Below are 72,089 nucleotides of genomic sequence, written 5' to 3'. Positions count from 1 at the left end.
TGCCCCCAAGTTACCTTGCCTGGTCTCTCCATCAGTAAAAGTCTTTAAAGAGGTGGTTGTTATCACTTGTTAAGTTTGTTTTTGAAGACAATATTATTAAGATTGCAGGTTTTACTAGATGAGTAGTTCTCAAAGTATCTTCTGGGATGCCCCTGCGAGTTCTGGAACAAGTTCAAAACTTTTCAGTACTAGGCTATTTACATTTCTAGTGATGGTAAATACTAAAAGATACAACCTACATAAAAAATTTTCGGGGGGAGGGAGGTCTTCAATGGTTTAAAAAAAATTTTTAAGGTTCCTAAAATCAAAAAGTTTGAGAACCTTTCTCTCTGAAGCCTCCTTTTAACTGAGATCTTGTGATTTTGGGAGAAGTGATTAGGAAATTTTAAACCTGGGGAAGAAAGAATCTCACCTGAATATGCTGAAGCAATGAAGAAACTGAGGTTTAAGGTCATCATTACTAAGAATCATAAATTTAGAGCTGGAAAGAATCTTAGAGGTCATCAGGCTAAGCCTTCATTCTAGAGATGAGCTTACAGGACTGGCGGGGTTAAGTGTTCCCAAAGCTACATCTATTAAAAGTGGTAGAGAGCCAAGTTTGAACTCACATTTTTCAAGGACAATATGGGTAACACATGATGTATGTTAGAAAAGGCAAATGAAGATGACAACTGTTTTCATTACTTCCCCTATGATACTTCAATCACCTTGACTCCTGGGTTAATATTGTCAACTGTCTGGCTTCTAGTGCTTTGGGTGTGGCATGTGGTGTGCCCTGTTAAGCAGACTGTATGAAATGCTGTTTGTCACTTAGGGAGATCAAAGTGACAGCCAGTGCTATAAATAACTGGCAGGTTTCCCTCATTGCTGGTTATTGCCCCGCTGAGATCAGCCTCCAGCTTGAGCAGGGACCATAGGGTCACAGATTGAGAGTTGGAAGAGATTCTTGGGCAGATGGGTTACTCTAGTATAGACTGTTATAGTAGTAATCAGTGCCCTCCCATGCACTGCAGCTTCCCTCGTTTGATTGGCAGCAACTTGAGCAGTTTCTACATCAGCCCAACCTAGGAGAATGGGGTCCTTCTGGGGGACTCATATATCTGTTTTGTACTGGGAAGTCAGTTGGGGTCATGTGGAGCCAATCATAGGAAGCCCATGAGGAGCTTGATACCTCAACTTGGTGTAAGGTTTTAATTCGGGAATAGTTTAACACAGTAATTATGAGATAGTTCACCATGATAGATTTTGAAATTTCCTATATGATAAGGATATGCTTATATAATAATCCTCATTGGCACTCTCCCAAAAGTGGTCTTAGAAAGCACTGATCCCTTGTTCCTGGGCAGTCTAGAATCCATCTAGAATACCTGAATGATGGGAATATCCACCACCATCTATGGCACTCTTTTCCCCTGTATTCCCCTTTATCTTTCACTCCCAACCTTCCCCACCCCTTACTTGACTTCTCATTTAATTTGGATGAGAAGGGAGTCAATCAACTCCATCCCTTCCAATATAATAGAGGACCACCAGGATGTATCATCTGCCACTACCTTCTTAGGTCCTCCAGGATTGCTGTCTGCCTTGTCTCTGACCCCCTGCAGGCCTCTACTCTCATCTGAACTATTTAAGGACTCTTCCTATCATCTGCATGCTTAGCATTCCTGGGCCCTTCCATTTACCCTACAGCTCAATTTTCTTTTAAATGTTGTCTTTCCCACCTAGAGTGTGTGTTCCTGAGAGCAAGAACTGAATCAGTTTTTCTATTTGTATGCCCTACTGCTTAACGCAGTAAGTACAGTTCCAGAGAAATGGTAAGTACTTAATAAATACCTTTCCATTCATTCGTACACAGCTTCTGTTGAGTCCAAAGGTCCAATTCCAGAATGGATGGATGTTCCATTGCCCATCTTCTTTCCTTTCCCTCTTAGATACTAACCACAAGAAAACCTATTTTTAGAAGAATGAAATGCTGGTTTGTTTTTCACTCACAGGTCTATTGGGGTGCTTTTTTCTTGAGAAGAGATTTCCTCTTGCTCTCTCTGTTACTAGTGAATGTACATTCTCTTGGAGAGCCTTAAAATGACATACATAAATTAAATTCCAACTAGGTTCATTTCTGGAAAAATTAGTGATTCTATTTTTTTTTAAAGGAAAGAAAATGTAATGATTACCTGGGTTGCCACATTAATTTTTCCCATTGGCATAGACCCTTCCAGTTCATAAAGGCTTACTGTTCATATTTATTACAGTAGTAAGAAGATTACTTGATAATCCTGAAGTAAGAAGAACAGCCTTAACTATGATCTGGAGTGAGTTGGAACATGCACATGTACCCAGGGAAGGTTTCATAACATAAAATTCAACGCCTGATGGAGGTGGCATCCTCTGGTTCTAGAAAAGGAGCATTTATTCTACCTAAGATACCAAAATAGATAACAGTTGGAAAATGGCCATGCCTTCGGCAGCTTTGAAGAGAGAAATTCCTACATTAAAAGACTATGGTAGTTTGTTTAGAAGGCAAGATTTCTATACTCTTAATGCATACACACACACACACACACACACACACACACATTTAATGCACATTTAAAGGGATAAATCAATGTCAGTTCTGTTTGTGACCACTCTTATGAACAAGCCAGACTAGTCTTTTCTTCCTGTTATTCCTGCCTGCTTGCCTGAGTTGCTGCTGCTAATGGGAGATAAGAAGTGCGCACTTCCCAAGTGGCTGTGGATGCACCCAAGGGCTCTATGAACTCGGTATTTTGTAAACATTTCAAAATACATCTCTGTATGGGAGCAGCATACTTGAGGGCATTTAAAAAACCTGTCCTCATTCAACCAAGCGTTGTTTAGTTGGTAAAACAGGACTCTCCACAACTGAAGCTTTCTCCTTACAGGCAACCTTTTCTACATCACACAAAAGGTGTGTGAGTGCTGAGTTGACCGCTGAAGTGTAATTGCTTCCTCATCCAAAAAAAAAAAAAAAAAAAAAAAAAGAACCTGCACATAGAAGTATTGCATCTACTGCAAACAGAATCTTTATATTTCCTTTGGAGACATGTGCCTCACATTTCATAGCTTAAAAAAAACATACATCTAAATAAAGGCCACTTTTCAATACAAGTGTAAAGAAGACTAATATAATCCTTCAACTATCTCCTTTCTGCTCCACACCTTTTCCCTGTTGGATCCCATTGAGTTTTGTTGAATTTTAACCATTATCTTGGCCTTCATACTTGACATACCTTATCCCATGGTTCTTGAGAGGCTTCGTTCTATTTCTCTCCCTTCAAGAAGCAAGGACAGATAATTATAATCTTAGCATCTCTCATCAAGGACATTTCTTTGCTTTGTCGTATCAAGGGAAAAAAATCCAGATAAAATCGTTTTGCTTAAAAGAGCCATATTTACAACATGGTGGATATTAGATGTAGACTAGTAATTTATATCACATACCACAATCAGCTCCAACCTAAATACAAAGGGTTATTTGATTTTTTTAATAGAAGAATCTAGAAGGAGGGACATTTTTCAACTGGTTAGGGGGAGAATTAGCTAGACAGGGGATAGAAATGTCCATAAAAAAGAAATTGGACAATTTGATGGTATAAAAATTTTAAACTTTTAAAAAACAAAATCTATTCAGTTAGGATAACAAGAAACTACTGGATAGGCAAAGAGCCATACTTGTGTCGAACAGGACAAAATTTTAATAAAAAAAAAAACTTTCAAAGTAATTTTTCCCTATGCAAGCTATTGCCAAACAAGAATTTACACTAGGTAGGAGAGACTATTCAATCTCTTTCTTTTTACTATGGGCACTGGTTGGCTAGCCTGTCAATCAGTGTCAATCCAGTCATGGATAGCTGCTATGTCATAGATAACTAGTCTGATTGTAACTGAAAATTCAGCCAAATAGTAACAGTAGATTTAGTACCCTAGGAAACAATGTTATCTTCACTTGTGTTTATTCAATATAACAAGGTCCTGAATATATTTAAGGGTTGCAAAATGTCTGCCAGACTTTGATCAACATCTGATACTACTGAATCCCTACTGAAGACTTCCAGCTAGTGTTTCTATCATTTTGTAATTAACTGTAGGGAAGGAGTTTTCCATATGCTTCAGTTATGATAATAGCACTAGAGATATTGTAGTAATGACATAGGCACAGCTGGATCAATGACAGGAAGAGAAGAGCAAATTATAAGGAGAGCGAATCAGTCATAGACTATAGATAATATCATAGAATGTTGAAGGTAGAAAGAATCTTACTATGGTCACTTACTATGCTCCAACCTCCCATCTAGTACAGGAATCTCCTCTGTGTATTTGATATCCCTGATCGATGAGCAGGATGTTGGAAGTATAAGATGAATGTAGGAAGGGTATTTGGATATTAAAGTCCTTCCATTCAAGATGATACAAAGAATCTGGACCCAGGAGAAGGCTAGAATGATCACTTACATTGTGATTTTAAAAAGAAGTTGCTGGAGTTTGAGTCTAGGTAGCATAGTGAATAGAGTACTGGACGTAGAGGACATAAAGTCAATAAGACCTAAGTTGAAATCCATCCCCAGACACTCATTAACTATGTGACCCTGGACAAGTCGCTTAATTACTCTCTGCCTCAGTTTCCTCAACTGCAACATGAAGATAATAAAAGCACCTATCTCACATTTTAAAAATGAGAACCAAGTCCCAATTTATATAGCTTTTTAAGGTTTTCAAAATACTTTGACATATAATCTCTCATTTTTGTCTTCCAATAGCTGTATGAGAGGAACTCTCATTCTCATTTTGCAAATGAGAAACCTGAATCAAAAACTTAGTAAGTATAAATGAATACAGAAGTTTAGCATTGTGAGAATTGTGTCAGGAGTACTGAATCAAAGAATGATTTCAGGTTGGCAAAGAAATTCAAGGACAACAAGAGTGATATTTTATTTATTGTTTATTATTACATAGTGTATATATTATATTTATTTATATTATTGGGAAATAGAAAAAAATCAAAGAAGGGGTAGGACCATTTCTTAATACAGATAAGACAGTACCTTCTTTTCCCCCTTCTGATTTCTCTGCCAATGAGAAGGATCTTTGGATTAGAAAAGGACAGAACAAAGCCAATTAATAAGGAGTTGATACTCCTAAATAATGAAATAGAAAATACTTAGCTCTTCTTCATAAGTTCAAGTCTCTTATCCCAGATGAAATACTTTCTCTGCTGCAAAAGTTGCAGATGTGGGGCTGCTGCCAATGATATGGGGAAGGTTATATAGAATGAGAGAGGAATCATGTTATTGGATAAGGGCAAATGCTCTGATTTTTGACAAAGGAAAGAGAATAGAATATGCAGATTCTAGGCCAATGAGATCTAATTCAATACCTGCCAACATTCTAGGATGTAAAGTGTCCCAAACGCTTGTATAATTAAAGAAATAGTTAGTGATCATCTAAGGAAGGAAGCAGTGATCTCAAAGAATTATCATGACTTCAACAACATGTCATACCAGACTAATCTTCTATCCTTTTTTGAAGGATATTGGACCAAGGGAAGTTGATAGTTTACTTAGATTTGATATGATTTTTATGAGGAAAAGTATAACTGCCACCTTTTAATTTTTATATCAAGGTCATTTTCACTCAGATTCTTCCTCTACTTAATGAACCTTCTCTTGTAATAAAGAAAAAAAAAAGTCAAAACAACAAGCCCAGTAACCATGCATGTAACATTTCTCATCCGAAGCCCTCCTCCTTCTATACCCCCAATGAAACAAAGGTGGAAATCTAGGTTTTAGGAAAGTATTTGACAAAATATTTTGTGCTACTCTTGAGGAAACTGTGGAGAGATTGGGATATATGAGAATACAATGAGATGTTTTCAAAACTACGTTGAAGGGCCTGATTCAGAATAAGAACTAATAATTTGTTGTCAGCTTGGAAGGATATTTTTAATGGCATGCCCTGGAGATCCATCCTTGGTCCTTTCTTATTATCAGAGACTTGAATAAAGGCATAGAGAACATGCTTCCTAGATTCACAGATAACAAAAATCTGGGAAGGATAGATAGCAAACACAGTGAATAATAAGATCTAAAAAGATCTTAACAAGCTACACAACATTAGACTTTTGCAATTTTTGTTAAGAAAAAAGCCAGAATTTATATAGTTTATATATGTTAACTTATCTGGTCCTCACAATACCTCTGAGAAGTATTTTTTTCATTTTCAATGGGGAAACTGAGGTAGACAGCGATTAAGTGCCTTACTCAGGGTCATACAACTAATGTTTGAGGCCAACTTTAAACTCAGGTCTTTCTGAGTCTATGTTCTTCATACTATCCACTAATGGTATTACCTGCTTCTCCTGATAAGAGATCATTTATTAACAATAAATTAAAAATCTGATGTTTGGGTTTAGATGTCAATTTCACAAGTATAATATAGGGGAAGCATCATTAGATGATTTGAAAAAAAAAATCTGATGATTTAGTGGACTACAAATTAGACATGTAAAGCTTCCCCAAAAGCTTGTTGGTAGTGGTGTTCACTTGTGTCCAGCTTTTTGTAATCCTATTTGTATTTTTTTTGGGATAAAAATACTGGAATGGTTTGCCATTTCCTTTTTTAGCTCATTTTCCAGATGAGGAGATTGAGACAAATAGGGTTAAGTACCGTGCCCAGGGTCACACATGTAGTAAGTATCTGATGCCAAATTTGAAGTCAGGAAGGTGAGTCTTCTTGACTCCAGGACTGGGCAATCTCTCTTTGAACCACCTGGCTGCCCTTCAAGAACATGGAAAGAGACACAATGAATGGCTTCAAGGGACAGGAAAGCCCTTGTTCCATTGTACTCTTCATCCCTGGTCAGATCACCCTGGGAGTGTTATGTTTAATTCTGGATACCACATTTTAATGAGAGTATTGACAAGCAGGAGAAGATGAGAAGAGGGCAGCTGGGATGGTGAAGAATTTCTGTTTCATGCTATCTGAGACTCAATTGAAAGGATACAAGCATTTAAACTTGAACTTGTGAAGTGTGATCACTGCCTTCAAAGACTAGAAGGGCTATTGTGGAGAAGCAGTATCTGTTTCAATGTCCTGTGCTCAAATGGCAGAACTGGGAGAAATGGGTGAAAGTTATAGACCATACTAAAGCACAAATTTGCACACTATTAAAGCTTTCCCAAAAAGAAAAAGGCAGCTTCAGAGAGGAGGATCCTTTTTATTGACCATCTTTCATCAAAGGCTCCACTGCCTCTTGTTGGGTTGGGGGAATTATATGCTAGGTTGCTTTTAGGTGAATGGCAGAAGATGACTTCTGAGATTCTTCTCAACTTTGAAATGTATGATTTCTGATCCTCCTTTCTTCAGGAAAGAAATTACAATTGGAACAGGACCATGAACAGAATTAGGGCAGGAGGATTATATGGGGAATCAGGCTATGGCAAATCACTTATTAATTCTTAAATCCCAGAGGTCTCTGCTCAGGCAAGAATCAGCAACAACTTCTCTTGCTGTTAACAGATGATATCCACTTACTGGAGCTTTTTGTGATCAAGTCATTTGCCCAAGGGGTCACCAACCCATTGCCATAGAAACTTGCAGTTCCTCATCTACAGAAACACAGGCTTCTTTGCCACAGTACAAGAACAATGGGAAATGGGGATAGGGTTAGCTAAGGACCAAGTGCACATTTCACCTTGGGGATGGAATATACTACAAAGGGAGAATATTATAATGATGATGATAGCTAGCATTTATATACAGCTTTAAGATTAGCAAAACACTTTACAATTATTATCTCATTTGATCTTCACAACAACCCCTAAAATTAGGGTTATTATGTCCAGTTTTGCAAGATTTAGTGACTTGGCTAAGGTAACACATACACATTAAATATCTGAGTCCAGGCTTGAACTCATGTCTTTCTGAATCTAGATCTTAAACTCTAGCTAGCTATGGGGCCAGCTGGTAATAAGTAGATAAGTTCATGAAGAACTTATTCATGAGAGAGAATAGTGATCAGCAAGAATTTGAACTTCTGTCATTAAACACCAGGATTTTGTTGTTATATGTGTCAAGAAAAAGGAGACTAGCGAGAGAAAACCTTAGGGCAATTAGGATGGACTATTATTTGAATAATTCTGTCCAGTTCAATTTGATATCACTAATGATAGACACTGGAATTGTGCAATGACCAGATAGAACCTTTGGGACTCGATTGGACACTCCTATTAACTCTCTGTCATCAGTTCTACAAAGAACTTTCTGGTCCCTATTTCAAATTTATAATACTAGAAATGTTCTTTTTCTTTAAATTCAATTTATGTTATTTTCAGCTCCGAATTCTGTCTTTCTAAATGCCCTTTGCCCCACTTGGAGAAAGTAAGGAAAACCAAATCTGCTACAAACATATAGTTGAGCAAAACAAAATTTCTCATTAGCCATGATTTGTGCATGTGTGTGTGTGTGTACTTAAAACTGCAGTATGAGTCCAGCACCCTTCTCTCTGGAGATTGATAGTATGTCTCATCATGAGTACTTTGGAATTGTGGTTGGTTATTGTACTGATCAAAGTCCTGAGTTTTTCACAAATTTCCATCTTTATAGTACTGTTATATAAATTGTTCTCCTGGTTCTGTTTATTTTATTCTCATCACTTTATTCAAGTTTTTCTAAGTTTCTCGGAAACCTCTCTCCTACATTTCTTCTGCACAACAATATTCTATCACATTCATATACCATGAATTGCTCAACCATTCGCCAATTGTTGGACACCCTTTAGCTTCTAATTTTTTGCCTTTGGAAAAAAAAAACTGCAATAAATATTTTTGTACATATGGATTCTTTTCCTCTTTCTTTAATCTCTTTGGGACATAAACCTAATAATGATAGCTAGGTGGCTAGAGAGGGAGGCTGATTGTTAGGAAAACCTGAGTTCAAATCCAACCTTACACATTTACTAACTGTGTGACCCTGAACAAGCCTCAACCTCTGCTTAAGTGGCCCATCTTCCAGGGTTGTTGTGAAGATCAAATGAGTAAGTGCTCAATATGGTGCCTGGGAGAAAGGAGGAGCTTGTTTATTAAGCTTGTGCTTAGCTCCTGTTAGAACATCAAGTGGCTCTGTGTGTTCAGAGCAACTGAATTGTAAGCTCTATTTGATTTGGGATTCTTGATCTGGCTTTTCCCCTGAGGATTTCAGCCTGGTCTGGAAGCTAGAACTGAGCTTTTGCTCTGCCCAGCTACTATTTGTTTCTGAATTTGTTTCAGGCTCAATTTGTAGTCAGGGTCCATGACTGTGACCACTCACAGGTGTAGGTCCCTTTCTCAACCCACCTTGGATCTGTGATCCAGAAGGGCAATAGACAACAAAGGAGGCAGGTCCTGGTCCTGCATTTGTTCTGCAGTACTCTGGAATCTTTTCTTGTTTTTACCTTTCCTTCCTGGATACACAGTCCTAGGCACTGGCTCATTTCATGGGTGACATGTTCCTGGCCAGAGTCCATCCTCAGTATTTGCAAACCTTTGTTTCCCTAAAATAACTGGGGCTGGGAAAATCTTTCATTTTCACTTTTTTTTCTAGGATTTCTCAATTGAAATTAGGGCTGGCATTTTCTAGAGCTTTGTGGAGGTTTGGAGGAGAACTAGATTGTAAGTTTTTCTGATTCTTTGCCATTTTGTCTCCACTCATACATATTTATTTTTCATCAGTCAATACTTATTTTGTACCTATTGTGTGACAAACAGTATGCTAGAAACTGGTCGTACAAAAATAAAAATAAAACAAATCCCTTCCTTCAAGGAACTTTTGTTCTACATCTGATGTATCCCATATAGAAGCTTAAATTTCGATTTGAAAAGGGTTCCCCCGCCCCTTATTGGTTTTTTTTTAATTCTTTATACTCAAATGTGATTACAAGTACAGTTATTTTTCTTTTCTGTCTTATTAGTCAATATATGTGTGAGGTAGTACCTCAAAGTTGTTTTAATTTGCATTTTTCTAATCAATAGTGATTCAGAGCATTTTTTCATATGACTATAGGTAGCATTAATTTCTTCATCTGAAAATGCCTATTCATATCCTTTGATCATTTATCAATTAGTGAATGACTAGTATTCTTATACATTTGACTCAGTTCTCTATATATTGAGAAATGTAGTCCTTATCAGAAATATTTACTATACATTTATTTCCCATCTTTCAGATTTCCTTGTAATCCTGGTAATGTTGGTTTTGTTTGTGCAAAAACTTTTAACTTTAAGGTAACCAAAACCATCCATTTTGCTTTTCATAATTCTTTATTTCTTGTTTGATCATAAATTCTTCCCTTCTCCCTAGATCTGATAGGAAATTATTTCTTGTTCATCTAATTTGTTTATACTATTACTCTTTATGTTTAAATCATGTATATACATTTTGACCTTATCTTGGTATGTGGTATGAAATGTTTCTATGCTTAGTTCGTGACATACTGTTTTCCAGTTTTCCCAAGCAATATTTGTCAAATAGTGAGTTCTTATCCCAGAAACTAGAATGTTTGGATTTTTTGAAAAGTAGATTACTGTAGTCATTTAGTACTGTTTTATGTACCTAATCTATTCCACTGATCCACCACTTCATTTCAAAGCCAATATCAAATAGTTTTGATGATTGCTGCTTTATAATATAGTTTTAGCTCTTTTATAACTAGGCCACCTTCCTTTGCATTTTTTTTTTATTAATTCCCTTGATATTCTTAACTTTTTGTTCATCCAAATGTATTTTATTATTAATCTTTCTAGCTCCATAAAATAATTTTTGGTAGTTTGATGGTATGGCACTGAATACATTAATTAATTTTAATAGAAATTGTCATTTTTATTGTATTAAATGCTCAGTCTACCCATGAGCAATTGATAGTTTCCAAATTGTGTAGATCTCACTTTACTGGTGTGAAAAGTGTTTTGTATTTATATTTATATAGTTCCTGAGTTTGTCTTGGCAACTATTCTCCCAAATAGTTTATATTGTCTACAATTATATTAAATGAAATTTCTCTTTTTCCCCCTCTTGCTGCTGGGCTTTGTTGGTAATATGTAGGTTTATTTTATATCCTGTGATTGTTAAAGTTGTTAATTAATTCAAGTAGATTTTTAATTGATTCTCTAGAATTCTCTAAGTATACCATTGCATCATTTGCATGTCATTGACTATTCTAATTCCATTTCTTTTTCTTCTCTTATTGCTATAGCTAACATTTCTAATACAATACTGAATAATGGTGGTGACAATAGGCATTCTTGTTTCACCCCTGATCTTATTGGCAAGGCTTCTAGCTTATTCCATTACATATAATGTTTGCTAATGGTTTTAGACAGATACTACTTTTTTGTTTTTAAAGAGAAGCTCCATTTATTCTTATGCTCTGTAGTGTTGGTTTTTTTTTTTTTTTTTTAAGAATGAGTGTTGTATTTTGTTCAAAGCTTTTTCAGGATATAAGTTTAGATCTTACCTTTTCCACTTTTGCTATCTGCCTGTGTAATCTTGGGTAAATTACAGTCCTCCAGTTCTCTGTTTCCTCATCTGTGAAATGAATAGGCAAGGGTCTTTCCAGGTCTAAATCTATGCCATAAGTTCCTTTTTTCCCTCTTTTTTATTTCTTTCTTTCCTTCTTTTTTAAAAAACCTCCCCAGTGCCTAGCCCAATGCTTTGCCCATAGTAAGCAATAAACAAATTCTTACTTGGGTGAATTCCTTTGATCTGACTAACCATGTTATCTACTGTTTCCATTTCTCAGTTAAAAAGCATATCTGGAGAAATATACAATTAAAGAACTGTATTGATTTAGTCTTCTATCAATTCATACCATCTAATTTCACTTGGACACAACTGCAGCTGTCCTATTATTCAACTCTTATTGATTTCCTAGCACATTCTCTAGGATGGATAGTGATTCAAACCTCAGCTCTCTTCAAGCTGCTTCTCCTTTAAGCTTTGCTTTCCTGAAAAAAATTGAAACCTTGGAGCACTCTGATTGGCCCTATCCAACCTCAGCACATATCTGCTTCTTCATCTATTCTCTCCTTTCTTGGAGGCAATGTCTCCCAGCATTTCCAAGGCTGACCCTTTTACTTATGCCTTGACCCAGCCCCATGTCTGTTCTCTAGGAGCTTGCTCTTCCCTCTTAGGTTTTTCCTTATATTTATAATCTGCTTGGATTTCCTCTGGAAGTAAATGAAAACTATATTGGATCCTGCCCTACCCATTAGTTTATTCAGTCAGGTCTGACTGTGTTCTCACATGAGGTTTTCTTAGCAAAGATTATGCAATGGTTTGCCTTTTCCTCCTCCAGCTCAATTTAAAGATAGAGAAATGGAGGCAAACAGGATTAAGTGACATGTCCCAAATCACTCAGTGTATGAGGCCAGATTTGAGACCAGGTATTCTCCTTTTCATAGTCACACTTCTCTACCATCATTCAGTCAACTGATCTAGAGTTGGAAAGAAAGGCAAAAGAGAGTGTCATTGAATTGGTTATTCTTATTGCCTTCCCAGCTTTCCATCTTCTCAAGCCTTGGCAATCTGGAGTCCATTCCTACCTACCATAGAATGTTGTTTCCAAGGTTAACAGAGACCTAACCAAGTCCAATGGCTTTCTTTAATCCTTATTCCTCTTATCTGCAACATTTGGCACTATTGAATACTGATTCTTGAAACTTCCTCCTTGGCTTCTATACCACTACTTTCTTGGGATTGTTTTTCTGTTCTGTTTGTCACATTTCTGGCTACTTTCTCTTCTGCTCCTTCCCTTTACTTTCTCCCTAATAATAATATTAGCTAACATTTATGTAACACCTACTATGTGCCAGGAACTGTGATAAATGCTTTCTCAATAATCATGGGAGATAGGTGCTATCATAATTCTCATCAAAATGGGAGAAATGAGGAATGAGATAAGGAAACTGAGATTAAGTGACTCCTCCCAGGTCACAGAGTGAAAGAGATCGAATTCAAATTTAGGTTTTCCTAACTTTTTAAGTTTGAAGATTTAAGTGCTTTATTACCCTTAAAGCACTTTCAGGTATTATTATGTCAATGACTTCCAGACATATTTCCAATTTTGGCCTCTCTCCCAAATTCTAGTCCTACTTTTTTTGGGGGTGTGGCAAGATAGAAGCCATTTGAGTTGAACCCAATGTCACATTGCTACTAAATATCTGAAGCCAGATCTAAATTCAGGTTTTTCTGACTCCAGGGTGCTCTATCTACTGGATCACCTAGTCCTACTTTCTAATTCCCTGAATCACCTTGACTCTGACTTCCACTTATATCTTCCAAAGAAACATACCAGATTTCTGAACCCAAGAACTCCTGGGAGAAGTAGTAACCTCCTATACAAATGCCCAGCTTGACTTCCAGATTGGGTCCTGTAACCAGAAGTGAAGGGAGAAATCCAGGGGGATGAGGCTCTAGTTCACCACAACTAGCCACTCAGAACAATTGCCATTGATAGAAAAGAAGCTTTGGGATTAGTAACAGCTCTAAACTACTGTTCTTGCTTGCAGTTTAGGCCTGGCAGCCATTCTTGTTGCTGAGAAGCAATTCTGGTGGAGATGTGATCTGGCAAATGCTTCTGAAGAACTTTACCTTCTCAGCAGCCAAAGGTATGTCTTTCAAGAAAAGACAGTCCCTAACCCAATCATATGGCACAATATCAGAACAGATAAGATTTTATCAATGGAAATTACATTGAAGAAGATGTATTACTACAGATTTTGCCACAGTATTCTACGGACTACTGGGCCTTTCCATCTGTAAGCACTTTGAGCACTGGGACTGTTTTCTTTGTGGTTAGAAAAGTTAGAAAAGTTTTGTATAAGTGTTCAATGTGCATTCATTCATTCATTCTGGGACTATTGTAGTGGCTTCTTAACTTGTTCCCTTTTTCTATTCTAATCCATTCAATAAACCATCACCAGATTACTCTTCTTAAAGCACTGCTTTGAAGTCTTTTGGAGGAGAAGTTTTTTTTTTTTTTTAATTTTATTTAGTAATTTAAAAGGGTTAAAATATCTAATGGCATTATAGAATATTTACTATTATAAAATTTTAAGTCACAGTTTCTAGAATTTAAATTACTTCCTTGCTCATACATTTTCCAAAAGTCTTCAATGGCTTCTCCTTGACTAAGATAAAGATCAAATGATTTTACCTGTATCATCAATTGTCTCCCTGAATCCACTTTGTGCATTCCTGACTCTTTTCTCATTCTGTCTATTCCTTCACCAGGAATATCTTTGTATTGCCTCCCTTCTACACTTTTTTATTTGTAGAAATTTTGTCCATTCTTCAAGGCCCAATTCAAATGCCAACTCCCCAATCAAAAATGTTCTCTCCCTCCTCTGAATTTCTACAGTCTTTTATTTGAGCCATTCATATGACATTGTTCTGTATTATAGTTACTTGTATGCTCATCTTACTTTTTTTCCCTTTGAAAGTAGCAAGAGTATTGGAAGAGTATAGAAGACCTGGATTCAAATACTGGCTCGTCACTTAAGTGGTTGTGTGACTGTTCTTTAGTTTCCTTATCTATAAAATGGGGATAATAATATATTACCTATCTTACAGGGCTTCTGTGAAAAAAGTGATTTTGCAAACCTCATAGTACTATAAAAATATGACTTTATTTTTCACATCTAGATTGTGAGCTTCTTAAAAGCTTTGTAGCTTGTATTTCTGCTTCTCTCCACCTCCTACTCCCCTGGATGTAATATAGCATATATTCAATAAATGTTGGATGGATGACTGAATAAAGAGGTTTTCTGGGAAATGAGATAACTCCTTTCCTAGCTAATCGGGTGGATAGCTGAGCTCATTCATTCCATGTTTATTTCAAGAAATCTATACTGGGTTTTAAGGGGAATTACTTTGAAACAAGACTTCAGACACTTCTCTTAAGAGCTTTTTGGCATAGTTGGAGTGACAAACTAGCTAAGAAACAAGGCAGGACGATATGAAACTAATTAGCCCAACTGGGTTAAAGAGTAGGCAGTATCCGAACCAAAGCTCAAGTGGAAAAAAAAGGTGCATCTTTAGGCTCTATATCTGTCCTTGGTTTGCTGGGGGAGGAGGGTAGTAGAGGTATACAGAATGGAGTAAGCGAGAGCTTGGGGAAATGAGTTGAGGAAGAGTGGAGGGAGGAGAGAGTGACAGTGAAAGGAGGAAAGAGGTGGGGGTGATTTGGTACCTCAGTCCAGCATCTGTCTCCCGGGTTTTGTTGCTTTAGTGGAGGCACCCCAGATCCCTAAGCCGAGATTTCTCTGTGCAGCTCGGGTCATTTTTACGCGGGGCCCAGCCTGGGGACGAGAGGGGGAGGGACAGCGGCAGGTGACGGGAGCCCACGGGGCTATAAATAGGGGTAAGAGCGTCACTTGGCCGGTCCGGAGCGGGACAGGGACTGGATAGGGGCTGCGGGCGCAGGCACTGGGCAGGGCGGGGCAGGGCAGGGCAGGGCAAGGCAAGGCAAGGCAGAGAGAAGGGAGCCATCGGGAGTCGGAGCTTGAGCCAGAGCCGTCGAGGAGCCGCTATGGGGTCCCACAGGCCTCCGAGCCGTGTGTGGAGCTCCGGCCTCCGGGGAGGGGTAGGCACGGACGGCGAGGACGACGGGCCCGTGTGGACTCCCAGCCCGGCCAGTCGCAACTACCTACTCAGCGTGAGGCCCGAGATCAGGTGCGAGCCGAGGCCTTTGGGCTCAGGGTAGGGGGGGAAGGAGGAGCGGGGATTGAATTGAGGAGAGGGAGCAGGGAAGGGTGGTGGTGTCCCGAGTTCACAATCCCAGGCCATCCCGAGGAGAGACTCCACTGTCACTGGAGGGCAGGGTGGGGTTTGTGGGTACTGGGAAGAGGGGGAAGGGACAATTTGCTCCTGGAGAGCGTTTGGGTGCTGGGTGGGACAGGGGCTATGTTTAAAGGAGGGACTGGGAAAGGGAAGGGACGGGTGAGGTCGACGAGATGGAGGGTAACTCCACTGCATCCCTCTTCCCCCGGGGAAAGGGAAAGAAAAGGAAAGAGAGGAGGCAAAACGGAAATTTGTTAGGTGTTGCTGCCCCGGGGTGCAGAGCTGGGGCTTGTGGTGACCCGCCAGAAATCAGGAAGGCTCCCAGTCTGATTTTAGCCCTAGAGATTCGGGGAGGGAAAGGGAGGGAACGGAGCGAGGGGGGAAATACTGAAGTATCCTATTCCATTGAGGGATTTTGAGGACTTCGGGGATTCTAAAAGAACCAACTCTCGGAATCTGCTGTAGTCAGCCCTAGGATCCCAGAAGGAATCCGAGGGGCCCCCAGATAGATCCCAGTATAGGCCATTAATTCTCAGTAAAAATAAGTCCTTCGCGGAGAGAATGAGACAGGGTGGGGGTGGGATAGGGTACTTGCTTTAAAATAATTTCAGGGGAAGGCCTGGGAGGCTTCGAGCTTGGTGCCTTAAATTCCTTTTGTCAAGAGCCAAAGCTCTTCATTCCACAGAGATAAAACTTCTAGAGCTGGGGGGGGGAGGGGAAGGGGGGAGAGAGAGGGAAGGGGGAAAGGAGGTGGGGAAAGAAGGGGAGAAAGGGAGGGGGAGAGGAAAAGGAGGGGGAGAAAGGAAGGCAGAATAAAAGTGGGGAAGGGGGGAGAACCGCCAATGACTGCATTCACACTGAAGCTAAAGGAGTGGTAAATTTTGGAGGAGTCAGTTTTTACTGAATGGAAAAAGGAGAGGGATGAAGACACTGCACCTAATGGGAGAGGGAATGAAGCAGGTTATAACTAAGGGAATGAACATCCAAATGTTTGGGGACCATTCTTGGCTTTTTAATTAGTTTCTCAAGGGGAAGTATAACCTGTTTATTATTCTGCTTCTGTTTTGTCTGGGAGCCTTTTCAAGGAAAGATAAACAGACCTGGGACAGGAGATGCTCCCAGAGCTGCTTTGAGAGGCTGGGGCAAAATTTAGGATTCAGAATAAGAGTAGGTCCTGACTGATAGGATGATGAGGAGCCAGGACTGGGGTTCCCTTTTGGGACTGAAGGATTGATTATTCTGTTAGAAATAATCAGTCTTGTTTAATGTGGAAGGGAGGTGAGAGAGAGGATCTACTGACCAGACTTTTTGTTACTCTCTCCTCATGATCCTCCATATTTTAAGCAAAATCAATCATATTAGACTTAGGGAAAAGTCGGAGGAACACAGGAGTACATATGCAGATGGAAAAACCTACAGCTAGAAATAGATAGACAACAACACAAACACATTATGATACAGACATAGAGGCATGAGTCCTTTCTAAAAAAGATCCCTTCCTCCCCCAACTCTGGAGTAATTTTTCAAAAGGAAATCAGGTTGGACATTGAATTAGACTAGCTATTTTGACTCTGGAATCGTGCCCATTTTTGACCTCGGAAACTAAGTGAACTATACAGGAGACAATACCACCATTACAGAATTCTCTAGGGATATATTTTCCCCTGAAAACAGAATAAAGGAGCAGATAATGGGCAACAAGGACATTCAAGAAAAAGTCCACTATGTTTCCCATTTGACAGGATCAGTAGTATTGACCTTGGCGCTGGAGAAGTTCAGATGTAACCGGAACCAGTTTCTGTACAAAACCTGACGAATGGTGTCACATGTCAAGAGTACGGGCTGAGAGTTGGTGTTTGGGACTAAGTTAGATATGACTGAGCCCTGCCTGCCAAGACAAACTCCCCCCTCCCTCCTGACCACTGGCTTTCAGGAAAAACTAGAGTCAAATCTGGATGCTCATTACAGACTCTGGTGAAGCTAGCTCTTTTGCAAACCCAGAGTTTAACATTCTTGTCCTGGTGACCTGTCTGTGCTATGGCTGGATGCTCTGGTTTTTGTCAGAACCAGTGAGAAAAGGGAGAAGATGTATAAAAATAATAATGATGAATACAATGATCTAGCAGCTAGCATTTGTATGGTGCTTTATGATTTGCACAGCACTACATAATTTATACCATTTGATACTCATGAACTCTGGATGATGGGGTACCATTTTTCATATGTGGAAACTGAGGCTCAGATAGGTTAAGTGACTTACCAGGATTACACAGCTAGTAAATGTTTCCAAAAAGATTTGAACTCAGACCTTCTTAACTCCAAGTCTACATTGCACTATCTGTAACATAGAACGGGTTACCAATTCAAATTAGAGAGACTAGAGGAATTAAGAGAAAAGAGGAATATCAGTGGAATTACTACAAGGAATGTCATGAGAGTACGAGAATAACTCTTTGCATCTCCTTAGCTGGTATCACTAGGCTTTCTGCTCTCTTCCCCCAGCCCCTTCCCTGGGACATAACTTCTTCTAGTTCTGTTCTACAAAAGGTAATATCTGCTTATGAAGAGCCACAATAGACTACAAGGTAGCAGAATAGCTGTTGCTCAATCTGAGACAACCATTAGTCATTCAATAAGCAAATATTTATTGAGTGTCTAAATGTATAAGATACCATGTCTGTAACAGCTGGAATATACAGAAGAAGGAAGCAGGAGGAAGGGAATAGTAGTATCATAGAGCTTATAGTGGCTGCTCACTGGGGTTTTGTTCAATTCTACTGTGGCACTCAGAGAGAGGGGAAATTCTTTAGAGACAACTTTTCAAAGTTGTATTCTGAACGTGGAGTATGGGCACTCAGAATACTGAGGAGCCTTTTCCTTTTAAAAATATTTAGTTATTTTTAAATAAAATTTTACATCCTCTCTCTCATCTACCTCCACTAAAACAAACCCTTGTAACTAATATGTACAAACAAAAAAATTCCTATATTTGCCATGTTCAAAAATATATGTTTCATTCTGCATCTTGAGCCCAACACCTTCTCCAAAGAGACTTTTCTAGCTCAGGGCTCTGACTTAGCCATTGTTTCCTGCCTGTTTAACTTCCAGTTATCCTGAAAGGCAATGATAGGCATGCAAAATAGCAAGGCTCAGTCTGGAAAATATTAAGAATCTTCAGATGCTGTAAGCACCTAAACCTGAGGTTAGTGAAAAAGAAGACTTTCAGTAAGCCAGTTCCTAACTTTTTTGTGTGCTATAGATCCCATCTGGCAATCTGGTGAAGCTTACATACTCCTTCTCAGAATAATGTTTTAAAATTCACAAAAGAAAATACTCAGGGTTACGGAGGAAATCAAAGTTTAATGAAAATAGATGTATGATTTCTTTCCCATCCCAATTCATGAATCCACTGAAATCTAACTATAGACTCCAGATTAAGAATTTCTGGTACCATGTATCAAATGTACCATGCAATCCAAATCTTAGAGTCAAGATATAATTCACATTTTTTCTGACTGGTCCAGTTCTGTGATTGTCAGGTGAGAAATTCTAAGTCATTTCTGAGAAGGGTATGACCTGGAAAAGAGTTTGACCTATAGTTTGTATAGAGTGGGTCAGGCTAAGAGGTTGTAGTAGGAAGCTTTTTTACTTTGCCTGTGGAGGTGGGGGATGAGGGGAAAGGGAGGGAAGGCTCTTACCCAAGAGTCTATCTGAGGACAGTTGCTGACGCAGTCTGAAGTCCTAACTAAGGGGTCCGGCTGTTGTCAGGTAATGGAACATCTGAGTTGATTGTCTTTACAAGAACGCTGAGAATCCTAGGACCATTACTGGCAGGCTGGCTTGGGCCTAGTTCCCTCACTGTCAGCCGACTGCATTTTTCTCTTTATGGCCATTCTTGGAACTCTTGGGGCTTAGTGAAGAATTTTTTTTTCCCACTGGCTATTCTGGGGATGGAGAACCAGAGGAGACAGAGGCTGATTTCAAGAATACTAGTACATGAGCCACAGGGAACCAGAAGTTTCGATTAAGGCACAGATTCTGTCCCCTTCTGGCTGGTGGATTCTAGTCATACAGCTATCTCAGGATATATTCTTTTAAATTCACCAAAGAGGACTGTCACAAAATTGCAATGGCTAGAATGCTAGGCTTGGAGTCAGGAAGACTGAATTTGAATTCTTCCTCAAACACTAGCAATGATTTCTCAACTGTAAAGTGTTCATACTGATGGTGTTTACCTCACAGGGTTGCTGCCATATGTGAAAACCTTTGAAAACCTTAAAGCATTATATAAATATCCAACAGGCATCCAACAGTACATCATTAGGTTGCCTTATCTGTGGATAGAAATGCAAACCAAGCTGTGAGTCAAAGTTTTGAGGGCATCAACATCCCCAGTTCTAAACCTGTAAGTATGATGTAGTAGGTGAAAAAATGACAACCTGGATTAGGAGTTAGAGAATTTGGGATGAATTATGGCTCTACTCCCTACTTATTGGTATGATGGAGGGCAGGTCATTTACTGCTCTGGACCTCAGTTTCCTTATTTGTAAAATGAGAAAATGAAAAAAAAATCACTGGATTAGATCATCTATAAAGTCTCTTCCAGTCTATTATATCTGATAAAAATGAAGGTGGAGAAGGCAGGATGAAGAAGATATTGCTTGAATTAGGAGGTGGACTAAAGGGCGCAGATCCCAAGCAGGACAAGATGAAAGTTGCTAGGGACAATGGACTCAACTTCTCATGTCCCAAGCCACCCTGTACACACAGTGGCTTTAGAATCAAGACTGAAGTGAGCATCAGTCCCTGGCTACTTCTTCCTTCTCAGCTCAGATGCTTCCTTGTGCCAGGGGGATTCTTCCTCCTTTTCTCTTTTATTTTTGGCAATAGAAGCTACCAACCCTGTAAGTGACTCCATATTCTGTCCCTGACTTGCAGCTAATCCTGAATGGTATATCTTTCTGGTGGACTTTCATTCAGTCAAAACAGAAATATTGCTATGGAAGATACTAAATACCTAGACTTTCAGGGTTGTATAGGACCTGAGTAAGTAGAAAGAAGAAAGAAGAGAAGCATAAATATTGAGGTGGAAGCCAGCAAGAGATCTTCCTGATATCTCATATATGGAGATATCTCCAGTATAGAGATCTGTCTGGGTAGATCATCAGGACATTTTGGAAACTCATAGGAAATGAGGTTAGATTAGTTTGGTGCCAGATCACAGAAAGTCCTTAAGGCCAGGAAAAGGAGTTTAGAGGTAAAAGATGGTGTTAACAACAGCTACTGTAAATTTTCTGAGCAGAGATATGATGAGATGATTTAAAAAAAAATCAGAAGTAAGTATGATCTTTGTTGGTTGGATTGGGTGGGGGAGAGAGGGGAGAGAGGGAGGGGGGAGCAAAGATGTTCTTGCATTAAGAAAAGATGAGAGCCTGATGGTGGTAGTAGTTAATGGGAGTGAAGAGAGAAAAGATGATTAAGAAAGAACTTTAGATGCAAATCTGGGAAGGATTAGGTGATTGCAGACAATGAAGGAGAAGGATGAGTTAAGGAAGAGTTCATGGTTTTTAGTATGACTACAACTTTAGAAAGGGGCAGCTAGGTGGGTGTAGTAGATATCAATGGCTTGGAGTCAGGAAGACTCATCTTCTTGAGTTTAAATCTGGCCTCAGACACTTACTAGCTATGTGACCCTGTGCTGGTCATTCAATCTTATTTGCCTCAGTTTCCCCATCTGCAAAATGAGTTAGAGAAGGAAATTGCAGGTCAATCCAATATTTCTTTGCCAAGAAAACCCCAAATAGAGTCATAAAGAAATGAATATGATTGAACAACAATAACAACAAAACTTAGGATGAGTGGGAGAATTAACCAACATTAAATAAGAGGTGCTAATGTTGTGAGAAAGATGAACTTAATTTAATATTTGAAATGATGGCAATGATGGGATAGCCAAGTGAGACTATTTTAGAGATAGGGATCCAGAGATTGAGTAAGAAGTTCAGGATAAGAGATAAGATGTGAGAATTACCTTTCACATTAGTGTATCATTGTTGAATAAGATCTATAGAAAAAAATTAGAAGACTGATGTTTAAGCCTTGGTGGATATTTATAATTAGAGGATCGAAGAGAAAGAGAAGCAATTGATATCTATATATAAGTATATATAGATATATATCTATATATAGTTAAAAAGCTAAAAAGGACTAAGGAAAACCAAAATCAGGAAAGCGAAGTGAGGGTCTATGTGGAGAAGGTAAAGGAAGAATGATAATCCATAATATAAAATGCAGTAGAAAGTTCAAGAAGAATGAGGATTGAGGGGAAAATGGTCATTGAATTTATCAAGAAGATCATCTGTGAGCTTCCTGAGAAAAGTTTTGAGTCGGTAGTGGGTACAGAAGACAAGTTTACAATGGGCAAGTGTTGAGAAAATGAAGGTAGCCAGCGTAGACTTTTCATAGAGAAATTTGTAAGTGTACAGGAAAGAAAGAGAATGGTAGCCAGCAAGATCAAAAAGATTTTTAAGCTGGAGACCTATGCAGGATAGAAAGAAAGAAATGAAAGATTTTGGAGAGGGAGGGGATAAGGGTGAGAACAAGGCCCCTTAGGAATTGAGGAGAGACAGGATTTTGTGGAATTCACTCAGATTTCTGGATTGGTTTCCTCATTTGGAAAGTGAGGTCAGAGGAGATGATTTCTAATATCTTTTCTGGTTCTTAATTCTTATGATCCTATGACATAGGGATTAAATGGGATACATATCTTTCTCTGTGATTAGAGGACAGGGCAAAGGATGTGGACAGGGACAAAAGTGGTGAGATAATGGTAGTTGAGAATACTTTGAACACAGAGTCTTGATCTTTTCAATGAAATTGAAGATTTGAAGTCATTTGCTATTACTCTACTTAGATCTCTGTGAATTATTAATCCTTAGGAATACCCAGAGACCTAGCCTATTTGTACATCTCACTTTTTTTGAATTTTTCCTTTGTCTTCCTTGAGAAGGAAAGATTCTGACAACCAGCCAGAATCACTGGGGAGAAGGGAGCCATCTGGTACAGTGTTAAAGTTGATGGAGCAGGGCATCTTGTGGTTCCTGCTGGATTAACCGCTTTCATTTTTTCCTTTTTTCCAACTCTCCCAGCTGGTTTGGGTTGTGCCACTTCTTTAACCATTTAACATTGTTACTATAATGGGTGTTCTCAAAACCAACTTGCCCCCTGTTCTCAGGGAATGGTGTGGAAGCTTTACCTTTGGTGGGAGGTGTCTCTGGTTGGGTACTGCTTCCTTAACCAGGGACCTTGGGTAGATGGAGTGTGGCTTCCATTCTACATATCAAGGACACACATGAACTGGTCATATATTTCTTACAATCCTGGAGGGTGGAGGGATGCTGCATCCAATGGGATATGTCTTTCTCAAAGAGTGGCCCCTAAGTGGATTCCTGCCTAACCTCATTTCCTGGATTCTGCTGCTAACGAGCTCTTGATTTCAGGGATGTTGCTGTCGGGCAAAGGGGCTGCTTGCTAACTCAAGCAAGCCGACTAAGACAGCTGGACCCTTTTAATAGAAAGCCTGTCCAGTGCCAGATGGCAGGTGATTAATACTCTCGACTGTTGTTGACTTCACCTCCTCTCCATGCTTTTCTGCCTAATGGTTCTGTTTGCTGTTTCTGCTTAGCTTATCAAGCAACCGGTTCTCTCACCCCAGCTCTGGAAGGTAAACTCATATTGCATTAAATTTCTCTGATCACCCTTTTTCTTGGGCCTATGCACTGGAGTTGCCTTTGGGTGAATGCTTGGACACTAACTAGACTGCATGGGGTGAAAAGGGAGGGATGCTTGGGGAGGAAAGGAAAGGAAATAGGGTTGGGGGAGAGTGCTCACATGAGCCTGGCTCTTCTTGTACAGTCTAGATTTGACTCTTGCATGACTTACTTTTGAGGGGTGGAGGGACTAAGGATCAAACTGACCATAGATGAATCCTTAAATGTCTGGAGCAGCCTGTCTAAAGGGAAGGGAAATTTCTTTCTAAAATTACCATTGAAAGAAAATGAGGACCATCAGCCAATGGCCCAATCACTTTCTTATTGTCCTAGGATTTTCTAGCTGAAAAGGAAATATTTGTTTCCCTAGTTCTATCTTTTCCTGCTCCTTCCCTTTGCTTCATATCTACTCTTCCAAATCTGAGATCTCCCTCTCTGATCTGGTTGAGCTGCCTGGTATGGTCAGAGATGACAATCTTTCCTGTCCTCTTCCCACCCCTTGGGTATAATCCCAGACTGGAAGATTTATGAAGAACTGGCCAAAGTCCCTTTACTTAATGAGAGAAAATCTTTTGGACAGCTAATACAAGAAAGGTTTTTCTTAAATATATCTTAAAATATACCATGGTAGAGAGTATAATTTGTAAGATCTTAACCTTCCTGGGCCTCAGTTCCATCATCCATAGAATGAAAAGATCGAACTAAATATCCTCAAAAGTTTCTCCTGGCTATTAACTAATTTAGGTGGTAAAGGACTACAATGCTGGATATGGATTCAGGAAGACCTGAGTTCAAATTTTAGCTTAGATACTTCCTAGCTGTGTGATCCTGGCCAAGTCAAATAACCTATCAGTTTCCTTAATTGGGAATAGTAACAGGACCTCCCTCCCAAGGCTATACTGAGGATAAATTTAATAGTATTTGTCAAAATATTTTACAAATCTTCAAGTTACATATACATGCTAATTACTACTACTATTATTATTATGATTTGTGATTTGATAACATGGCATGAATCTGAACATCACCATAAAATGTGTGATTCAGTTTCTTTTTGATTTAACAATTTCCTCCAGTTGTTCCTACTGCCAATGGGGAGGCAGTTGTCATCCTTACTCACATATATTAAGGAAAGTAAGGTCCCTATAAGCACCCTTTCCAATATTTGCTTATGAGTGTTGAGATGGAGCATGAATATGCCTTCATCCTATTTCTGAGCAGTTTTGAAGGTGAGGGAGTGAAGTTTTAGGAACAGAGTGGAAATAGCCTGTAGGAACTGAGTGATAATATTTGGTATAAGGCAATATCTTAGATCTTTCTCTATTCCCTATTTAAAAACTGCAAATTGCAAGAAGAATTCCATGTTTTTCAAGCTGACTTACTTCTGATTTTTTTCATTTAAAATTTTTCAATTCCTCCAAAATTTATCCCTCTCCCCCACAGTTAGTCCTGGGGACCCCAGGTTTGGAAGGTTGAGCCATTGATTTTGAACAAAGGCAATCAAACCAACAGATATTCATTAGGTACCTATGGTGTGTAAACCACCCTATTAAGTGCTATGAATATACTTTAATTTTTTTTCAAACCCATACTTCTAGGGAACACTGAACATGAAAACTCCCTTTACAAATTCCAAGCTGTCATTCTTTTGCAATTTGGAACCTTAGAGGATCATTTCAGAACACCGAGAGGCGTTTAGGGACTCTTCCAAGGGTCACACATCTGGAATATGTCTGAAGTGGATCTTGAACAAAGGTCTTTCTCCTGATCTTGGGTCTGTTCTGGCCATTGTACCATACCTTCTCTTGATTATTTTTGAAATCCCGAAATCTTCATAACTTTTTTTTTCTTTCTTACTATTCAACTATCTTTGAAGAGGGAATTTGGTATCGTGACTAGAGTCAAAACCAGCCTTAAAGCCAGGAGGATCTGAGTTTCAGTCCTATCATGATACATATTGGTTGTAGGACTTTAAGTCACTCAGCCTCTAGGTGTTCCAGCCAACTCTCTAAATTGCAGAGAAAATGCTAGCCTGGATTAGAAGAGGGGAGTCATCTTACCTGGAAATTCTCTATGCAAATGAAACCACAGGTCCCATTCCCATCAATCCTCTTATCCATGGCTGAGAAATCTCTCTCTCTTAATTAACTGAATAGTTCTAGTCTCAGAAGATGAGGGTGAGGTTTAGAGAAAAGATGACATTTCAGATTTGAATTATGATTATAGTAGAATATAGGGTCTGAGTGTTACAGTTGGATGGATGAGATTTTGATGAGGTTGTGGAACTGCTCAATCCAGATCTCTTTTTACAATAGAAGTGTACTCTAGTTGTGTCTTCAGTTGTTTAGGAGAGTATCAGCCTGTTAGATCTTCCCTTATGTTATGGTGCTAGGCAATTTGGGGAAATGAATAAAAGCATTTCATGAAGGTGAGCATTTTCTGCTCATAGTGGGTCATTATAGATCATTCTCAGAATTATTACTAGGGATTTTTGCTTCGGGGGCAAGCACCAGAAACTATATCCAGGGCCCAGATTTTTGTTAGGGTGGGTGGAAGAAGGCATTGGGGTTGTGGGTGGAGAGAGAAGCTTACCCCAGTACCATCTGTTAGCTTCCCATTTGGACTATTTATTTTTGCTAACTAGGTCCTAATTGCTCGTTTCTATAGTGCTGAAAGGCTATGGGTACTTTCAGTATTTGTTCCAGACAAAGCCCAAGTTGCCTAACCCGAGATACAGACATACCCAAGTACATTCCATATCTAAATGGCTTTGTAAGAAGAAGAGAAAAAGCTTATTGAGGCCAGTGAGCTTATTGAGAATGAGATTTGGGGGAAGATTTTAGAAGGAGGGCCTGTGTAGTTTCACTGAATCTGAAGCATGGAGGGCTGTGAACACGAGTAACTCCCTTGTCTATTATTAACTCTGTGCTATCTCTCTAGAAAAGGCTGCTACGTGCTCTTCTCCTGGTATTTGCATCTCTGTGGAGAAAACAGGGCTAAGCCAGGGCACCTACCTTTCTCTGACTTCAGAAATCTTGATTTTTCCATAGAGATTCTTCCAGTTGTGTCCTTTCTTCCTTCCTTTTTAGTAATATTCACCCCAAATCTACACTGGCCTTGAGAATGAATAGAAAATATTCCTAAATTCTCAGTAAGACATGGCTATGTGGGTCTTGTTTGTGCCCTCCTTCCCTAACTATCCCCTTCATCTGCACTAAAGAAGGTGACGCTGTGAATAAATACATTTTCCCCCAGGCCCCCAGTCTTCTCTTCCTAAGAATTTCATCCCCAAGGGTCAACCACTCCCAATGATTCATCTCCCACATAACTGTTACTTTTGCTTTCCCTGGAGTCTCTGCACTTAGTGGGAAGAAATCATTGGGGGAGGAGAGCATTGGCAGAGCTGTGCAGATCACAATCACTGTTGTGTGGGTGTGCTTCACGAGTGGGAATGCACTTTTTTATTTGTTGATCTGTGAAACACGAGTGTGTCTATGGAGTTATATAAAAATGAGTGGAATCTCTGCCCTTTGGTTACTCTTGGTGTGGGGAAGTGCCTGTGAATTTGGGAAGATGCACAGCAGATCTGTTCATAGGGAACCAAATCTCTCATCTTTTACAGGGAGGAATCTTCTTACTGGAAATTCTCAGCTCCCAACATGCAATTGATTTGACAGTCCTAAGACTCCTTTGAGTTTCAAGCCCTGTTTATGTTTTGTGATGGGTGGCACGAGCCCCAGAGTATTCTGTGGGAATCAATTATCTGCAAGTACATAGACTTGTAAGCTCTGGAAGGGATTTGCATATCCTCTGGCTTAGTAAATGTTTGTTGAATTGAATTCCCACCCAGCTTGGTGACCCTGCCTGGGCTCAAATGCAATTAAAAGAAATCTCTTTTCTGGATGTTGGAGGAACTTACAAAAATTCTGTCAGCTGTCCAAATGTGGGGGCCTATACCCTTGCTGCTTGGCTGATTTGGTCTTTCCTCCAGCTGCCCCCAAAGGCAAGGGCTTTGGGAGCCAGATTAAGATCTGGCAAGCACAATCAGTATCCTAAGAAGGGCAGCTGGTGACTTTCCTGTTCGGTGATTTGTAGGTAGGGTGACCATCTTTTCCAGATGTAGAAGCTGATAAAAGATTTTTTTAAAATTAAAATCCTCATAAAAATCTAAGATTTTTGATTGTAATAGTCAGGAGCTAAATAGAAGGCCAAATATCCCTGGGATGCTGTTTAGTTAGAAAATGGTCCTGAAGTCTGCGGAGCAGGTAACCCAGGGCCACCTGGGATTGCTTTGCCTGGCTTTCTCCCAGGGACAATGCTTTGAAGTCCAGAGATTGCTCTGCTTTGGGAAGTATGACCTTTTTGCCCCCTGCATCTACATTTCTTGTAGACTGGTAGTTAAGCTTTCAAGGCCTAAAGAGGAGCATTGGAAGGAAGAAACACCCATCCCTTCTCCGTGGGCAACTCTGGGGACTGTCCGATATTTATGTCCTCTCCCCTGCATGAGCTTCCTGGACCGTGCTCTTCTTTGGAGGCTGCACCAAGAGGCTGATGTGATCACCAGTGGGTGGTGGGCAGAGGTATTTGAGGAAAGCCCCAATAATGCCAGATTACATATGGAAATAATGGGCCTTCTGATTATCTGCCAGACAGTCACAGTGTATAGAATAACCATTAGAAAGTGTCTGATGGCCAGCCAGGAGCCGAGTCAGCTTTCAGGGCATCTGATGCTTCCAAAGGGGTAGTGGCCTGCAGGGTGTTGTTTGGAAGGAATGTCACAGGAGCAGAGATTTAATCTGTAGGGGCTTGTAGGCAGGGGTGATGTGTTTTCTAGGGAGAGGAGGGAGGAGCTGCTCTGACGACTTCTTTGCCTTCCCAGGAGCACCTTCTGCTCCATCATTGCCCAGCTGACCGAGGAGACCCAGCCCCTGTTTGAGACCACCCTCAAGTCCAGGGCTGTGTCCACAGACTGTGACGCCAGGTTCACTTGCGTTGTCACAGGTAAGGATGCCTTTTGGGACTATCTTGTGCCAGTCACCAGAGACTTCAGGTTAGAAATAATGTGACTAGCAGCCATGGTGACAAGTAGATGGATGTGTCTGCTCGCTTGATCTATCCTTGCTGAAAGTCTGCTTTGACTGGTGGCTCCAACTTCCCCCATTTTTTTCTTCCCCTCCATGATGTACTTTCCTTATCTCCTTTTAGGGCTCAGAATCTCAGTAGTTCCTCCCTTCTTTGCATATCTGTTCTCAAGCAGGAAAGGATAGGAGAACCATAATAACAATGAGAGAGCACATTCATATAACAGTTTTTAGAGGTAGAATCTTTTTACATATTTTCTGCCATATCCTTCACATTTGAGTCAGGGCAAATTTTATATTCATTTTACAGATTAGGAAACTGAAGCTCAGAAAGGCAAGAGCCATTTAATAAGTGGTATAGCCATGGCTTAGACTTCAGTCTTCTGTCTTCACTGGCCATTGCTCTTTCTCCTATTCCACATTGCTTCACTCCTTCATAGAATGGTAAAACTGAAAGGAGATCTTGAAAAGATCACTGCATCCATGTTATTCATTTTTACAAAAGAGGCAATGGGAACTTAGTATGTTGTTAATTTCAAGAATGATATCATTTATACAATTTATATTTATGTAATATTGCAAGATTTACAAAGTATTACACATGCATTATCTCATTTGATCCTCATTTATCACTGTTTTATAGTTGAGAAAACTGAGTCTCAGGGAGGTTATGACATGTAGCATTGGAGACCCAATTTAAATCCAATTTATTCCTGACTCCAAGTCTATTGCTTTCCTCACTACACTATACTGCAAACTCTTTCCTAGTTGTATTTACATTTTAACAAGTCTTAAGCCAAAGGAATCAATCTCTAACTGTGGAATTTCAAACATCAGGAAGCTGGAGGGAAAAGTATTTGCAGAGCAAAGGGGTGTTTTCTGGTATTCTTGAAATCATGTTACAGGGGTGGTTGCTTACTTCCCTCATGCTGAAGACTAGTTTGTTCTGTGCATATGTCTATGTGGAAATACTTTTGCCAAAATGCCTGTATTCATGTGCCTGTGTCCTGGTATGTCTGTTCCCAATTGTCAGCTGTTTTGTAGAGGTAGTGTGTGTGTGTGTATGTGTGTGTGTGTGTGTGTGTGTGTGTGTGTGTGTGTGCAAGCATCCCTGATTTTACAGAATTCCAGCATTTGCTCAGCACTAGTGTCATTGTGGTGTTAAGGACCATATGTTATATAGGCATGTTTAGGTCAGGAGAATTCAGATGTGATTTAATTTAACAAATATTATATGGGATCATATAAAATATGAGGCACTGTGCTAGACTCCAGGGCTATAGCGAAAAAAAAAAAAAAAAGAGTCCCTTCCCTCAGGAAGCCTACATTCTCTTATTTTTAAGTTATGTTAATAAACGAAGGAGAGGAAAATTGGATGGAGAGAGAATGCTAACCACTGAGGTGGGGGAGGAGCCAGCAATGGCTTAGCAGAGGAGGAGGACTTGCACTAGAGTTGGATCTTGAGAGAAACTTTCTAAGAGGTAGAGATGAGGTGAGAGTAAATTACAGAAATGGGAAATGGTTTGTATCAACACACAGAGATGAGAGATGGAGAGTTGAAACAGAAGACTTGTTTGTAGTCCATTTTATTTGGAATGCAACTGAATTCAGATAATTTCTCAGGGACTGCTAATTCAGGGGTCCAGGGAAAGCCCCTTTCTCTATCAAACCTCCAGATGGAGTAGGATTGATCTTGATGGAGAAAAATCTGTACAGGCAAAAGAGAATTGCATGCTGGGATCTGGAACACTATTCATCCTAAATAGGACTCTTTATGAGAGCTGACCATTCTCTTTAGTCAGTGGAGTCTATTTGCCGTCTAGACAAATACTATGTGTATTAGTGAAGGCTATGCAATATAGGATTCAAAACCCTACTGTCTACTGGAATCTCACCTTCTCAGCAGAGCAGGGCTGGACATAGAGCTAGTAAGAAATCTGGGCAAACGATTTAACAGGATCTGACAGGAGAAGTTGCTCCCGTTCCCTTCTCCTTAGAGGAACCTCTTGCTTGAGAAGACAGCCTAACAAGTAGAAAGGACTGGGCACCTTTCAGATCAGATCAGAGCACCATCAAAGAAAAGTTTTAAAATTGTAGCCCTGGATTTTTCAGGCCTAGAGTTTATCTTGTTCATCTCCAAAGGGGCAGAAACAATGTAATATATGAAAGAGTTTTGCTACAAAGTAGCGACTTTCTCAGGGCTTCCATGCAAGGGGAAGAGGAAAGGAGAAGGAACGAAGAGGTGTGTGTAACTTTTATTTTTAATACCATAAAATATATCTGTCCAGGTCAAACAAGTATTTATTTAATGAAAAGTCAAATTGCATATGCTGCTTCTTGTAGACACAATTTTCAAATGTTGCCTGGCGTACAAAAATATCATTTCCTGGGTCTAGTCACTGTGATGGTACAGTGACTGCCAGAACCACAGGTGCTTAGAAGAAAGATACAATTTATTCCCAACATAATTTCTTCCATTATCCTGAGCACAGATTTATTTGTTGGATTAAGGCCACTGTTATTTAGGTAGGCTTCCTGTGGCTTTCACTCCCTTTCCTCATGATGCTTTGGTCTTCTCTCTTTCGGATTCCCCCAGAGTTGACTGAGGACTCCATCAGAAGTATTCCTATGCATACTGCTGTATCCTCTCTGCAAATCTGGGGGAGGCAATTTAGAAATAAGGAAGTGGGATCAAGAAAAGTCTAAAAGTTCACTGTGGCTGGAGTAGATTTGGGAAAACAAAAGCATTACCAAAGGCTTTAGGTCTTTAGTTGAGATGGTTCTTTTTTTTTTTTTTTTTTTTTTTAAATTTTATTTAATAATAACTTTATATTGACAGAATCCATGCCAGGGTAATTTTTTTTTACAACATTAAAACTTGCACTCGCTTCTGTTCCGATTTTTTGCCTCCCTGCCTCTACCCCCTCCCCTAGATGGCAAGCAGTCCTATATATGTTGCAGTATATCCTAGATACAATATATGTTTGCAGAACCGAACAGTTCTCTTGTTGCACAGGGAGAATTGGATTCAGAAGGTAAAAATAACCCAGGAAGAACATAAAAAATGCAAATAGTTCACATTCGTTTCCCAGTGTTCTTTCTTTGGGTGTAGCTGCTTCTGTCCATCATTTATCAATTGAAACCCAGTTAAGTCTCTTTGTCAAAGAAATCCACTTCTATCAGAATACATCCTTATACAATATCGTTGTCGAAGTGTATAATGATCTCCTGGTTCTGCTCATTTCACTTAGCATCAGTTCATGTAAGTCTCAGTTGAGATGGTTCTAAACCCAACTAGACTTCCAGATTCACCACAGAGCAGAACTAGACTTACATCTCTATGTTCTTCTATCAAGGCTTTGAATTTACAATCCAAGCATGACTAAACCATGGCTGGATCTCAATTAGCTCTTATTTGCTAGTCTCATTTTTCTTCTGTTCAATAGGATCACAATCCTAAAAGTCCAAAGTCTTGTGTGAATATATACCTAGCATGGATATCTCCTATCTATGAGGCAGGAGTCCTACAATCTGCATTACTAAGAAATTTAGAGGTCATCTAGTCCAACCTTCTATCCTGTGTCTGGATCCTCTAACATCTCTGACAGGTAGTCCCCTAGCCTGTGCTTGGATATTCTTAGTACCAGTGAGCTCAGTACCTCACAAAGCCCCTGGCTGTTCTCATTATTTGATGTCTCTAGTCCTCCGTAAATTCTTTCTTGTGTTGAGTCCAAATTTGCCTTCCTTTAAAAAAATTTTTTTTATTATTATTTATTATTTTTTTAATTAAATTTTTTTTACTTTTTTTTTTTTTTTTACTTTTTAAAATTTTTTATTTTTACAAATTTGCCTTCCTGTGAGTTTCCATTACTGGCCCCATTTCTCCCCTCCCTTGTTAAGAATACAAGTTCCTTGAAAGTAGGAGTTGCTTTGTATATGCTTTTGTATCCTCAATGCCTAGAACAGGGCCTTGTGTTGTTATAATGGATGTTTTTCCATTGATTGATCCCAGCTTAAATCTGCTTTCTACAGAAAGCCATTTCTCTTGATTATCTCCTGTAAATATTGCTTATTTGTACATAATTGTTTGCATGTTGTCATCCACATTGGATGGGTAGCCCCATGAGGGCAGGTTCTGTTTCTGCCTTTCTGTGTACACCATTCACCTAGCACAGTGCCTGACAAATGGTAGGTCCTTACCAAGTGGAGAAAAACAAACTGAGCCAAATCCTTTTTCCACGAGGCAGCCCCTCAGATATTTGGAGATATCATGTCCCTCCTAAGCTAAGGTGATAACACGGAGAGATGAAATAGATAGTCTGTGCTATCAGAGCTATTCTGCTCAGGGAGCTATGAGTGTCCATGAGGATACAGCTAAATGAATCCATATCTTGGGGGAGTGTATGTCTTCCTTGGCAGAGTTGAAAATAACTTGGTGATTAAGTCAAATTTCTTTCTGGGAGAACATTTCCTCAAGTCCTTGAGTTGTTTTGCAGGTCTGAGCTCCTGACCTTTCCCTGCCTGTTTGCATTAGCACCACAATATGGTATCCAGGCCCTGAAACTGGCAGGTTCTAAGTTCCCTAAACTTCCTGCTGCTGAGAGCTTCCTCCAGCTGTCAGGCCTCTCAGCTGATCCCTGTGGGAATCTGGGTTGGGAGGTACATCATGGGACAGGGAGGCATGGACCCAGCCCCTCAGACTGGTGAGATCATTCCACAGGATGGCTGAGGACATTTGTGGTCCCTGGCATTTATCAGATGCACACAGATGCAATGATGTAACTGGGGGCTTTTAGCTCAGTGGAAACATGGGGCTCACTTTACGACTGGGGCTGTATGGGGAGAGTGCCAGGGTTGTTCTAGATCCATTTTTATCTCCCATTTCTGCCCTAGTTAGGTCCCAAGACAGTATCCCCTAGTCAGTTTAACTTGGCATTTATCAAGGGCCTACTATGTGCCAGGCATGGGTCCCTAAAACGTGCTTTATGCTTCTTGCCTCTGTACCTCTGTTCATGCTGTTCCTTCTACTGACATACCATCTTTCTCAGCTCAGCCTGTCAAAATTCTGCGCAACTTTAAAGACTTAAATGCTATCTTCTCTCTGAAATTTACCCAAATTCTCCATGATACCCTGCCCTCCACTTCAACTCCTGGGCTGAAAAATTTCTCTTCTCTGAACCAGAGAGTACTTTGTTTATAGACCTCCTAGACCTCCCAGCATTTATTGGCATTGCTATGTAATTCAATTTCTTGTATATTTGCTGTATCTGTCTCATAAGTTTTTTTCAGGGCAGATGTAGTATTTATATAGTCTTCTTTTTTTTTTTTTTATTAAATCTTTTTATTTGCAAAACATATAGAGAGATAATTTTTCAGCATTGACCCTTGCAAAACCTTGTGTTCCAAATTTTCCCCTCCTTCCCCCTATCTCCTTCCCTAGATGGCAGATAATCCAAATACATGTTAACTATGTTAAAACATATTCTTCTTTGAATCTCTTCCAGCACCTAGAACTGTTGTATATTTAATTCAATAAACATTTATAAAATCTCTACTACGTGTCAGATACTATCCTAAAGCATATATTAAGTGCTCATAGAAGAAATTAGTATGTTTAACATTTATGATCTCCAACAAGACATGCCTTAGGTAGGAAGTCTGTTAAAGACACTGGAGGGTGAGGGTAGTGACTGAGTAAGAAGACAGAGCCAAAGCCCAAATGATGGTACAATTGCTGTTTGGAAACGTAGAGCTAGCTGGACTTGATGTATTACTCCTGTTAGTCTATGTATGGAGAGAATGAATGTGGCCGATCTCTTGAGCTGCAGTGGGCTATTGCTATTGGGTGTCTGCACCAAGTTCAACATTCATCCCATGAGTCCCTGGGAGCGGGAGGTAGGACCAGATTGCCATAGAAGGGGCAGCTGTCAATGTCAGAACAACCTGCTACAATATTGATCAGTGATGGGGTTGGGATGGTGAGCATCCTTTATATTTCTAGCCTGGAAGAAACAAATAGAAAACAAATTTTTTATGTAATCTTGGGCAAGTCCCTTCAGAGAACCAAAAAAACCCTTCCTAGACCTTAAATTTTCTCATCTGTAAAATTAGTTGGGTAGAACTGATAGATCACTAAGGTGCCTCCTAATTCTGTGATTCTATGATTTAATAGACTAATATAGACAGAAGGATACTAAATAAAGCATATTGGTTCTAGTGATTTCTTCTGAGATCTTGTATAAATCACTTTTTTCCTCTGGGCCTCAGTTTCTCCATCTGTAAAATGAAGAGGTCAGGCTTAAAGGCCTCTAAAGTCTTTCTGTTTTACTATGACCATATGATTGACCCACTCCACTCTTGCCAGTTTACAGAAGATCAGGTACTGGGGGAAAAGACTAGGTTTCAGTGGTCAGAGATGCTTCTTCTAGTTTCTTCAGCCTGAGGTTCTAGGAGTCTCCTTCTTAGAGGCAACTAGGTGATAGGAAGACCTATCACTTGTGTGAATCTGCGCAAGTCACTTGACCTCTACCTCAGTTTTCTCATCTATAAAATGGAAATAATAGCATTGTACCTCTTAAGAGTTTTTGTGACGATAAATGAAATGTATGTAAAGCTCTCTGAAAACCTTACAATGATAAATAAAAGCTAGTTATTGTTATTAGTAAAGCCCGCCCAACCCTCCTTCTCTGCCTTGGCAAGATTGAGCTTCTAAACAATAGCATAATCCAGTAATCTTTGGATAAGTAGCCAGCTCTCTCTACTCAGGTGATTGATAAGTATCTTGGGAGCCTATTACTGGGAGTATTCTTCATGTTCCCAGATGATTTGGAATTGCTCTTTTATAATAGTGTCCCACTTCCTCCCCAGGATACCCAGAGCCCGAGGTGACGTGGTATAAAGATGATGAAGAGCTGGACCGGTACTGTGGCTTGCCAAAATATGAGATTTCTCAACAGGGGAATCGGCATATCCTACAGCTGTACAAGTGAGTGGGGGTGAGAATGGGTGGGCCACTCTCTTCACAGATGTGGAGGAGGGAAACAAATACATTTGTGCTGTTGTGGATATGGTGGGAGGTAGCTTTGTGTCAATCACTGAAGGGGACAATCCTAAGTGATATTTGAGCCCAGTGGAGGTTGGAGGAAGCTATGGATTTGCCCTTCTCAGAAAAGAATGGAGTGGGGAAGGGCTGAGAGGTCTTATTACACCCTAACCCTCATGAAAGCTATAGTTTTAGGGCCGTCTGGCCTGTAGGAGAGGAAAGACTCACGGCCCAAAGCAACAGGGGAGGTGCATTTATTTGTCCAGGATCCATCTCTTCCTTGGGAGTCAAGAATCCTGGCTGCTTTGGTGCTAAGACTGTCATTTTCTATTTACCCCAGATTCCAGGACAAAAGCTTAAAGGATGTAATTCTAGTAAAGATTATTTGGTCTAACACTCTCATTTTACAGATGGGAAAACTGAGACCCAGGGAGATTATATGACTTCACAGAATCTCAAGAGTTGGATGGTAGTCCAGGGGTTATATATAGCTCAGTCTACTTGACCAAGAATTCCCCCTACAGTATTCTTGACAAATGATCATCCAGCCTTTGCTGAAAGGTCTCTAGGGAGGGGGAACCCACTACTTTCTGAGATAGTCCATTGCATTTGGGGGGAATCTTTCTAATTACAATATATTTTTTCCTTTTATCAAACCTAAATCTGTCTTTCTGCAATTTCTGCCTTATTCTTCTCTCTGAAGTCAAAAGAGATAGATCTAATTCTCGAAAGAAAATAGCACTTCAAATATTGGAGGCAGTGACTATGTTGCTCCCAAGTCTTCTCTAAGGCTAACCACTGCCTTGGTCTGGAAGCACTCAAGCTTACTGTTGTCTTTCTTAAAATATGGTACCCACCTCTGGATGTATTGCTTCAACTGGTCTGTCAAGAAAAGAGTGCAATAGGGCTCCCCTTTGCTCTGGGCCCCATCCCTCTCTCAATGCAGTCTCAGATTGCATTAGCTCTTTGAGGGGCTGCCATGCTATCTTGCCTGAGGTCACACAGTCAGTGCTCTCTTAGGTCATTGTGCCTGAGTTTTGAGCTTTTCTAACTCCATATCCATTGCTTTTTCCATTATACCTCACTGTTTTAAAGGTGTTGAATGTTCTTCATGTCTTTGAGGTCCTCAGTAACTAAGATTAAACTAAACGCAGATACTGGGCATCACGTAAATGAAGGGTCATAGGATAATAGATCCAACCTTCTAGTTTTGGAAATCAGGAAATTGAGAGCAAGAGAAACTATGTGATTTGCTCAAAGTGATGTAAGTGGGAAATGGCAAAACCAGGATTCTAATCTAACTCCTTTGGAACTTGGCGTCAAACTGCTTCCATCTAACACCTTTGGATCTTGGTTTGCTCCTCTGCAAAATGAGAGGGTTGAGCTAGATGATTTAGGAATCTCTTCCAGTTCTTTGTAATCCCCTGATCCTAAGTCCAAATCCAGCATTCTTTCCATTGTTATCTTTTGTCCTCTTAGAGAGCTTATTTCAGCTGGGGTGATTGGTATGACTGCCTTTTCTCTAGGGCTGCTCTTTATCTCATTCCCTTTCTTTTAAGTGCTTTGAAACAGAAGAACAAGGTACCATGTTCAGAGCTCTGGACTCTCAGGAAGGAGAGTTGACTTCATCGGATTATGGAATGTTAGAACTTTAAGGGATGATTGTAGACGTTTAGTCAAAAAAAAAAATCTATTTTTTTTCCCTCTTGCCCATTTCCTACCATTAAAAAAAGAAAAAGGAAAAATAACCCTTATAATAAGTCAAGAAAAGTAAATTCTCACATTATCCATGTGTAAAAATATATCTCTTGTTCTGCATCTTGAGTTTATTCTACCAAAATGCAGGAAACAATACAGTGGTATTCTGGCAAATGTTTAACAATTAGCTCTCCAGGGAGAGAAATGTACCCATAACAGACTTTTAAGTTTAATCTGCATATTAATATTTTTTCTGTCACTTTCTTAAATCTAGACAATCAATAAAAATAATAAATCAAACCCTGATCTGCAGTGTTTTCTCATTTCCTAAGTGTAAATGCTTACACTGAGAATTTAACCTCATTATCTATCCTCTGGATAGATCATTGCATTGATCAGTTCTTAAATCTTTAAAAATCATTCATCTTTAGAATGCTGTTATCGTATGAATCATTCTCTCATTTCTACTTAATTTGCTCTTCAGCACTTCATAAAGTCTTCTGAGGTTTCTCTGAACCCCATCCCTTTTATTATTTCTTATACATCAGCAATTATCTGTAAATCCATATATCATCATTTCTTCAGCCCTCCCACCAAAATTTATAGGCATTTTCATTTCTGCTTTTGTTTTTTGCTTTTTGCTGAGGCATAGGGTTGAGTGACTTTCCCAGGGTCACACAGCTAGAGCATTTTAATTTTTAATTCTTTAGTACTACCAAAAGAGTTATCATAAATCTTTTTTGTATATACATATAAGTCCTTTTTGTCTTTCTTTGGAGTATGGGCTCAGTAGCAATATTGTTGCCGCATATTATAGATGAAAAAGCTGAAACCCTAAATGCTCAAGTGATTTGGCCAAATAAACAAGCTAGGACAAGGACCCAAGTGTCTTTTTTTTTTTTTTTAAATTTTTAAATAACTTTTTATTGACAGAACCCATGCCAGGGTAGTTTTTTACAACATTATCCCTTGCACTCACTTCTGTTCTGATTTTTCCCCTTCCTTCCTCCACCCCTTCCCCCAGATGGCAAGCAGTCCTATACATGTTAAATAGGTTACAGTATATCCTAGATACAATATATGTGTGCAGAACTGAACAGTTCTCTTGTTGCACAGGAAGAGTTGGATTCAGAAGGTATAAATAACCCAGGAAGAAAAACAAAAATGCAAGCAGTTTAAATTCATTTCCCAGTGTTTTTTCTTGGACCCAAGTGTCTTGATGCCAGCCTAGAATTTTGCTCACTGCACCATAGTGCCTGCTTTTTATCATGTTCAATACTGTGTTTCAGAGTTTTATAACTACACAAATCAGAGGCTTCATAATTTCTGTAACTCACTTCTGAGCATTAGGTAATCCATGCGTCAGGAACTCCTTGCTACTGAGACCACTCTCAGAACTGCCATAGTTCCCTGGGGGCTATAGGGAGAGGAGAACTTGGGGATGGAAGAATGGAGAGACCTAACCCAGCTGGGAAGACTTTACTCTAGAGAGGAGAGATGAACCCCCAGAATGAGGGAGATACTAATCCTGCATCCCAGGATTTGTGATTGCAGCTAGGGTGCCACAAGAAGGGTTCGGACCCTTAGGAAATACTTATATAGATAAGTCATTTTCCCCTAGAGCTTCTTCTGTGGGCTCTTTGCTCTTGTAGGGGACTCTCCTGAGACCCACCTGATTATATGGTTACAAGTTCAATCATTTGCCTTCCTTGGGCCTTAGTTTCTTAGTAGTGGGAGAATTAAAATGTGAAAACTGGAAAAGACCTTAGCAATTACAACTGTGGGTAGATTTTTGGACTTATAGTCAGGAAGCTTTGAGTTTAAATATTGCCTCAAAGAAATGTGTTAGCATTCGATCCTGAGTCAATCACTTAATGTCTCTGTATCTCAGTTTCCTCATCTGGAAATTGGGAATAATAATTGCATCTGCCTCCCCAGGATTGTCATAAAGAATCAAATGGGTTATAAAGTGCTTTGCAAATTTTAAAGAGCTTTTTATATCAGTCAACAAGCACTTACTATGTGCCAAGCACTGGACTAAATGATGGGGAGACTGAAAGGCAAAAGACAGTTCCTGTTTTCAAAGAACTTAGATCTAATGGGGGAGATAACATTGTAAACAATGATGTACAAACAAAATATGTAAAAGATAAATTGCAGGGCAGCAAGGTGGGGCAGAAAATAAAGCACCAGCCCCGGAATCAGGAGGACCTGAGTTCAAATTTGGACTGAGACATTAGCTGTGGGATCCTGAGCAACCTTATCTCAAAAAAAAAAAAAAAAAAAGGACAAATTGGAGAAAATCCTCAGGAGGCAGGCAGTAGTATTTAATGCTAAGTTCTTGAAAAAGGGGGGTTTGGGGGGAAGACTTGCAGGAAGCCAGGAAAAGTAGGAGGCAGAGAAGAGGAGAGAGTTCCAGGCATGGGGGACACCCAATGAAAATGCCTGCAGTGACCAAGGTGAGGAACAGTGGTGTGAGGTATGCTAGCTTTTCTAGCAGACTGAGGGCTCCTGCTAGTCTGACTAAAGGCTTCTCCCAGAGTGCAGGGGTGGTAGAATCTGGTACTTGGGTGAGTTCTCCGTCAGGATCTGAGTACTGCAGCCTCACCTGACTGTACCTCTAGGTGCCAAGAAGAAGACGCTGCTATCTACCAGGCGTCTGCTCGAAATGCCAAAGGCATCGTGTCCTGCTCCGGAGTCTTGGAAGTGGGGACCATGACTGAGTACAAGATTCACCAGCGATGGTTTGCAAAGCTGAAGAGGAAGGCAGAGGCAAAGATGCGGGAGATTGAGCAGAGCAGGAAGTATGGGAAAGAGATGGTGTCCGAGGCTGACACAATGCGCAAACTCAGTCCAGACCGATTTCAGCGGAAGCGGCGGCTGAGCGGGGCAAGGGAGCAAGGTCCTTCGGCTTCTTGCAAAGATCTTGAGGATGGGGTCCTGGAGCCCGAACTTGAAGGAGAGGCCAGTGAGCCGCCCTGGAGCCCAGCCATTGGTCTGGCCAATAACTTTACAGGGGGTGAGGTTACCACTAATGGGGACTCCACCTTGGAGAGTGGAGAGGAGAGTGGAGATGGCTTTTTGTCTTATATCTGTGAGGCTGTGGAGCTCATCTCCCAGAGACCACCCAGCAAAGAGTCTGTGGCCAAGAAGAAGAAGAAAGAAGAGGGGCCGAACCACAGAGGGACGAGGACAGGTGAGCAAAAACCCGAAGGAGCAAGAACACCTGAAAATCACATCCCCACCACTGCAGAATCAGACTCCAGCTGGACTCGTGGCCACATGGAGGTGGAGAATACCCCATTGGCTCAGAGAGAGAGTTCTCCAAAGACCACAAAGCTGGACAGATCAGATGGGACCCTGGAATCAAGCTCTACTGTGACACAGGAAGCCAGAAGCTCAAGCAAGATTGGGGTCAAGACTGACAAGGGCCCAACAACCCCTCCACCAGATACCAATGTTTATTTCTCCTTAAAGGATATGTACCTGGAGAACACACAGTCTACTGCCACTGAGGAGAGACTCCAGTCCCCCAGTGGAAGTCCCCAAAGTGGTTACCCTTTGGGAGTCTCACCAGGAAGGGAGACAGGAGGAGAGAAGCTGTCTTCTGGCCAGGCTGTGCCTGCCGCTGCCCAACAGCCTTCCAGATTATTTAATAGGAAAAGATTTGCCCCTCCTAAACCAAAATGTGACCCCAGCAATGATTCCCAGCCTTGTGCCTCTGTGGATCCCCCCTCAGGCATTTTGGACCCTTCTCCTCAGCAAGGAGTCCAGGCCTTGGGAATTTCCCGTGAGCCAACAGCCACTGTCCCAACTCCCCCTGCCCGGCGGAAGCACAAGACCCAGGAGAGCCTTGCCCAGAAGTCGATAGCCCACAGGACCCCTTGTGAGGTAAGAGTGACATGACAGCTTTTTTGAGAGTCTGACTTCATGGAAAATGTTTCCAAAGCAATCTGGCAGCCGTGGTACACAGGGTTATTTATGGAAGGGGAGTGGAGAGGGGACACGGTACCAGGCAGACCCAGGGGACATTTGCTGCAACCCCATCACCTAATTCCAGATCTACAGGGGTGGCAGAACCTCTTTATGGCTGCCCAAGTCCATTTACTCTGAGAACATGGGAAAACCTCTTCCTCTAGTGTCCCACTGTCTGAGGAGGAGATCCATTATAACCAGGGGCCATTTCTAAAGACTTTAGGGACTTTCCCCGAGGAATTGGAAGCCTAGTTCACCCCAGGGACGGGGTGACCGACAGTACTGAGGTGACCCGAGCCTCCGGCTGCATCTGTTCCTGACCATCTCCTTTGCTCTGCGTGTCTGTTTTGGTCATTTACTGGGTGTTTCCAGGAGCTCCTGGGCTCCAAGGATCCACTGGCCTTGTGGATATCCCTGTTATCCTAGCCAATGTGAAGGCACATTCCTTTGTTGGCTAAGTGGCAGAGCTGTGGGACCAGATTGCCATTTTGGAGGCTTGGAGATGAACTATGGAGATAGACTAAAAGTAGAACTTTATTACTAACCAGAATCCCTCATGCTTCAGAAATCCCCTTTAGAACTCTTAAGAGATTTGGGAATTAGTGTCAGCTAGATGATACAGTGGATAGAGTAAGAAAGATCTGAGTTTGAATCCTTACTTAAACACTTACTAGCTGTGACAAGACAACCTTTTGGCTTCAGTTTGCTCATCTGTAAAATAGAATAATCACCACTTTACTTTTTTTCATCATTTAAAAGCATTTATTAAGACTTGTATGGTATTCTTTTGTATACTTAACAAATTAGCTCACAAGCTAAAATGAAACACATTTGACATATCCAAACATGGCAAGGCAAAACTGTACAGGCATCATATATTTATATAAACACATTTGTAATACTGTATGCATTTATATGATAATATATAAGTTGAGCATCTTTGAATAAGCACCTTATATTGTCATTATAAAGATTAAATGAGAAAATGTATTTAAAGGGCTTTGCAAGCTTTAAAACTATAAACCTTGATTTTCTCTTCATATCATTGGATTAGATATGTGATTACTCCTGGGATAGACGATACTTTAGCAAAGAGATGGTTCAGTGCAGGAGCTAAGATGGAGTAGACTCTCTGGCATTTCTTTCATCCTATTTTGCCATTAGAAAGAACACCGAACCATCTGAATGGCTCTGCTGAAAGGATTCTATGGACAGGTCATTTAACTTCTAAGCCTTAGTTTCCTCACCTGTAAAGAGGAGAAAATAATGCCTGTAGCACCTACATTACAGGATTGTTGTGGCGCTCAAATGATAGAGGAGTCTGAAAAATTTAAATACCACATTAATATAATGGCTTCTTTATGGTGATTAGATTTGGAGTCAGAGCACGGGGCTTCTAATTTTGATTCTGCCATATACTGTTTGTGTGACCTTAGGCAAATGATTTGACTTCTTTGAGTTTCAATTTCCGGATCTAGAAAATGAAGAAGTTGTAACTGATGTGACGTTTAAGATTTATTTTTGCTCTAAAATCTCAGACTTTTACTGTATTCTCCATAAATGCAAAGAGCAATCCTGGTACAACAAAGTCCCAGAGAATATAGATTCTTGTTTGTATATCAATTAACAGGTTTTTTGTTTTTGTTTTTTTTGGACACTGACTTGGCGCCCAGCCCTTCAGAGAGACAAAGGGGGAAGGCAAGGCCCCCTGTCCTTGAGGAGCTCACAGGCACTTAGGGAGACAGATGGACACTCCTGAAGCAGGAAAAAGACCATTTAGGGCCCAGCTGGGTGATGCTGATAGGATGTCAGCAGGGAGGAATTTAGCAAAGAGAGAGGGATCAGGGTGAGTGACCTTGAAGAAATTACCAGGCCCAATCAGGAGCTTCCTGAGCCCCCAGTTGCTGTTATCAGGCTGTAGCAGTGTTAGATTTTAGTCTTCCTGGGTACAAAGAGGTTAGGCAGAAGAGGGCAGTTATATCAGGATACCCAGACCTGAGCTGCTGAAATAAGAGGTCGGGGAATGGGAGTAGGGCAGAGAGGGAAGGATCAGAGTCTTCTCAAGGAGAGAAAGCTGGGGATTATGGATCAGAAGCTGTCATCAAGTCAGGGAAGGGTTTGGGTTACCTGAGTTTCTGGTAACATTAAGGTGAAACATCCAAGACTTGTATCCCAGGGCTAGGGAATGTAAGAACATACATTACATGGGAAGAATCGACCTATTCACTGCCTGTTTTTTCTTGCTTGCCCAAGAGAAGGGAAGGGTTGGTATGATTTGTGGAAAGATTCAGCTGGGATTTCATATCATTTGGAGGAGCTGAAGGTGGAGAAGCAGGCTTAGGGAAATCTTTGTAGATAGAGCTTGAGATCCAGCTTACCTGGGAGAGTAGGATGCTCCAAAGTTGTCTGTGACTCTTTCCTTCTCTCCACCTGGCTCTGTTCTCAGCAGACAAAACCCATAAATTCGGTACCACGTCTTCTTGGTCAGTGTGAGGCTAGACTCAGACCAGGATACATAGAAGGAATTCTGGTGTCCTAGAATTGAGGGAGACACCAGGCTTTGCCCACAGCCAATCCTTCTTACCTTCCCCCTTACCTGGTGGGAGGCCCAATATAGTAGGGCATGAGACAAACCGATGGTAAGGTTCCTGTTAGTATCCCAATAAGGGTAGAGCAGGGCCTGAGTAAGTCTGGCTGCAAAGGGAATTTCAGGACAGGCACAATAAATATCATAGATAGAAAGCCCTGTAGGGGTGATTAGAAAGAACACTGGATCTGGATCTGGGAGAGACCTGGGTTACAATCCAGACTGACATCGGCTAGCCCTGTACCTTTATAAAAATGGGGTTAATAGTAGCATTAGTATGTACTTCACTGAGAGGCTGTGTGGTATAGTGGATAATGTTCTAGATTTTGGATCTGGAAAGACCTGAGTTTCTGACATATACTAGTTCTGGTATCCTGGGTAAGTCCCAACTTCCCAGCACTCTTAGCAATTCTCTGACTGTAAGTTGTAGAGGAGGGGCAGATGTGCACTGGCAGAGGGAATTTCCTCATCCAAGTGTCTTCTATATCAGTGAATTTGCTGTCTCTATTCCTATTTACCAATTGGGGATCAAGTGATGTCATGCGTGTAAAGAACTTTGCAAACCTCAATGATACAAACTCCCACTGTCTTATCTTACTCTCCCCGTCTCTCAGACCCTGGAGACCCAGGTGGCCCAAGCTCAGGCAACATCTGCTGCCAGCAGCTCTAAGACCAGCCACAACCTTGAGGGAGAACAGGGGAGCAGCGAGCCCATGGATGTTGAGACACAGGAAGAGAGGACGAAGAGGGAGAGAAGGACGCCGATGGATGTCAGTGCGCAGCTGGAGAACGCACGGGAAGACCTGAGGACCCAGGCAGGCGTGTGTTCCCTGGCAGAGGGGATGACACAGACAGATGTGAACCAGCAGGTGGTTGGGAGAGCCCATGTGGATAGCACACAGATGGATGGCGGGACACAGGTGGTGGCAGGAACTCAGCCAGAGTGGGAGAGAAGCCCTGATACGCAGCCTATGGCCCTTGGCTTCCAGGTTTCAGAGGCTCCTCAGAGATCTGGCCACCTCAGGAGGCTACCTGTGGTATCCTCCTGTTCTTCAGAGGTCGGGTCTGAGGAGACACAGATTCCAGCCCTCGGGAACATCCAAGGGAACATGCAGAGCTTCACAGCCCCACTTGGTCCAGGAGCTGGTAGGAGACCAGGGGATAGCGGGGAGAGCAGAGGCCTAGGGAAATCTGAAGTTGACAAAGGCACACGACAGCCTCAGGAGGAGTTGCCTTGGTCCACTGAGGAGCCAATAAACATTGACTCTGAGGCCTGCAAGAAAGGATTTGACTCTCATACAACTTCTTCCCAAAGCCCCAAGGCCTTCAGCATTCCTAGCCCGAAGGCAGTCTGCCTCCCAAAGAACACACAGGAAAAGCAGGTCGAAGGAGGGCCTACCCAGGCGGCTGTGATGCCCCGGCCAGAAGCAGAGCCAGAGCCACAGGCTCACTGTGAAGACTCGCCCAGAGTGGGCAGCCCCAGCCAGGGTCATGGGGCAGAGGCTGAGGCTGCGATGAGTACAGGAAATGCTCTGGGTGCCCACGGGGTGTCTGAACCTGAGGTTCCAGGAGCTGGGCTGAGGGCCCCCAGCCCTGTAGCCCCTGACAGTGGACTCATTGATTCCTTGAAGAATTATTTACTCCTGCTCCTGAAGCTCTCCAGTGCAGACACAGACTGGAGTGAAACTGAAGCCAGAGGGAGGCCAGAGGGCCAGCAGCCCCCCGCAGGGGGACCTGGTCCCCCAGACACGCTGGCACCGACAGTGGAGATCGCTGGCTTGAGCCCCCGAACATCTCGGAAGATCCTAGAGCGAGTGGAGAACAACCACCTCATTCAGAGTGCCCAGAGCTTGCAGCTCAGCCCCTGTACCTCCCGCCGGCTCACTGGTCTCATTGACCAGGAGGTGCAGTCTGGCCACAAGGCCCTGGCAGCAGGGAGGCCGCTGGGAAGATACCCCAGTCCACTGACTGTCCCTACCATTGTGGTGGGGGAGGAGGAGACCGAGGGGCAAGGCCCAGAGAAAAGTAACAAGGGGGCTGCTGAGGAAATCAGGGCTGGGCCCAAGGAGAGCAGAATGGGGGAATCCCTTCAGATCAGTGGGGATCAAGGAGCCCTCAGGATGGGGGAGCCCCTTGGTGAGAATAAGCGGGAGGAGCGCTTCAAGGATGTAGAGCTCTCAGGTGATAACAGGGGGAGTCTCCCAGGTGCAACCCCAGAGGAGCTGGCCTTGGGAGCTAGGAGAAAGAGATTTCTCCCCAAGGCCAGAGTGACTGGGGATGGGGAAGCCCCTGCTCCTGAAGAGAGAGAAAGCCCAACAGTTTCTCCCAGGGGGGCCAGAAAAGGCCTGGTGCCTGGATCCCCACTGATTCCCCCCAAGGAGAGGCATTCTCCTTCCCAGAACAGGAAGATGCTCGAGGTACCTGGTCCAGAGGACTCTGCAGAGCTGGGCTCGGGGCCCAAGGGCAGTGGGCCAGACTCAGAGTTGGCCCCTGAAGATGGCAAACAGGACGAGCCAGCCCAGCCCAGAAAAACTAAAGACCTTTTCAAAGGTGAGAGCTGATTTGGGGGAGGGAGGAGAGAAAGTTCATGGGAGAGAACTACAGCAGGGTACAGGGCCCAATGTATGGAGCCTACTGCTACTTTCTCAGTACTTCATGCTGTGCAAAGTTGACTTCCAAGAGGCAGGTTTTAGGGGGTTTTGCATGGGGGCCTAGAATTTAAATAAACACACTTGTTCTTGCTCCTTCTTTGGGAAGACCCCTAGATTTTTAGTTGCCTGACCCTTTGCTTTGGCTCCTCTTTAAACCCTACTCTGTGGACTGCTTGCTCCAAGAAGTAGCATCTGGAAACAGTAGGTAAAAACTATTGCAGACAGGCCTTGGGTCCAAGCCGAGCAGGGCTTCTGAAAGCAGGAAGGATATAGAACTTCTAGTGCCAGTCTGTTGCTTAGGAACCCTTTCTCTGTGCCAGGGCTCAGACTGTCCCCTCAGGCCTCACTTGGGATTCAATTAAAAAGCAATTCAGTTTAACAGACACTTGTTAAGAGACTGCTCCAGGCAACACACTGCACTTTGGGAGGGTAGATCCAAAGTCTAGATAAAATAAATACCCCATTTTCTTATAGTTTATAGTCTAATAGGGAGCAGTAACCCATACAAGTAATAATAGGGTAAAGTAAAATATGAAAAATGCATAATAAGGACATATGAGGTTGGGCCATGGGCAGATGAAGGCAATTGCAGACTTGGAGATCAGGAGAACCACCAGTGAAAAGAACACTGACTCTGAAGTTTGGGGTTCAAATCCCAATCTGATGTTTACTACCTGTATTACCCTGGGCAGGATAGTTAACCCCTTTAGTTCTTAGTTTCCCCATCTGTAAAATGAGACACTGGATTAAATGACCTGTTCATTCTTTTCCAGCTCTAACCCTGTGATCCTAGGTCCCAGGCTTTAGAGGCTGGAATGAACAGATGGAGAGAGATAAAGAATGGGCATTTCAGGGAGAGCCTAGATCTCTGGCCCAGAGCTGCCCCGTGGGCAGCTGTGATTCCTTACTTTTTGGGCTCTTCCCCTAAGGACTAGCTTCCATCACTTTACCAAAATGGTAACCCACAGTGAATAACTTACTGAGGGCAACCCAGTGAATCCTGCCAAGGATCATGCTTTGAAGCCAGACATCCTGATTTCCAACTCCCTGTGCACAAATGAAAGCAGAGGGAAGTTAATTCACTGAATGGTGAGCTAGAAGGAACCTTGGAAGCCTTCTTTTCCAGTGATTTCTATTTTGCCACGAGTGCTAACTCAATTGGTCAGGGCCACACACACAGTGTGAACTCAGGTGTCCTGGCTCCAAATCCAGTGCTCTCTCCCTGCTGCCTGCCCTTCACCAGCCTTACCTAGTTCCATTTCCCCATCAGCTCCCCAGGTGATCCGGAAGATCCGGGTGGAACAGTTTCCTGATGCTTCTGGAAGTCTAAAGCTGTGGTGTCAGTTCTTCAATATCCTCAGCGACTCAGTATTGACCTGGGCCAAGGACCAGCTGCCCGTGGCTGAGGTGGAGCGGAGGTAAGGGGGCTTTGGCCAGAGCTTGGTGCTCTCCGAGCCAGCTTCTCCCCAGCCAGTGGGCCTGAGAGCTGAGAACTAACACGCTGGAGTTTCTGCCATGCCGGGACCTCACTGGGCAGCGGGCTTTTGTCTCCTTTCCCTACTTGTTTTGGTCAAAGTGAGGGCTCTGGGGGGCTCTTGGGAGCCCAGGGTTCTGCAATCCAGGGCACATTCCCAGGCATCTAGATTCTGTTTTTTGTTCTCAGTGCGGGAGACGAGGCACCAGCAGCCTTGGCCATTGTACAGGCTTCACCCCAGGACTGCGGTGTGTACCAGTGTACCATCCGGAACGAGCATGGCAGCGACTCTACTAACTTTTGTCTCAGCCCCGAGGGTGAGTGGGACCTCATTTAGCCCCTGTCCCCTGCTCTGGGACCCACAGAGACCACATCTCTGCCCAATAATGCCCTTAGGCACAAACTAATGGGTAATGGAGTCAGCCAACAAGTCATGGGGCAGGCATTTTCTCCTTGTGCTCACTAAGTGCTCAGCATTTTTACAAAGCAATATCTGACAACTCCAAACAAAAGTGTGTGCTCTCAAGGAAATTATATTCTAATAGAGGATCTGGCATGTACATATCTAGGTACAGACAAGATAGATAGGTATATGTGAAGGTAATGTGTGAGTCCCAGTAAAAGCCAAGGAGATTAAAAGGTTGGGGGGGGGGGACAGGGTGTGGGAAGGAGGCAGGGTAGACCATTCCAGAAATGGCACAAAGCCAGGGCAAAGGTAAGGTGATGGAATGCTGTGTTCAAGGATTCCCAAGTGGATCTGTGTTGCTGAATCTGAGAAAAGTTTGGAAAAGGCTGCCCAGATTCTGAAGAGCTTTCATTGTCTAACAGAGGGATTTATATTTGATCCCAGAGGTTATTGGTTAGTGGAGAGAATCTTTCCAAATCGGGGCAGGGGAACTCAGAGCATAGATCGTTCACTGTCTTCCTTTTTTCCGTTCAGTGTTATCAGGATTCGTCTCCAGAGAAGAAGTTGAAGGTAGAGTGTACCCTGTGGAAAATAGCTGATGGGGATTCATACCCATTCCTGCTCTAATTGGGGATGTGGTCCCCACCGGTTTGGAATTTCTCTTCTAATTTGGAATCTCTCCCCTCATATGCACTAACCCTTTTCCATATAATTTAGTCAATCTTTTCCCCCAGAGGGGTGTGGGAGGGAGAAACGCCCAGAAGGGTCGTTCCGTTATATCCCCCTACTCTCTCCTGTAAGGCTGTGACCTGTCCCTTGCTGGGTATATAAGAGGGGATCTTGTATCCAGGGGGTGAGTCCAGCCCTGAGAACCATTTCTTAAAGGAGCTAAGTGCTGCTACTCCCCTTGCATGAGGGATGAGGGAGGCTTGCTGCAGATTGGGATCTTGACCCTAGTGCAAGATGGGGAAGGCTAGTCTCCAGTCACTTTGTTTGGCTCTCTCCACCATCCCAGGGATGGGAATCTCTGTGGGAGGGTGGGCTAGGGTCTCTGCCTAGGGGACCACCTCCCACATTTCTCATCTCCTCATCCAGTTGGAGAAGAGATCGAGATGACTCCCATGGTGTTTGCCAAGGGCCTTGCTGACTCTGGCTGCTGGGGGGACAAACTTTTTGGGCGTCTGGTGAGTGGGGAACTTCGTGGAAGCGGGCGTGGACGTGGTCTTCGCAAAGCCTCCCAGGCCAAGGTCATCTATGGACTGGAACCCATCTTTGACTCAGGACGGACTTGTGTCATCAAGGTCCCCAACCTACTTGTGTTTGGGTCCAGCAGTGAGAACTCTCTACTGGGGAGGAATTATGATGTCACCATCCAGGTATTCAGCCCCTTTGTTGTGCTTTTCAGTCCTAGCTTCTCACCTTGTCTCCTCTCCATTCCCAGTCCATTTTTCTGTTGAATTTGAGAGCTATATAGGAAGGCTATATGCTCCTACAAAAATATAGGGGAACAGTCTCAGCTTTTTGGGGGGAGGCATCCAAAGGCTTTTAGGATAGAAGTTGGGGAAAGTCATTGATGCATAAGATCTCAAGTGGCGAGGGAACTTGGAAATTCATGTTGTCTAGTTTCCTGCCTAATGCAGGAGTCTGACATATTATATCCCTCAAAGATGGTGATCCACATCATTGAAATCTCCCTCCCTCTGCCTGACATCTTGTTTAGGACTTTGGAACTGGGCAAGCTTATTTCTAGGGCTTTGGTCATTTTTTTCCTTTAGGGATGTAAGATCCAAAACATGAGCCGTGAGTACTGCAAGATCTTTGCGGCCGAGGCCCGAGCTGTCCCTGGTTTTGGGGAGGTTCCTGAGTAAGTTCTTCTCTTCTCTCCTTACTCCTTGCTTCCTAGACATTAGAATGCTCATTTAGGGATAGAGACTTTAATTTCCTTCTTAATAATGGGCAGCGGTTTATATGCTCTCTGTGGGCAGAGTCCCTGTAAGGTGGAGATGAACAAAGCACGTGGTTTATTCTGTATAAAGCATTGGTTTGCACACACCCACAATAGCTCAAGTGTGTACACTTACAGGCACACATATGACTGGCCTTGATTTTTCCTTCAGTCCCTTTAGTTTCCTCTTCTCCCATCACTCTATAGCTCCCCTTATCACCCCTCAATTAATGGGCTGAAAAGGATGATAGGTTAGGGATGAGAACCCTTGGGCTCAAGATTCAAGTTCTAGCTCACAAATACCCTGAAGTTTCTTCTGCCTTGCAAGTCCTCAGACAAAGGGATTCTGCATAGATGCTAGACTTGATGTTTTTGCACTCCTTGTGCTTGGATTTTGAATAGCATAATTCAAGTTTAAGGTCACCAGGCTCTGCAACTTACTGAGTTCCAGTCAGGGGCTCTTCTATCTTACCCTATCACTCTCCTATCTCAGTCTCTCACTGTAGTAACTGCACATGGCCACAAGAAGGTACCCAGTCCAGACTAATGAGTCAAGTACCAAAAATATTCCTCATCTGCAGTCTGGGTGATCTGAGCTAAATGTGTCCATTGCCACCCTATTTCTGTCTTTATGCTGGGAACCCTCCAGCAACAGTAACATTTACATAATTTATATTTCTATATTGTTTTATTTATAGAATGCTTTAAAGTTTGCAAGATGTTTTGCAAACATTATCTCATTTTATCATCTCAACGACCCTGGGGAGGAGGTAATTGTATTATTCCTGTTTTACAGATGAGCAAGCTGAGACAAATAAAAGTTAATGACGACCACATAGCTAGTAATTGTCTGAAGCTGAATTTGAACTAAGAATCCAGTTCTAGCTCCTCTCTATAGCTGCCTTCTTTATAGATTTGCTAGAGAGTGGTATGGGGAACATTTTGACTGGGAGTGACCCGGGTCCTATAGTAGCCAGTGAGTTCCCTTTCCCAGAAAGTCCTCTCTCTAGAAACTTTTGAAATCCTAGGACTAGAATGAATTTTGTTGTAAGGTGCTAGAATGAACACGGGGCCAGGTAGGGTTGGAGGCTTTCCAGGGTTTGAATGCCGTGCTCATGGGTAAGGTGGGACTGTGTTTAGGATCATCCCACTGTACTTGATCTACCGGCCAGCAAATAACATCCCCTATGCCACCTTGGAAGAATACCTGGGGAGGCCATTGGAGCGGTACTGTGCTCGTGATTTGGAGAGTGGTGGCTCCCAGGCGGCCCCTGCCACCTCGGAGGCTGCCCAGAAGTGTCGGACCTTCCAGCACTGGTTATATCAGTGGACGAATGGCAGCTTTCTGGTCACAGACCTTGCAGGTATGAGGGTTTGGGATATTAAGGAGAGGCAGGGGACTGAAGAGACTTGAAGTGGGTCATGGGGGGATTAATCCTCATGGGGGATTCTGGGAGGGAGAAAGGCTTCCTGCATGAAGTGTTACTTGAGATGAAGTTTGAAGAGATTCTAAGAAGTAAAGGAGAGGAAGTAATTTTTAGGTATGGGAATTACTCAGTACAGAGGCATGGAGATAGGAGTTAGAGGAATATCCAATAGGTGAGCTTGGCTGGAAGGTAGAGTATGTGAAGGAGAATAATGTCAGTCAGTCAACAAGTATTTATTTAAAACTTACTATGTGCTAACTCTGTGCTAAGTGCTGGGATTACAACGAAAGGCAAAAAAGTGCTCCCTTTAATGAGAAATAATCCTGGAGGCAGACTGGGAAAAGGGCTTTTCTTAATAAGCTGAAGAGTTTCTATCTTGTTCCACAGGCTGGTAGGAGCTATTGAAGCTTCTTGAGCAGAGAGGGCAGGCTTTTCTTTTAGAAATTCATTAATTTCCCATTACAAAAATGAGTTCCTTGAATCAGTTCCCCAAAGGACTGTGCCATTGGCTTCCTTTATCATTAGTAACAATTATAGGGATTTTTGAAGTTTAAGAAAAAGTTATATATTTTGTCAGGCATTAGACTGTTATTGTGGGGAAAAAGAATTGACTTTCTGAGAAGCTTGTAGGGCCACCTTGGCATTTCCCCATGCAGTTGGGCATGGATGTGTGGGACAAGAATTAATTAATTCATAAATATTTATTAAGTACCTACTCTGTGCCAGATGATTTGCTAAATGTTAGGGATACAAATAGAAACAAAACAAAGTTGCCCTTAAGGAGTTTACATTCTCAGCTCTATGAGAACAACTTTATTCTGTGTGGTTTTCAATGTGCCTAAGCATAGTGCTCAATACATAGTAAGTGCTTAATAAATGCTTGTTTATAGTTCTCACAATGCTTAGCACAGTGCTCAGTGCATAGTGGGTGCTTAATAAATGCTTATTTATAATTCTCACAGTGATTAGCATTATATCTGGCACATACTAGGTGCTTAATAAATACTTAATTAGTTTTCACAGTGCTTAGCATAGTGCCCAGCACATAGTAGGCACTTAATAAATGCTTATTTATAGTTCTCACAGTGCTTAGCATAATGCTTGACACAAAGTAGATGCTTAATAAATGCTTATTGACTGACTGTCTTATTACAGTCTTTCCTCTGCCACTGTGTCTGTGGACAAATTGAAGTAGCAATGAGGGGGGAGGCCCTTGTAACTTCTTTTCCAGTTCTCAGGAAAGACTCAGATAAACTTAGAATAATACAATTATACAGTCATTATTTGTATTACATGACTGCTACTAATTATGGTAAAGATAATTATTCTCTCCCCTCCACTGTGACATGGCGGTGACCCTGTCCTTAAGGGCCCCACCAGCAGATCACAGGAGCTGGCTACTAGCCAGCCCTCAACATAAAGACTCTGAACATGGTCCCCAGGATGGATTTTGCCTTCTGTGTTTCAGCCTAAGCTAGCTGAACTGTGGGGCGGGAACCTCATCACCAGGAGGATGGCTCTGGAGTGACTCGGTTCTGTCAGCAACTCACAGACCTGGTCCCTGGGTTTACTAAGACTTAGAGAAGTCACAATCTGCGTTGGGGAAGGGAGTACCTACCACCCTGATAAAATCTTGTATCTTGGAAGTATGGAGGTAGCAGTAATAACAATAATAATAATAATCAAGTTGTAACTAACAATTCCAGATTCTCGGGATTAGGAGGTAGCTGATAGGCTCAGCTCAGCTCAAATCTGAGCAGGAACCTCTTGTAACTTAATTTTTAATTTTTTTTGGCAAGACAGTCAGGGTTAAGTGACTTGTCCAGGGTCACACATGTCGAGTGTTTGAGGCCATATTTGAGCTCAGTTCCTCTTGACTCTAGGGCTAGTGCTATATCCACTGCACCACCAGCTGCCCCTTACTTACATTTTATATAAAACTTTATCTTATGTTTTCACCTGCCTTCTGGGAGTTGGGATGCCCTGGTGGGAAAAGCATTGACTTTAAAGTCAGAAGAGCTGAGTTCAGATTCTGCCACTTAGGTAGGGAGGACAAGTAGTAGTATCTCCTCTTTATAGATGAGCAAATTGAGTCCTAGAGAGGAGTGATTTGCTCAAAGGTATACAACTGATGTATTTAAAATGATTCCTCTGAATCATTCCTTAATAGAATAGCTAGAGTTTATACAGTGATACAGTATTTGCAAAACCCTTTACCTTATCACTTTGAGCCTCACAAACACTTTTATGAAGGATATGCTATTATTGTCATCCACATTTTAGAGATGAGAACACAGGTAAATAAGTTAAAATGACTTGTTTAGCATCATTCAACTTGTAAATATCTAAAAGAGGATTTGAACTGAGGGCTTCCTGGGTCTAAATCCAGTACTCTGTCCCTTGTACTCCCAGCCATCTTCTGCATAGATTTCCCCCAGTCAGGGTAGGCCATGTTTTTATATGGGGGCATCTCAATTGGGAGCAACTTTGGAGAATTGTGTGAGATGCTTATAGTTTCTGGGCAGTACCAAAATTTTCATTTCTGGCTCTCCCCTCACCTCTCAATTCCTGCTCACTCTTCCCTGCTTTCAATTTCCTTTTCTTTTCTTTTTCCTAATGGGTTATAAGTTGGGAGAATTCTGGGAACCAGAAGCAAGATGGACTTTGGAAACTTAACTAATTTAGGAGAGATAGTCTAGCAACGGAGGAAGAACTCTGTTCTGAGAGTGGGAAGAATTAGATTTTAATTATGGCTTTACCTAGGATTAATTATGAGACTATGGACACTTAATCTCTCTGGGCATAATAGCCTTCTCTGCAAAATGGGGATATGCTACCTTACACTAAGAGGCCATTGGGAGGAGTGTATATGTGTACACACACACACACACACACACACACACACACACACACTTGTACCTGCACTTTATATCCACTGCACCACCTAGCTGCACCTTACCTATATTTTATATAAAAATTTACTTTATGTTTTCATCTACCTTCTGGGAGGTGGGATGCCCTGGTGGGAAAAGCATTGACTTGGGGGATCAGAAGGGCTGGGTTCAGCTTCTGCCACCTGTTATCCTGCATTAGTGGGCAAACTCACACTCCCATGGCCTCAGCTCTCTCATTTATAAAGTGAAGGATTTGAACTAGAATTCAGGGGCTCTTCACTTACCTTTATGTCACAGACCCATCTGTGATCTGCTGAAAAATATAGAATCCCCAGAATGCTTTTAAATACGTAAAAGACAAGAAAAAAAATCACATTGAAATAAAAGGGTCATAAAAAGGAAACTTTCCATCCAAGTTCATGGACATTGTGAAATCTCTCTAGAAAATTTTCCATCTAAGTTCATGGACACTGTGAAATCTCTCTAGACTGTTAAGGGTCTGCAAAAATACATATAAATATATGTTTTCAGTTAATTCAAGAAATATTTCTAGCACAGTCACTATACACAAGGCCGGAGGTAAGGGAACCCCCTCTCCCAAAAAACCTTATTTATAATTTATAATCTCAGAGAGTTGTCTGAATAGTGAGAAATTGACTTGTTTGGGCTTAAACAGCTGGAACATTGAACATGTGACTTGAACCCAATTCTTCTTGGTTTCAAAATCAGCTCTTTATTCATTATGCCATGCTGCCTCTCTTTGTGCTATGTACATAATACATGAAAAAGCACTTTGAAACAAAGCAAGAACTTCCTAAATTAATTAGCAAATTAATAAACTAAATAAATTAAACCAACAAGTATTTATTTTAATAAATAATAAATGGCACTTACTCTGTGCCAGGCTTTTTGCTAAGCCCTGAGAGTACCAAGAAGAACAAACATGGTTCCTGCCCTCAAGAAACTTTACTTCTAATGGAGGAAGAGAAGGAGGAGGAGAGGGATGAATATTTATTAAGCATATATTATATACCTACTATGTATAGGCATTGTGCCCTGCACTTTAATAAATACTAATAAAATGTATCAATGTAAATACAAGATATAATCAGAGTAAATTGGAGGTGATTTATGAGGGAAAGTTCTAGCAATGAGGGATTATGTACACAAATAATACATATTATATATGTGTTATATATACCTATAAACCATATATACATATATTCTATACATGGGTATACACATAGATATATACACACATATACATGCTACACTAATGAAATCACAAGTCTAGAGCATAGAAATAATTTTAAAAACTTTTTTGTATATTACATAAAATTAATAAAATCTGTTTTTTATTATTTTGGTCAGGATCTGTGATTTTGTCAGTTCAGGAAACTCCCAATGAAAATTCTTCCTTTTAGGAATGGGAAGAACTGATGCATATATATTTATAATATATGTGTCTATACACATATGTATGTTATATATGCCTAGAAAAACATTTGTAGGAATAAGTATATATTATACATATAATATACTTGTATGTGTGTGTGTCATGCTGCTTCTCTGTGTACGGTATACAATGTATATAAAAGGCTTTGAAATGACAAAATGTTATAGGTTAGCCAATAAGCATTATATATATATGACATGATATATATATGATACTAATATAATGTAATCTATATCATACATATAGATTATATTATATTAGTATCATATATACCGTATATTATATATATTATATGATATATATGTAGGTATAATGCTTATTGGTTTGCCTATCACATATATATGTATATATATGTGTGTATGTATATATTTTTATCTCTTTCTGGGTTAGCAGCTTCCCTGTGGGATACCTGCAATTCACTCTGTGTCTGCCATTTGCCAGTATTTATAAAAGTATAAAAGTACCTAGCACAGATTATAATTTATTTATATTATATACAATAGTTTATTATAATTTATATATTATTATAATTTAAAATAATAATTTTCTGGGTCACATGAACAGTCTGTTTCAGAGCAAGATATGAATCCCGATATCTTGACTTCCAGGTCATCCTTTGTCCATTATGTCACACTTATTTTTATTATGTAACCCAATATAATTATGGACCGTCCTGGAGAAGCCGAGGGCTTCCCATTGCGCAGATGAGGCTGGCTTCCCACGCTTGTCTCTGGCACCTGCGGCAGAATTGTCAGTCTCCAGTCTGGATGGGACCATTCTTGCTGGATGCCCTCTTGGGGCATATGGGGGAAAGGGCTTCTTTTTGGGGTGTGGGTCAGAGATGGGAGCCGGTGTCCCTTCCTGCTCCAAGATTCTATGATTGATGGGAAAGGGCATTGCCCAGAATGCAGTGGGAGGGGAGCCTCATTGGCTTGTGCTCCCACTTACATATGGCTCTCAAACCCTGCCCTTTTCTAGGTGTTGACTGGAAAATGACAGATGTGCAGATTGCCACCAAACTTAAAGGGTAAGTGACTCTTAGGACCTGCCCGGCTGCTGGGTCGGCCTCTGTATCCCTCCTTTTAGAGTTTCGGGCTCTCCTTGTATTGTAAATGTCCACCTGGCTCTGAGAGATGCAGCTTGTGGATGCTGCAACATCTTGGGGATCTTGAATTCTCTTTGCCCCAAATCCCACCCACCCTGCTTTGTTTCCTCATTCCCCAGTCTTCGCTCTCAGTATGGAGAATGAGTTTCCCAGCCTGAGATTTGTAACGAAGCCTCCTGTGGACTGGGCAGAGGTGGTCTTTAGACCCTGCTGCCCATGGTCTCAATCAGGGAATCTGCAAGTGCCCACCCACGATGGCTGGGCATTCTGGAGAAGCTGGGTGCCAAGGTGGCAAGTGCGGGCACCCATCCATAGCCCATTTCTCATGGCTGGCCGAGTGACCAGTTCCAGGTTAGACAGGTTTAGGCTGCCTGCTGTGTTATCACTTCCGAGTCCTAGGGCTGATGGTCATCCCCGAGGGTGGGATGGAGGTCCCAGAGAGCTGACCAGAATTCTTTGGGGTTCCAGCTTTTGCTCTATTTGGCTACAGGTACCAAGGTCTCAAGGAAAGCTGCTTTCCGGGCCTTCTCGAGCAGTTTGCTGTTTCACATCAATGCAACACCCACTGTGAGATGCTGGGGCTGAAGTCTCTCAAGAGCCTTGAGACTCTTTACCCCATGGCCAAGGCCAAGGGCTCCAAGAGCCCCTCCTCGGGCAGGAAAGCTCCTTCATCCACTCAGCTGAGCCCTCAGCTTCAGAAGAAAGGTCACCCCAGCCCGCAGGGATCTCGGAAAAGCTCCTCAAGCTTGAAGGCCACCCCTAAGTCCCCTGAGACTGTCGATTCACAGTGGAATAGCCAACCTGCTGCTTCCCAGCACAGGGGCTCCAAGGCTCAGGGCATGTGATAATCACAACTGGAGGCTGGGGGGCCTCCACCCAGATTAAAGACCAACCAGGAAACAGTTCAAACCAGACAGTAACTAACACAGAAGCAGAAAGAATGGGTGGGTGTAGCCCCTGTTGCAGGAGGTCTCTCCATTCCCCTCTAACCTCAGAGTGACAGGACCCACGGTGCCTAAAGCCGTGCCAGGGTCTCATGGGGTACCTGGGACCTCCAGGAAAGATTCAGGGGTCATCTCTGTTTCATTCATTCGAGGCCTCGGGGCAGGCCCAAACATGGGGCCCACCGCCTCCCTCCAGGCTTGGCGGAGAGAGGGGGAGCCAGGTCATCCCTGTGGCCCGACAGAGTGCCCTGAGAGCACGCGAGGGGCATTGGGGCCTCCTGGGTAGGGTCCTCCATCACGTTTACACTTGCCCATAGCATCCCTAGGCTGGGCACCCTTATCATGGCCAGGGGCCGGCTGCTCTGGGCAGAGGCCTTCCTGTTTCAGTATTGCTTGGCACTGAACTTTTGGCATTAACAAAGCTCCTTGCCCCTGTTTGTGGGCATCAGACTGGCGTTCCTATTGGCTGGCACCCACCCCCTCCAGGGTCTGCTCCCCTCCTAAACACTTTGCCTCCTGTGGCCTAGCTCAGCCTCCAACTGAGCTGCCTGGGGTCTCCGGGAGAACTCTCCCGACCCTCTCCAGAGCTTCTTCCCCAGCACCCTGTCTGTTTGTCTTGTGACTTTTACCAATGAAGGGCATTCACTCTCCCGCTTTTCCCATCACCCTCTTTACTGCTGATTCCTTTCTCCTTAAAGGCTTCTCCCTTGCTCCTCTCCTGGCTGAGTCTTTTTCTAGGGCTGCCCCTGCTGTTCTTTGCTGAGAGATGGGGCTCCGACTCCACTCTGGCACCAGGGAAATTGCTCCCTTTGCTTTATTCTCTTTCTCAAGTTTGCCTCGGGCTGCTGGGCCCAGCAGGATAGAGAGGGCTCAGCAGCTGTGGCTCCTGTTGGGGAGGTTTGGAGTCCCTTTCTGAGGTAGAGAATTTGGAGCCTCGGTGATTCTTAGGTGTTCCCGAATAGTCAGTGCCTGAGGGGTGGGTTAATTTTCTGCTCAGGGTAGAATGTGTGTTGGGTGAGGTGGGTAGGTAGGGAGGGAGAAAGAAGCCAGACCAGCCCTGGGGGGCTAGACCTCTGTGTCTAGACTCTCAGAGTGAGACCTGGGATACCTGGGGGACAGGTCGTAGCCCCCTGATCCATTTCTTCAGTTATGGATTTTTCTTTATGGGCGCCAAAAGAAACTGTAGCCCCAGGCAGAGGAGCTCAGCCTTAGGCCTAGTACAGCCAGCTCCTCCTTCCTGAGTGTATCTTGTTCTGGTCCGGCTGGGATGGGTATTCCTTACATGGTGACAGGGGCTTGCATGCTCCACTTTGAATGCAATAAAGACAATGAATGCTTGTCCACTTGATTACTCTTTCTTTAATCATGGAGGCTGGTGTTATGGTACTCTCACTTTTGATCAGTCAATCAACATTTATTAAGCAGCAGCTATATGCCAGACCCTGGGCTGAGTGCTGAGATACAAAGTCCCTTAGGGCAGTCCCTGTCTAGAAAGAATTTTCCCCCCAATATTTTATTTTTCCAAAAACATGCAAAGATAATTGTTAACATTCATTTTTTATTGAAGCTTTTTTATTTTCAAACATATGCAAGGATAATTTTTCACCATTGACCCTTGCAAAACCTTGTGTTCCAATTCCCTCCCTTCTTCTTACCCCTTCCCTAGATGGCAAGTAATCCATTATATGTTAAACATGGTAAAAATATATGTAAATACAATATAGGCATGCATGTTTATATAATTATCTTGCTGCACAGGAAAAATCAGATCAAAAAGGAAAAAAATGAAAAAGAAAATAAAATTCAAGCAAACAACAAAAGAAGCGAAAATGCTATGTTATGATCCACACTCAGTTCCCACAGATCTCTCTCTGGGTGTAGATGGTTCTCATCATCATAAGATCATTGGAACTGACCCCAACAGTCTCATTTCAACACTCATTTTTACAAAATCTTGTGTTTTAAATTTTTCTCCCTCTCTTCCCTTTTCCCTCTCCCCAAGACAGCAAGCAATCTGATATAGGTTAAATATGTGCAACTCTTCTAAACATATTTCCAAATTCATCATGCTGTGAAAAAAAAATCAGATCAAAAGGGAAAAAATATGCAAAAGAAAAAAACAAGTAACAAACAAAAAAGGTAAAAAAATACTTTAATCCACATTCAGTCCTGTTTCTGGATGCAGATGTCTCTTTCTATCACAAGTCTATTGGAACTGCCTTGAATAACCACATTGTTGAGAAGGATCAAGTCCATCACAGTTGATCATCACATAATCTTCTTGTTGCTGTGTATAATGTTCTCTTGGTTCTACTCACTTCACTCAGCATCAGTTCATGTAAGTCTTTCTAGGTTTTTCTGAAATTAGCCTGCTCATCATTTCCTATAGAATAATAACATTCCTTTATAATCATATACCATAACTTTTTCAACTGATGGGCCTCCATTCAGTTTCTAGTTCCTTGCCCCTACAAAAAGAAGGCTACAAACATTTTTGCATATGTGAGCTCTTTCCCCTTTTTTAAGATCTCTTTGGGGTTCAGACTCAGTAATGACACTGCTGCATTAAAGGGTATGCAGAGTTTTATAGCCTTTTGGGTATAGGTTCAAATTTAGGAATTGGATTCAAATGAGATTGTTATCTCTTGGATTTCTGTGCACATGAATCTCTGACTTCAGGAATGAATAGAGCAGAAAATCAGACTCATACCTTAAGTCCTATTTTATTTTTTATTTTTTATATTTTTTAAAAAATAAATGATTTCTTTTGTTTTTTATATCACTATAGTTTTCCCTGTTATCCTTCCCCCCTCACAGAGAACCATCTTATTTTATGAATACTATTTTTAAAATAAAAATAAGGGGTGGGGGCAGCAGGGTGGCACAATGGATAGAGCACCAGCCCTGAAATCAGAAGGACCTGAGTTCAAATGTGACCTCAGACACTTAACACTTCTTAGCTGTGTGACCCTGAGCAAGTCACTTAACCCCAATTGCCTCAACAACAAGAAAAAAAGAAAGAAGAAAGAAAGAAAGACAAAAAAGAAAAAAAATCAGCAAAATTGATACATTGAAAAAGTCTAAAACTGTGTAATGGATTAACACCCCTGGACCTCCCACCTCCAGGAAAGGGTGAGTATATTTTCCTAATTCTTTTTTCTTTCTGAGTCTTGCTCATGGAGTCCTATTATTCCCTGAATGTTTAGGCACTCTACCTATTCCAAACCCATCAAAGGCTATGCAGTGGAAGCTGGCTTCATTTTGTGATCCTCGGAGGCTTGTCTCCTTCCCTCTTGCCAACAAGCCTGTGGTAGTGGCGGGAAGGAGCCGAGGAGAGGCCTCCGAGAAAACTTGCCAGGAGACCTCCCCTCCTCTCTCAGGGTCTGGGATTTCTCTGTGGCTTCTGCTCCCGTTTTCAGGAAGTGCTAAGCCTGGTGGGACCACCCACTCCTCCCCCAGCTCCATACTGCCTTTCCATGTTTCTTTCTGATTAGGCTTTCTACTTTCCCACTAGTTTGTTATTTTATTTTATTTTGATTAGTGATGATAATAGCTTACATGTACATGACCCTTCAGGTCTTATAAAATCCTTTACTCATAGCAGCTCCAAAGGGGGAACAATACAAGTATTCTTAACCTTGTTTACAGGTAGGAGGACAGAAGTTGGGTGGCTTATTGGGGCCAAAATCTAGTAAGCTTCAGATTAGAAAATTTATTCAGTACCTGTTATATGAAAACTAAGGAAAATCCTATTTGCTGAACAGAGTGGAAAAACTGGAGCCACGAAGTCCTGAATTCAGATCCTACTTTTGATGCTTACTATATGATCATGAGCAAGTTATTTAATATCTCTTGAATGCCAGACACTAATTCATAGATGGGCAGCAAGATGGTGTAGCGGATGGAATGATGGATTTAAAAGTCAGGAGGATCTGGGTACGAATTCTACCTCTGATATTTCTTAGGTATCTATTGTAAGCTGCTGATTAAAAAAACTCATTCAACAGATATTTCTTGTACGCAAATCACAAAGCATATTTAGGGGACAGATGACTTATTCTCTCTCTGCCTCAGTTTCTTTATAGCATCTACCTCTCAGGGTTATTATTAAAATCGAATGAGGTTAACATGTAAAATGCTAATAGAATGGATGGATAAGTGAATATTTTAAAACTTTTATATATTATATAATATCATATGTATATTAGTATTTTAAATACTATATTATTTAATATTTTAATATATTATATATTAGTATTTTATTTTCCCAAATATATGTATTTTCAACATTCATTTTTGTAAAACTTTCTTCTAAATTTTTTTTCTTCCTCCCTTACGTTCCTTCTCCCTAAGACAGCAAACAATCTGATAACAGGTGCTCTACTTTTAAACATATTTCCATATTTGTCACATTGTGCAAGAAAAATCAGACTAAAAGAAAGCTTCTATGTGTTGTATCCCTCATTAAAATATAAGCTCCTTGAGGGTGAGATCTTCTCACTATTATTTTTGGATCTCTAGAATTTAGCAGAGTTTTACACATAGTAATTGATAATATGCTTTATTCACTTAAGACAACTCTAAGCTACTACTTCATATCTCTCAGACTGGCTAAGATAACAGGAAAAGATAATGATAAATGTTGAAGGGAATGTGGGAAAACTGGAATACTAATACATTGTTGGTGGAGTTGTGAAATAATCCAATCATTCTGAAGAGCAACTTAGAAGTAAGCCAAAGGGCTATAAAATTGTGCATAACCTTTGATCCAGCGATGTCTCTATTGAGTCTGTATCTTAAAGAAATCATAAAAAAGAAGAGAGGATCCCCATTTGCAAAAAATGTTTGTAGCAGCTCTTTTTGTAGTGTCAAAGAACTGGAAATAGAGTGGGTGCCCATTCAGTCATTCAGAAATGGCTTTATTGATATTATTATTGATAAGAAATGCTGAGCAGGCTGATTTCAGAAAAGCCTGGAAAGACCTACATGAACTGATGTTGAGTGAGGTGAGCAGAAGCAGGAGAATATTGTATACAGTAACAAAATTATATAATAATCAACCTTAATGCACTTGGTTCTTCTCAACAAAGAGGTGATTCAAATCAGTTCCAACAGACTTGGGACAGAAAATGACAGTCACATTCAAAAAGAGAACTATGAAGATTGATTGTGAATTGAAGCACAGGACTTAGACCTTTTTGTTTTCTTTCTCATGTTTTTTTCTTTTAGTCTGATTTTTCTTGCACAATACCTTTCTTCCTTATTGACATTTCCATTGATTAAATCATATCAGTTTAGATTAAGAGTCACAAGAGACTTTAGAACTCATAGCTTCTAATCCTGTTGTTTTAAATGTGAGGAAACAGAAGTTGTAATTTACCAAGCTACTGACTACAGCTAATGTCTGAGACAGCATTTGAACCCAGGTTTTCCTGACACCAAGTCCATCACTACTAGCAGCTTCTTTTTTTAAGCTTTACAAATCTTAGAGTGGTATGTAAGTGCTAGCTCTTCTTCTTCCTTCTTCTTCTTCTTCATCTTCATCATCATCTTCTTTCTTCTTCATCTTCATCATCATCTTCTTTCTTCTTCTTTCTTCTCCTTTCTTCTTCTTCTTCTTTCTTCTCACCTCTAACACTCACCATTGTAGTACAGGCACTCCATAAGTCTCAGCATATGTCCTCCCTTCTATAAGAAGTTTTTCCCAGGCTTCCTTAATTTAGTGCCTTTCCTCTGAGATTATCTCCAATTTATCTCTGAATATGTAATATAACACATAGGAATTGTATGTCTCTTCCATTAGACTAGAAGCTTCTTGAAATTTTTCCCCCATCCCCTTTTCTTGTATTCCTGCCTTCTCCTCCTCTCCCTGACCTCCACACAGAAGAAACTTAAATGCTTGTTGACTTGATTCAACTTATCTCTTATTGTGGGTAGACATCTTGTGTATGTCAAACATGTTACTAAATCTGGTGGAATTACAAAGATGAATGGTTCCTGGAAACAGTTCTTCAATTCAGTCACAAAATAAAAATCAAACTTAGTTTTTCTTTTAAACATGCTTGTAAATGATACCACTTTGGCCAAGAGAGGTCCTACTTCCTCAAGCTGCAGCACTACAAAGTTTCATATGTTGACAGCTGCACTAATAAAATCTTAAGATTCTGCCCAAAGAACCTTAGAGACAAGATAATCTAAGAGGATTTTACTACTCTGGTCTCCCAACCGTAAGTTATTATTATTTTCCAATTTAGCACAAAATATACTCTATTAAATATTTAACAGTTTTCAGACATTTTCCCTATATTTGTTTACCAGCTAAATACATTATTTAGCAGCATCAGGATTTAAAAGGGAAATGATTTTTCTAACAACATTTTTCACAACAGAAGAAAAAATTTAGATACATAATGTCCTATGTTTAAAATATGAAAACTTTTTTCCTATTAGATGATATTAATTCAATCAAATACATTTCTAAATTATTTTACATAGCAAATCATTTATCACTTTTGGCATCCTATATTGTTTGACTTTAAGACCAAGAGTATTTACATTAACAGTTAATATAGTGCTTACCACTTGCCAGGTCTTTTCTGGTTTTTAAAGCCTCATTTAGAAAATTTTAGAACCCTGCTTTTTAGAGTACTTAAAAACTTTTGATTTTGATTTCTTAGTTATTTTGAATTTCTTAACTGAATCAACATAACATTTTGCTAGTTTACATCAAGGTGTAAGTTTGTAGTTCTTCCTTTTATGAGGACTCCAATCTTTAAGGGTTAAATATTAATGGAATCAATGCCAATTTAAAAAAGCACTCTTTAAATGGCAGAGCATTACCAAAAAATATTTTATCCAATTTAATTCTTATGATACGTAGATATTGTATTGTTCACCCTCTGCACAAGCCAGGTACTGGACTAAGCACTTGAGCCTCTCAGTAACACTGGGGGTAAGGGGTGGAAGTGTGGGAAGATGCTATTATTATTCCTTTTACAGATTAGAAATGTAATTTATATTGTTGAACACAATACAAATTTTGACTCCTTAATTTTTTTTAACTTTCACTGAATTCTAGAATTCCTCTGGTTTTTATTTCCCAATCATATCTCAAACTATATACAGAATTTATTTTTTAACTGATTTTTTTTCTTTTCAATTTAGTACAAGTTCTTATTACAGAAAACCAATTAATTGTAATATTGTCATCTCTCTGGGTTTACAAATGCATAGTTTATTCCAATTGCTTTAGGTATCTTTGTTTTGAATTTACCAATAAACTTATTTGGCTGATAGTACTTAATTGCTTAGGCAAAACCAAATATTATTCCAAATACATTTTTATTTACTCGTTTAGGTTTCTCACTAATTTAAACATGTTTCTTTTTTCTCTTTGGTACGTCACTGATGCTACTTTCAGTTTCCTTTTTAGATTTCTTTAAAAACAAAACTGAACTCATTGTCCTGGAAATTTCAGTTTCTTGTCAACAGAACGGTCTTAAACTAAAACTTTAATTTTTTTCTTAAAACATATTTACTATGATATTTCAGTATTTGTAAAATTTGGAAATCTACAGTAGAGAATTTAGATTTCTATTACAAATTTAGTTTATAACTAATAAAGTTATAAATTTCTACAAATTGGGAACAAAGACTCCCTTTCATCTTGTCTGCCTTTCCAATTTGGCTTGAGTTAGGCAGGCAGAGAGAGAGGCTTTCCTTTTTAAAAGTTTCTTTTTAAAAATACTCTTCTTCCTTTGGTTGATCAGACCACAGGAAGAAATTAGTGTGATTTTCCTTCTAGGTCCAGATATAATTTAAAAAAAAAAAAAACCTTTAGTACATATAATTTTGAATTGTGATTTGTCCTTGAATTTTCTAGGGCCCCTTCAAATTTTCATTCTTATGTATTTCACCTTTTCTTAAAGCATTTCCTAGTTAGATGACCCTTTTTGTTACAATAAAGACATGCTTGTGGCTCTTGAATTCTTGGTGCTCAAAAGGAAGCCAGATTTCTCTCTATAAAAACCAAGCATTTTGGGCAGTTAGGCTTAGATTTTACTTTCTCCATTTCCCTTTCTTCAAAAACATATTAAGCATTACCCTTAAGCTTGTTAATCTTCTTTTCATGCCATCAGGGGAATTCTTATGGAAAAATTGCACATTTCTGGTATGGATTGGCCCACAAAAATAGAATTAATGATCTTAGCATATCTCTGATTAATTAGATCTAACCCTGCATACTGCTTAGCACTTTTAAATAATTTGTCTTAAAAGTGGTAAGGAGTTTCATTTTCTTCCTGAATGATTTCTTGAAGTTCACTCCAATTTCCAGGTTGAATGGTGTATGCTTCCCCTGAAAGAATTTCTATCCTGATATAATTAGTTGGATTGTTAGAGTGAGTCTTGTAAAGGTCTACTATGAAGACCTTGTCCCCTTGGCCAACCTGGTCCCACAAGAGCAGAAACAACTGGAGCATACCTATTTGCTGCTTCTATGATGGCAGTTTCCATTAAATTAGTCACATTTCTCCAGATTGTTTGTCCTTTGCTTTTGAAAGGAATCATGATATCAGAGAGATGATATGCAAGTGGATTGGGTTTAAGTGAAGGAGATCATCCCTTACTTAAGTGAGTGTGCAATGTCATCCACTTCATTTTCTCTTCCAGAGCCAACTGGGTCCAGTGGCCAGATATAGATTAGAATGACTGTATTTGGCCTTGGATGCAATGGGAGGCCTTGGTGTTTTTAAACTAAATTCTTTAACTCATCTCAGTTTGACTGAATCCATATCTATTTAGTGATTAAGGCTAGGTAGTAATTGATGCAAAGAATGGCTTCTCACACTTAGTTAAAAAAAAAAATCTAAATGAATAAACAAATATGGGAGGGGAGCTGCCCCATTGGGGACCCAACTGGAATTGGTCAGTTGGAAAACTTCCTTGCTTCCTCCCTTCCTTTTCCTTTTCTTTTTCCCTTTCCCTCTCCCTTTCCTTTTCCCCTCCTTCCCTCCTCCCATATATCATACCCTTACATGCACATGCACTTAAAATCTTTTTAAAATTTTTATCACTGAACCCTCCCAAAATATCTTGGGGTTTTCTGGCTAGATTTCTTTCTAAAGGACCATGCCTTAAACCCAAACCACTCTGACTCTCACTGACCAACAATAAATCTCAGACCAAGTTCCAATTGGTCACCATTTGGGTCATGATTGACTTGAAGTCATTTCTCTTTTTGGCCAGAAACCCTGAGGATCTTCCCTTCCCAGATTTATTGATTTAATTTTTTTTTTTTTTGATTAGCTGAAAGGCTATTCTTTGCCTCAATTATTACCTAGTCTTAATCACTGAATAGATGTAGTATCAAATTGAGACTTGTTAAGGAACTTAGATTAAAAAGGCTACAGTCTTCTTCTTCATCCAGGGCATGTCTAGTAGTCCCTGATATATATCTGAATCTGGATCCAGATGTATCTGGGAAAAGAAAGTGAGGCAATTGATCTTACACAGCCCTCTATTGCTTAAATCCAATTCACTTGCATGTCTGACATCATTTCCATGATGTCATGATCCTGTTTGAGATTGAAGGATAAACAGCAGCAACTTCTCTTCAGATAGTCATAACCTTTAATTATGACCTGAAATTGAGTTATCACAACTTCAAGGTCTTTATCAAATTTAGGAGACTCTTCCTACATGTGGAGAGATCAGAGGGACTAAAAAGTTGATAGAACCTTAAAGGAACCAAATTTCCAGGCTAGGTAATCAGATCTAAATCTTTGATGCAGAGGAAAGACATCAGCTAGTAGTCCCTCATTAAAAAGAAGAAGAAGAAGAAGAAGAAGAAGAAGAAGAAGAAGAAGAAGAAGAAGAAGAAGAAGAAGAAGAAGAAGAAGAAGAAGAAGAAGAAGAAGAAGAAGAACAAGAAGAAGAAGAAGAAGAAGAAGAATCAAATCTTTTACCACAGTAGAAGGAGAATAAATTAGAGGATCAGAAGGAGGACATAGAAGATGGATAAAGAGAAGAGGGTCTTTTGAGATGCTGCCAGCATAATGCATCAGACAGGGTGCCGAACAAACCCAATAGTTCATTTGTTTTGGGCAAGATCATTCAATAATCAATCTTTACTTTCTTAATAAACAATAATTAAAAGGTCCAGATTTAGACCAGAGTAAGTTATCAATTGAAATTTCTGCAGTCTTAGACCAAATTTCACATAATTTGACAGTGCTCCCTTTTGTCATTCCCAACAGAACTGGGAGTTTTCCCATGTTCTAACATGACAAATTTCTCCAGGGGGATTCCTTTTGGTAAGCTACTACTGAACCTTAGATTTCCCTGGGAATCCAATGGGAGAGATTCCCTTGTAAGAGCCTGAATCCCCTACAGATGGACTTGATTCTCCTATTGAAGGGATACCAGGGGCTTACCCTGTCTTAGAAGAATTGAGATTGAGACTGAGGGGGATCCTGTCTTTCTTCATGGAGAAGCTCCTTGGTAAAAATTTGACCAGCATTCACTCTGGGGAGTTCTTTGATAGGTAAGACTATATCAGGAGTTCTGACTGGCTCATCAACTGTCATGATCAAAATCTATGGTAAAGATAAACTGAAGCAAAGTTCTGAGAATAATCCATTTATAAGCAAAGCTAACAGTTGCCAACAAATGGGATCCAAGGCTCCTTAGGAGCCAAGGACATACATTGAATACACTAACAGAGCATCTTTATAGTCATTAATGAGACATACAGCAAATTTACATGTGTGTTCTTATAAACAAGGGGGTACAGACCACAGAATGATTTTAAAAGAACATAAAATGGAGGATAATAATTTATTTGACTCACAAGATGGAGTACAATTATAATTACAGTCTCATCCTCTCTGATCCTCTATAGGCAGCTAGGTGGTCAATGTATACCATATTTGATTTGAGGTCAGGAAAACCTGAATCCAAATCAGTTTCCCATTAACTGTGTGGTTCTGGGCAATTCACAGAAGTTCTATGCACTTCGGTTTCCTTATGTAAAAGGAGATAATAAAAGCACCCATGTCCTAGGATTGGAAGGAAGATCGAATGCATTAATATATGTAAGCCACTTTGCAAATCTTAAAGAAATATGCAAACGTGAACTACAACCATTTCTCTCTCTCTCTCTCTCTCTCTCTCTCTCTCTCTCTCTCTCTCTCTCTCTCTCTCTCTCTCTCTCTCTCTCTCTCTCTCTCTCTCTCTCTCTCTCTCTCTCTTTATTAAAGTTGTGTTCTTTATCCTGCATGTAAGTAAGACTTAACTAAGATTAAAATTGGTGTTCTGAATCAAATCTCATCTTCCCATGCCTCAGTGTCCCAGAGAAAAGAATGGATTGCAGTTCCCACTCCAAACAGATAGGTATCAGTTTTTCAGTCCCTGGAGCAATGGACTCATGATTTTAAAGGAATAGTCATTAAGAAGAAGAGAACCTTTAGAATGTTGGATTGACCCAACATGGGCACTTGGGGGTCTTATTCCCAAAGAATTATGGACTCTAAGAAGTAGATGACATAAATGAGAACAAGAAACATGTTCCATCAGATTTAATAACAGGGTTGGGTGGATCTGAAAGGAGGAGATCGGGAGGGATGGGGTGCTGAAAGAATACCATACCACTAGCTGCTATCTATAGTGCTACAAAAAATGGAGAGGAAAACAGTCCAAGTCTCTAAAGAGATAGTGTAAGAAGAGAGGGGCTTTTTTCTGTTTGTTTATAGGAGGCAAATAATGGATACTGTACTGGAATTGGAGTCAAGAAGGCCAAAGTTTACATTGCACATCAGATACCTAATGGGCTATGTGAAATTGAAGTAAGTCACTCAACCTCTTAGGGTCTCAATCACTCACTCTGTATCATTAGGGGGTTGAACTTGATAACTTCAAAAGTCCTTTCCAGTCCCCAATCTACGACCCTATCATAAACCTGCATACTATCAACAATGGGCCACTGGAGCCCAGAAAGATCTGATAGTAGCCTCCTTCACTGGAGGAATCTGCCCCCTTTCCCCAGACCAGCTCTGGATTGGTGTGGATACCACATCAGGGGTCAGAAGTCTGCTATCAAAGAATTGGGTCTGTTGCAAAATAATTTTCAACATTGGCCTGGGAGAGTTTTCCTTTTTTGACTCATTTGATAATGCTAGATCATATTAATAAATTAGCCCTTTGTTGAGGTCTCAAATTACTTGAGAAACAAAGGGAACCTCCTCATTTCAATAGATAGATGGGCTGTTATAACTGCAGCAGCTCTCCAAAAGGAGACTTTCCCCTAGAAATTAAGTTAAATCATTAGATTGATTCTTGAATGAGGGTTGCAGTCTTGATTGAATGGATTTTGTTAAACTAAAATCTTTATGAAATTCCCACATATCGTACCCCACTCTCAACTCCTTCCTTACATCTTCAAAGTGAATGCCCTATCATGCATGAGTAATGCAGTACTAAAAAACTATAGGGGAAAGTATGATCATAAGACAGGACCAATAACCCTCAAATATGTCCACTTCTAAGTAGCACCATATTAGGAACAGGAGACTTTATGGGAGGGCAAGAGATACTGATAAGAAAGGATGGGGGGTGGGCCAGCTACATGGCATAGTGGATAGAGCACTGACTCTGAAGTCAGGAGGCCTTGAGTTCAAATCTGGCTTTACACATTTACTACTTCCTAGCTATGTGACCTTGGGCAAATCACTTAACCTCAACTGGCTCAACCAAAAAAAGGAATAAATAAATAAAGGAAGAAAGAAAGGATGGAGAGTAAAAGAAGTTATCCCTTGATTATTAGATCTGGGAATAAAAATTATAATTTCCTGGTGGTCCCTACACTTAATATGACTAGAAATAATCAGAGGGACAAACACCCTGGGAACCCAAATCAGTTTTTGGGAAAAGATTGTTTTTCAGCCATTCCCCATGGTAGAGATTTCTCCATCTTCCAATTTCTCAATAGGCTCCCAGGGATGATGGGTTGGAAGATATTGTGCTCCATAGTCCTATTCTTTAGTCCTCATTAGATTTTGATATTTGATTGATTGACGTCCAACTCAAGATTAATACTTTTGGGGACACTTAAAAAGTTCTATTGAATCTTAGCTTTCCCTACAACCAAAAGTATGTTGGAGCTAACTCATAACAATTCAGGAGTGATTGTTAAAGTTTCAGTATAAGTATCTATACCTTGGAGCAAGTGTTAAATATCAGGTCTTAATTTATTGTTTTATTGATTGTCTAGATTTAATAAAATAATAGAATGTTATTAATGCTGATTAAACTGCAGTGTATGTAATTTTTTTTTTTTCATGAGAATCTCTTTTTTAAACATTTATTAGCACACCAACCTCTCTGGTTTGGTATAGAGCTAGTTTTGCTTCAATTTGTGTTTGAAAGTCAATCATGATAATAGAGTCACAGACCCTTAGATAATCGTATTAGTCATCTAATTTGATTAAGAAAAAAATATAGGTAGGAAATAGTGACAAGGATACCTGTGGGACTCTACTCTTGTCCCAAGCCCTGGGGGTAAGAAGGAGGCAGAGAGTGGGATGTTAAGTTTGGGTCAAAGATCCTAAGAGAATAGAACCTTGGGAGCCAGCCCATGAGGTGGGAAATATTGTTGCCCCCAATGCTTGGTACATAGTAAACTATTAATAAACATTTTTTATTTCATTTATTTTTTTCCTTAAGGGGGCACCCAAAATATCAACTAGTTCCCTGAGACTGGTCACAAACAAAAGGACATTTTACATGTATTTTCCCACCAGATCAATCT

The 72,089-nt window shown here is 40.9% G+C and overlaps 1 protein-coding gene across 2 annotated transcripts; it reads left to right on the top strand.

The window, feature by feature from the left end:
• The first annotated feature begins 15,493 nt into the window (after positions 1-15,493).
• Positions 15,494-59,628, top strand: ALPK3 (alpha kinase 3). Of its 2 annotated transcripts, XM_051981208.1 has the most exons (14): positions 15,494-15,723; positions 23,516-23,554; positions 28,480-28,601; positions 35,549-35,666; positions 40,046-41,312; positions 44,598-46,533; positions 47,905-48,052; positions 48,298-48,425; positions 49,049-49,084; positions 49,610-49,890; positions 50,290-50,378; positions 51,600-51,823; positions 57,215-57,263; positions 57,832-59,628. In XM_051981208.1, the coding sequence occupies exons 1-14, from the start codon at positions 15,581-15,583 to the stop codon at positions 58,184-58,186; spliced, it is 4,935 nt and encodes a 1,644-aa protein (XP_051837168.1). In that variant the 5' UTR covers positions 15,494-15,580; the 3' UTR covers positions 58,187-59,628. The 2 variants fall into 2 exon arrangements, with proteins under 2 accessions (XP_051837168.1, XP_051837169.1); XM_051981209.1 differs by lacking the exon at positions 23,516-23,554 and having other exon boundaries at positions 15,495-15,723.
• The last annotated feature ends 12,461 nt before the right edge of the window (positions 59,629-72,089 follow it).

Source organism: Antechinus flavipes, chromosome 2, assembly GCF_016432865.1.
Source record: "Antechinus flavipes isolate AdamAnt ecotype Samford, QLD, Australia chromosome 2, AdamAnt_v2, whole genome shotgun sequence".
NCBI lineage: Eukaryota > Metazoa > Chordata > Mammalia > Dasyuromorphia > Dasyuridae > Antechinus > Antechinus flavipes.
Note: the sequence above shows the minus strand (reverse complement) of the source record. Positions and strands in the feature narration are given on the sequence as shown.

What these genes read in the sequence shown, in the direction of transcription:
- ALPK3 (XM_051981208.1), top strand. Translation starts at nt 15,581, where the DNA reads ATGGGGTCCCACAGGCCTCCGAGCCGTGTGTGGAGCTCCGGCCTCCGG. An exon ending in AACTAAAGACCTTTTCAAAG is followed by an intron (nt 46,534 to 47,904) that starts GTGAGAGCTGAT and finishes TTTCCCCATCAG; the next exon opens with CTCCCCAGGTGATCCGGAAG. An exon ending in GTGGCTGAGGTGGAGCGGAG is followed by an intron (nt 48,053 to 48,297) that starts GTAAGGGGGCTT and finishes TTTTGTTCTCAG; the next exon opens with TGCGGGAGACGAGGCACCAG.